The sequence below is a fragment of the Falco rusticolus genome, chromosome 10, assembly GCF_015220075.1.
Source record: "Falco rusticolus isolate bFalRus1 chromosome 10, bFalRus1.pri, whole genome shotgun sequence".
In the NCBI taxonomy this organism is placed as follows: Eukaryota; Metazoa; Chordata; class Aves; order Falconiformes; family Falconidae; genus Falco; species Falco rusticolus.
This window is the reverse complement of record NC_051196.1, coordinates 36,451,925-36,517,811: the sequence shown is the minus strand read 5'-3', so window position 1 is coordinate 36,517,811 and position 65,887 is coordinate 36,451,925. Positions and strand designations below refer to the sequence as shown.

Here is a 65,887-nt window from a genome sequence, read left to right as displayed (position 1 = left end):
GCTTTTACTTTGTTCCATCTGTAGACGGGGACGCTTTTCAGCAGACATGTTACTCCTCTGCTTTTGGTTTCATCAGCTGAAAATCATTCCCAAAGGGAACATTAACTGAGCCACATCCATAGGCATGTGTGGTTTCCTGATGGAACGCAGCATTTTAGAAGTAAACTGCACAGCATCTCAGTTGACTATTGCAGATGTTGGAAGCACCTTAAATGCTCAGTAATCAGGCTGACGCCAGGGTTTTGTCTTGAGCTGGTGCTTATTGCAGGTTTCTGCTTTGCATGATTCACTTGATTTCCACTCAGAACACACCCGGTGGTCCTGTTTTTCCTCCCCTTTGAAACTTGCTTCCTATGTGTATTTTATGAATAATGGGATACAAACTCCTTTTGGCCCTTTTTGGCAGTCAATGCCTTTGCCTGTGGTGTTGTCTGACCTGCTGCTGAGATGCCCTTTTGTAGATACAGAACGACATCTCTGACCGAGCCTTTGCACTCAGAAGAAAGCAGTAGTGATGGAGGGATGCTGAGCAGTCTGGAGAGGATAAAGGGAAGCAGACTGTCTGGTATGCTGACATAGTGCTCTGAATATTTGGCTCCTAAATGGAGAAATTATTACAAACTGAATCACAGGACCCCAGGCTGCTGAATTACTTTAAATGCATCTGCTACAGTTTCCATTCTAGAAGACTTAAAGAATTGCTGTCTTTCACCAATAAGTTGAAACATCATTAGCCTTTAATGAATTGATTTTTTTTTCCTTCCAAAATGTCACAGTGTGTTGTTATGGAACACAAGGAAGAGTGAGAATGTATATTCTCATAGTTGATTGCTGGCTATTACTGTTATAAATTACCTAATAATGTTGTTTACCAATTGAGGCAGCTATGTGGAGTGAAGGGGAGCCCATATGAGATCATGAAAGATATTTAGCTTAAGAACCTGCCAAAACCAGCAAGGATGCCACAAGAACACTGTTATTAGCTAAATCCACCTGATCGTAGAGAGTGAGCGATGAAGGTGTTTATTAAAGTCTATTAAAGTCAATAGAAGATTTCCACTGATTTCCACAGGGGCCTGAACTGGATCACGAGGAAGGCTGTGTTTTTGTTTTTCCCTGCCTTTATGTGTATTAAAGGAATGCCACATGTGAATTGTGTTATGACACCACTGCAGCCATTTCAGGAGTCCCGTATTTCAGATGATGATTTAGTCTCTAAGGATTTCCTGGATAGACGTTAAGTGTGTATATACCATGCAACAATTGTAATATTTTTTTCATTTCACTGAAAAATCTTGCAGAAATGATTAAAGCTTCCTTTTTCTTCTGGGAGAGGGATTTAGCCATCTGCTGGCCATCTGCATATCATCTGAAAAGTTTCCCAGTGAAATCTTTGTTTTACCTCAGAAAGCAATCTGCGTGCATCACAAATCTCACAAGGGCACTCAGAGTGATGGATTGCTCCTTCAGGCTGCTGGGTGTGTCTCTGCTCTGGTGCTGCTGCTCCAGATGGGGACGGTCTTCTGTGGGTCCCATGTCACATGTGCCAGCCTTGCACGGGTGCTCCTGATGTCCCTCATGGCACTGGGCACTCACGCTGATGAATGGGGCCTTTTGGGAAGGTCAGTTCCCAGGGGGCAAACTTCCATATCCCTCTCCTTAGCTCCTTCAAATATAATTGTGCCAGAAGCAGAAAATACCCGCCTTGATTCTGGAGGACCAGAAAAACCTGAACTAACCCGGTGTGCCAGATTGACATTTGGGTGTCTTGGCCCCTGGATCAGGGTGATTTGCTGGGGAAGGGGAAGAAAACCCCACCAAATCCTCTCGAGGTATAAAACTTCCCTTGCTGTTGCTGTATGGAAATCGCCAAGCAGGGTCCTGCTGCCAGCAGGGTCCTCAAGCTGCTGCTGGGTCTGAAGGAACTGAGAGCATCGTTACAGCTTGTTGGGTCGGCCCCCAGCAGAGCATCTCAGCATCTCTTGTCTGGAGCTTGCTGGGGCGGGCGTTGTCTTTTTTTTGTTGTGTTCAGGAATGACATTAAACATGTTACGAGTGTTGGGATGTCACAACGGGTCCTGTAGCTGGCTGAGTGACTGACTTGGATGAGGAGCCACAGGATTTTGCTTCCTTTTTACAGCCTGAAGGAGCTACCAAGAGTGAGGCAGGTCTGCTGTGTGTGTTCCCGTGCTTTGCGCCATACTGGCACTGATGGACTGGAGCTGATGATGCCATTGAAAAATACTTAGTGGAGTCTGGATACTGGCAAAAGGAGAGGTGAAATGGCTCCAAGTGGAGTTTGTGTGACCAGAGATGGAAGCAGTGCTGGCGGAGGGCCAAGGCGGAGCGCTGCCTGTGTGTGGGCACACCTGTGATGCCCCCAGCTGCATTACTATGACTTGCTAACTGTAGCCTTCAGCAGCCTGGGGGATGGCACTCGTTGCCTTTGGTGGGCTGCCCATCAAAGCAAGATGGGACTTTGTCTCATCCCCACAGTTGGAAAAGCATGCAGTGGTTTGCATCTGACATGGGAAGAAATTATTCTTTTCAACTGTTAAATGTACTACAATAGATCTAAGGTTATGGTTCTGTTTGGAAATGAGCAGCTGTTTGCTGGGCATTTTCATTTCTGGAAGTGAGGTGTCTGGCCGAGCTGTTTCAGGTATTGCAGCAGCAGCTGGGATTTGCAGTGCAGTGAGCACAGTGGGCCATCCCACGTGTTTCCTTCTGCACGTCAGATTGCTGTGTGGGGCAGGCTGTCCAGAAGGGCAACAGTTCAGAGCTCAGAAGTAGACAGAAAAAAATGTGAAGTGCTCATTTTTTTCCCCAGCCCTTATTCTGCAACTCAGATTCATGTCTTTCTGAGTTAAATAGGATGCTGGATGTGAACAAATGCTGAATTGGTCTATTTATGTGTTTATAGAGTCACTTCTGGCTATAGAATGGTCTAATTCAACTTGAAATGCCTTGGAAATGTTTTGATTTAATGTTTTTTTGCATTGGTCTTGGATGTCATCTATATGTCTACACCTATACAGTGAGTGACCTCAAGACTGCAGCATCTCATGAACAGTTTCCCCCACAACACTCCGAGAAGCGTTTGCTGTAGACTAAGATGATGTGACTTTTGCAGTGTAAAATAGAGCTCCCACAGAGTCAGCTTTGGGCATAGCATGTACAAGCTTTTTCTTGGCTCCTCAGTTTGATTATACAACTCTCCATCTGGTTCTCCCATAATTCATTTCATCATGAAGTTAGCACTATCTCTGCATCTCAAAGGACTTCACTGGATCTTTCATCACCCTCAGCCAAAGCAGCATCACAGGTACTATTGGCTCATCTATAAAACTTGGAAAAAGTTGTTTTCTACCTTTCATCAGATCTTTCTTTCTGTGAGAATATCCTGAAGACTGGTATGGGGAGTTGGTTTTTTTCCTTCTGGAGTCTCATAGAAAGTTGCAGTAATTAGCTTGGGAAACTGTGAGGTGTTTAGAGCTGGTTTGATATAGTCATCGAGATGTTAATTGGACCATTTGCTTTATCCATCAGATAAACTTGGATTTTTTTTTTTTTTTGTTATGGTCTAAGTGTGAAAGTAAGCAATCAAGCCAGGACTTTGGATGGGAAAATACAGTATCTGTTTTAAATTCACACAAGGTAAGCAGTATTTGGAGAAGCTAATAGTGATTTATTTGTGCTTAATCCTACTAGAAGTAATTAGGGTAAAATTTCCCCTAGTCTCTAGGAGCAAAATGACTGTCGTGGAGCTTTACCGGTCTGTCTTTAAGCTTGAATTCCAGTAAGTTTTCAGTGGAGACACTTAGGTATGTGACAACTAAAAATTAAGCACTCCGTCTTTGTCATGTGTATGTTTTATCGTCTGTGCACTGGTGACACTTCAGGTACGTCCCTTAGGGACTCTTATGCTTACAACAGCTCCTCGACAGCAATATCTGTTCAAACAAAATACAGGAAGCGAGTATTAGGTGTACATGTTTTACTGATTTCTGTATCTTAAAAAAACCTCAAGCAACATGATCATTACCCAGAAAAGTAAAGTCGTTAAGGCTAATAACCATTTCAGAGTATGTGATTATATATTCTTTGGTGTGATAGATAAATGGCAAAGAAAGCATAACTCCTTTCTAATAAATTCCAGTTACGTAGAAGGCTTATCAATAAACCAAATTACTCAAAATGCACTACATATAAATGCTATACCAAAAAGTATGTGCATATGTGTTGAAAAGCAAATACCCTCACTGTCGTGTGAAAGGATCTTTCCCTTTCCCTCATTGCGGCCATGCAGCACCCGGTGCTCGGTGGCTCTGCCTTCCCCGCCCCCCGCCCCCAGCTCCTCGCTGTGGGCTCGGCCCTTCCCCTCCCAGCCGACAGCCCCGAGCTGTGGCCACGTCTTCATTAATGCCCTGGGTGACGAGGGGGAGCATGCCCTCAGCACCTGCAGGTGACACACAACCGCGAGGAGCGGCCGACGCGCCAGAGGGACGTGCCGCCGGCCGGGGCTGTGAGGGTCTGGAGAAAGTCCGGCAGGACCCTCCGGCAGCTCGAGGAGGAGACGCAGCCCTGCACCTGGGCAGGAGTGACCCCGGTCCCCTGGCCGGGAGGCAGCTTGGCGGGGAGGGACCTGGGGCTCCTGGCGACACCAGCTGAACGCGACCGCAGGCGGTGTCTGGCTGCGACAGGAAGACTCTTGCCAGCGGGTCAGGGAGATGATCCTTCCCCGCCGCTCACCACTGGTGAGGCTGCACCTGGAGTGCTGTGTCCAGTTTGGGGCTCCCCAGCAGAAGAGACGTGGACACGCTGGAGAGAGTCAAACATTGGGAAACTTTTTTTAATAGTGAGGGTGACGGAGCACTGTCACAGGCTGCCTGGGGAGGCTGGGGGGCTCCTCCTCGGAGGTATTCCAAAGCTGTCTGGACATGGCCCTGGGCAAGCAGCCCTGGGTGGCCCTGCTTGAGCAGGGGTTGGACCAGATGACTTTCAGAGTTCCTGCCAGCCTCAACCATTCTGGGATTCTGCAAAGCTGGAGTGGGAGCTGCTGTCTAGAGAACAGCTGTCTCTTTGATTTCTGGCTCTCCTTCCTTCCCTTTCTTCTCCTTCTGCTCCCCTCCACCCTGGTAAAATATAAATTTCTCATCAGTTGGTAAGAAAATGGTATTTTTTCCATATGAGTTGTTGTTGTGTGATTATTGATACGATTTTAGTGTGAACCAACAACAACTTCTCATAGTTACAAGAGTTTGGAAACAACTTGATGGGAACCTAAATCTTCACCTAGTAAAAGAAGCGGCCCAATTCTGTTTCCTAAGCCCATTGTAATGTATCATTTTCCCTTCTCATCCTCTTTTTATCATAATGGAATGGCTCACAGGTTCCTGAGCCAGGATATCTGATTAAAAGACATATACGTTTAAAAGAATGCAAGCTTGCATCATATCTGACAACTGATGTATTTTATAAAAGATGAGTAACACAATGACATCCTGTCCTTATTTGGGCCCTTTTGTAGATTAATCTGTCATCTGTATACATCTCTAAGATGAACAAACATTTCTGTCAAAGTTTGAGCTATGTTTTGAGCTCTGAGGTTTGGGCTGATTATTATTAGAAGAAAAAAACCTTCATCTGGCTTGAGCCTTTTCGGAGTGTCATCTGTGTCATCTTTGCCTGCCTGCCTAGAAGATTTTTATAGCCTTCATCCATGTTTAGAAATAAATCAGTAAAGAATTTTTTCTCAATTAGACATGCAGAGAGCATTAGAAAATTCAGGATTGGGATTAGAAAATTAATGGTTAGAAAATATCTGATTGTGAAAGCTGAAGATCTTTGGTGTGGACATGGGTGCAGCCATCTGGTTGGCAGGTGGAGTGAACATGGAGGATGCAGTTTTAGCCCTGGGGGTGCACGCGGCTCCTGTGGACACTGGCAATAGCAGTGGGATGAAGGGAAAATACTAAAACCAAGAAAGGCCCACAGAAGAAAAAAGTGTAGAAGATGGGGGCAAGGAACATTGTGGATACAGAGCAGAGGAGGTAAGAAGTAAAAGCTGGAGTTTGGCAGATGAAGAGTCTTCGATGTTGGGGACAGCTTCTGGGTCTGCTCCCCCCGGCTCCCCCGTGAGCACGCACCCCGCTGCTGGCAGTGTAACCACAGGTTCCTTCCTGTGCCATCTCGGGTATCTCAAGGGTAAGGCAGAGAGCTTCAAGAACAAGAGAAAGATGTCTTCTAGACACCTGTTTGCTTCACCTGTACCTCTAGAGCTGTTTATGAGCCTTGGAGGATTGGTATGGCGTTCGGTAAGTTTTTTGCTCCCTCTGGGCGCGGGTTGCATGCAGCACATGGAGGCTGCCAGCTGGATTCATGCTTGGGGTAGGTGCTGGGAGTTGCCCGTAGTAAGAATGGGCGGGGAAAGACAGACTGATTGTAATGGCCTTCTTCAAGAGTACATGTGGGATACACATTCATTTTTGCTGATCTTTCCTTTCTTCCTCAAAGTCCTGAATCCGTGTTCCTGTGGGAAGCCAGTTAACCCTGAAGCCTGCGTTTTCAGTGTGATGTTTTGGCGGTGCTGGGAGCTGGTGCTGGGAGCTGGTGCTGTGTGGTCCCTGTGGCAAACCCAGGCTCGTGTCCTTCACTTCACTGCTCTAGTGAGGCTGTTTGCGTGCCATTGGCACAGGTTTTTTAGTGCTGGTTAGGCAATGCTGCAGTCTGTGGTTAATGCAATCCTTAAAAAACCCACAAAAACAAACACCCAAAATCCCAATCAAACAAGAAACCCCCAAACCAACAGGAACCAAGAATTCTTCTTAAAATGTAGGTCAGTTTTGCTGAAAATTCCTCTTCAATGTCCATCTCCTTGGTTGTCTGCTCCCTCAAAAAACTTCCTATCTATGGTAGCATTAACCCCATGAAAAAAAATTGCCATTGTTTGTTTGGTTTTAAGAGGGGCAAATCCAAGCCTCCAGCTTCAAAGCTCTCTACTTTCATTGCTATACACATGGGGCAGTTTGCAATATATGCTTGAGAAACTAAGAAAGACAGAAGCCTTATTGCGTTCCCAGTTTGGCTTAGCACTTTGGGTTTAACATTAGACATTGGCAGATGGTCTGAAAAATACGGCATTTGCACAAAGCACAGTAGTTACAACATGAATTCAAGTGCGGTTTGCAGGTTTTGAAGTTTGGCACACAGTCAGCAGCTGGTGTGGGCCTTGGTTTTGGAGATATCTTCAGCTCAGCATTTTTCTAGAAGAAAACACATGGAAATTCACATAAAGGTGACATGGGTGTGGGTCAGGATAAAGCATAGGTGCAATGAAAGCAAACTGTGAGAGAGCTGGCTGGAGATGAGCAGGCGGTTGCCAGCAGTGAGACCTGTGTTAGCAGCAGTGCAGAGGTGTGGTGGGACTGGATCACGGGAACACTGGCTGGGGACCAACCTCCTGAACAACATGGTAAACCTCCTGAGCCCCCCATTCTGAGCAGCTGGAAACGTGACTGGCTAGAGCATTGGGAAATGCTCTGTAGGAAGCATGTGGCAGCAGTGAAGGAAGGGATGGAAGAATCTGCAAAGGTAATGACGTTACAAGTAACATAAAGTAAGGAATTACTCTTGGATCCCCAGACTTTTCAAAGGAAAGAGTGAAGCCTCCCTACCAATCTGTTGGAGCTACTGTTGGAGCTCGGTAACTCTGTGCCACCAGATTTGTGCACGGGAATTAACTACAGACACGGGTAAGTGAGCTGAAGAAGATCTCTCAGCCTACCCAGGGAGTGCCACTCATCTGTCCGTGCTTTGGAAAGGTGGAAAACTTGGGGTTGGTCAGCGTGTGCCTGGGACCAGGGGAGATCGCTGCAGCCCTCCAGCCACAGGCACCCTACACTTCAGCTCGGGAGTTCCTCAGGAGTTTCAGTTTTAAGGTAAAGTGTTAAGTGGTCTCTAAGTGCTTTAGGAGCCTTTAAGCCAAAATACTTTGGCAAAGTTTGGTCACAAGAATATCCTGCTTTGAGCTGAAGGAACTAAATGGAACTAAATGACATCCTTTTGAGCCTGGGTCATCCCAGGAGTTCAGGAAGTGTTTCTAGGAGGGTTATTGGCACAGGGAGTCAATTAGAAAGGAAAAGGACCTTGAAACGTTTCTGCTTGCAGCAGTGACTGGTTTGGCTATAAATGGCTATCACAACACATTAAAAATAAAGTAAAATGCTATTTTCTACTCTTCTAGGCAATCTCTGAAGTACTGGACCCTGTAATACTTTACATTCGAGACCTATGGGTAACGTCACATTGAGGAAATCCATCAATCTGAATTTACTGATCTGGTAAAATCATTAGCTAACATTTTCAACCAAGTACCAGCTTCTTTGTATGCCTCTGCTTTAATGTTTCAGCACCTGCAGTTAAAACCCAGCAGACAGAAAGCCTGTGCCCCTGGGCTGCAGAGCCTGAGGGTGAACCCACACAGTGCGGCTGGGAATGGTCCCTCTTTATGGCAGATGCCTCGATAAATTTACAAATAATTAAATCAGCTCAAGGTTAAAGTAACTTTTGTGTAAAAGAGGTCTGTAAAAACCAAAAGCGAAATCATACCCAAGACGACCCTTCAAACCCAAACAACCACCTCTGAGTAATCTAAGATCACACAGTTTTCTTTCCACCATTAATGTTTTGCATCTGTTTTTACAGTATTTAGAGCTTCAAATTGTATGTCAATTATTTAAATTGGGGTATGGCAGTAAAAGCCTTGCAAATGAGCACACTGAGGAAAACTGCAGAAGTAAGAAACCGCTCTAATTCAGCAGAGTTCTCTGAACAGCCACCTACCTTGGAGGATTTCTTGTTCTCTGCCTCTTTCCTGCTGACTTTCTGGGATCTTTTAGTTAAGTCTTCAAAGAGAAGAGCACAACATAATATTAAATCAATTTTACATCATGTGTTATTTAATTGAGATGCTTAATAGTATTTTTGTGGGAGAGAAGGCAGACAACCTGCACAGCCACCTTGTCACCACGCACGTCGCCTCTAGGAGGTGACCCCCCTGCACCAGCGGGTCCAGACGCACGTGGGCAGGGGGCTCGGCGAGGCAGAGGGGTGCTGGTGGCAGGGCTCTGGAAGGGCTTTTTCACACATTGTTTGGTCAGGTGTGAGCAAGAAAAATAATTTCAGAGAAATAAAATTAAAGGTCTCTGTAAAAGGTAGGGTTACTTATGCACATTAGTCACATGAATAAAAATGGGAAAAACCTTTAGAATCCTGTATTTTTTTTCCTCTTAATAGTTGGTGTTACCTGCATAGTTTTGCAGGCATTAATGAGCGTACGCTGGTTTTCGCAAGCAAAAACCTCTTTGCTGATTTGGCATAAACTCTTCATCTGTATGATCCCACCTTTCCTTCTTCATTTTGGTCCTTTTTCACCCACCGCCTTGTTTTACAGAACATGACTTGCAAAGGCGTTTCATTAGTGTGGTAGCTTTGGAAGGTTTGTGAATATTTGTAGAGTTGAATCTTGGATCTGGTAAATTTAGCGTGTGTGTTCAGATTATGCCCGATGTAACTTCTTTTTTTCTTTAGATCAAATCGCTAATATTTGTGAACTTCCTCCTATTATCCCTTGAAGTCTAATAGCATTTACTGCAGTTGTATTGTCATTATTATCATTCCAACTCTAACGCTGTTTATTACTACGTATAAACTCCGTGACTAAGACTTCTCTTGGGATCAACCCTGCAAGACTGTTCAAGTGTGAGACACTTCCCAGCTCCCTAATCTGGTATGGTGTTTAATATCTTTATTCTGTGAGTGTGAGGTCTGTAATAAGTGCTACCTGTATGTAACAAAAGACTGGGATGAAAAATTTACATATGCCCACCAATGAATGATAGACCCTTGTCTATTCTAGTGTTTGCTCTCCATATCTTTTTGAATATTTAATGATTGCCAGGATTTACAGAATGAAGAATACATATTTTAGGCTATTTTGGGGAGTTCATTTATTATCCTTTTGTCATTTTAGGTAGGGTTATACACTTCTAAGAAACAGTGGGAAGGAAAACTATACTTCAAGAACATAAAGTTATTGCCATTTAATAAGAGCATGTCTTTACGGGGGCCTTGCTCTAACTAGGATTAGTGGTTTGGATCCAGTTCCAGCTGGCAGATTATGCCAGCTTTGTTATGCTGCCCTTTGAAACTTTCTGATTCTAACCAAGATGCTTGTAAGCCATTTAATTCTACATGAATTTAATTTTCTGCAGTACAATTGTACAGGATTGTCTGGATTGCTCCATCTAGAAAACTGTTTCAACAACATTCAGTGAAAGGTTATATGAAGTGACCGAGCAGAGATTTAAATATTGGCATGATGTAAACATGCTTTGATTGTTCCGGGGAATTTGGTGAAGAAACGATGCTCAGTGGGCAGATGAGAGGGAGATGCAGAGATGCCTTTTTTGACAAGTGAATGCTGTAGTTGTCTCTTCTGGGTTGGGTAAAACCCTTGCTTTTCCCAGCTGGCCTCTAATCTCATATTCCTCTACCTACTGCATTTCCAACAGCTGCCCAGCGGGCCAGCTCCTTATACAGCTCGGCTGTGACGATACAGGACAACATAACAGGCTTGTGAAGATACTGATAGCACGCACCGCTGAGCCCTGTTGATACAACTGCAATTTGAAGAGCTATAAAAAGCGTGTATTAATTAATGATTGAGTATTTTACCAGCCGATGCTAACAAATTCTCTGCTTACCTTTTAATTCCATCTTGGTTTTTATTGAATTTGAGTTGGTACCACGAGCACTCTGATAGATTGATTGATTGATTGATTGATTGATTGATAGGTGTGTAAACAGCTGATTGCAAATGAATTTCATTACTCAAGCATGGCTATGGCAACATTTAAAACTGGAGCCATAACATGACTGCCTGCATCTCTGCTGTGTGGGCAACCAGAAGGAACTGGACTTGGTATAAAGAAATGTCACTGGGATAGGAAGGTCTATCCAAAATGTTTAAACTGATCTGATGAGAAATCTTTCTGTTGGCTAATATAAAAATAGATTATGTATATCAGCATGACAGATTATAAGCAATAAATTATAAAGAAATTGATATTATCAGGAGGGGAAGGGTGGCTGTGGTTATCTAAACACTCGCGATATTTGCTTTAAATCGTGGATATTTGCTGAGCATGCTGCTCAGATGAATGCGGTTGGCAAAGTGATATGGCATGGCACTGCCCACCTGCCATGTTTAAGGCACAGGCACATTTTTGTGAGAAGATAAGTGAAATCAGCTGAAGGGAATGCATTTTGTATCTCTGATTTTAAGTGGAATAATAAAGTTATTGGAAGTGTGAGACTGAAGGCATCTAGGATCACAAGGACTATGAGATGGAATAGCTTGGGAAGCTGCGGAACAGCATCAGCTTTACTAAGCTTGCAGTTAAGCAACCTTGAGTTAACTCGGGATTCGAAGGTTCAGCTTTCATTGGAAATGCATGTGTGGGGCAACTCCTTCTCCTTAAAGAATTATTGTCCTCAGCAAGCGTGCAGAGAAAATACAGGCAGCCAGGTAAGAACCCAACCTGCTTTAAGCAAAATTCCTAAAAGCCTGTGGAAAGAAGCTAACCACGAGAAGCTTTATTTTTGATCTGTTATATTTTTGATACAGTTATGGATGATGTTCTGCAGCTAATTATCCTTTCTTGGAAGGAAAAAGTTGGCTTAAATTACATTGAAAGAGTTAGGGCAGACACTAGGACAAAAATTTGTGAATGGGTAAGCATTGCCCTGACAAGGGACTGCCCTAACAGGACAGCTGCTCACCGGCCCGTAACAGCAGCGACATCGCTGGTCCTGTCCTGGGTGAAGGGATGAGCCCTGGCTATCCTCTGCAGTGCTCTTTTCTTCCCCTGGTTAAAAATTGTTTGGCATGAAAGTAAATTGAGATTGAATTTATATTTAATTAATACCTTACACTAAATGAACACCTTAGAGAACTGTTGAGTTCTCAGCCACAAGAGCAGATCCTAAAAACCCCAAAAAGTTAGGTTGACTTCTTCTCTTTGCACTAGACTTTCTGGAGTACTGGAAGGCTAATGCCCGTATTAACGGCAGAACACTTCTCTAACATAAAAACACTTACAGTATGAGAGGAGCTGAAGCAAAATCTGTAAGATGAAACAAATTTATGTATTTAGTTAGTTGTTTAGTTTTTTGCTCTAAACTGTGGTTTGCCTTGTTGCCGTTCTTAGCTGCTGTGGCCGTGTTGCCACTGCAGCTCCGCGTACTCTGAGGCACTGGGGTGCAATTGCCACGCTGTGGTCAGCTGGCCAAGCAGCCCACAGCAACCCACGGCTGTGTTTGCTGCAAACCTTGCTGATTTGGCACCGAATGGCAGGTTTTACCAACCGACTATGGAGATGGGTGGGAGATCCGAGAGGTGCATTTTGTTGCTCTTCGAGAGGCTGCATTCCGTCTTCTCCTCAATCACCATGTGGGAAGCGGCAGCTCTCAGCAAACTGTAGCAGAGCAATAGGCTTAGGAAGAGGTTCTTGCTTTCCATCCTGTGGAGGAAAAATTCCATTGTTATGAAAACCAAATTGGTCAAAACCTGCACACAGGAGAGACGCAAGGATACAAATCTCAGCAATGGCTTTCTGTCATGCTGTGCAGCTTTAGCAATGTACCTCTGACAATTCCTTTGCTTCCAACCCTTTGTCTCTGATACCAGCACACCTAAGATTGCAGTTGTCCGAGTGGGAACAATGCTGCCTTAAATGTAACTCTCACAGATGGCCTTTTGTTTTCTAACACCCCCCACCACCCCAGTTCTTTTCTCAAAAGGTTCAGATTTCCCAAAAGCTGTGTGTTCTTGCCACTGAGGCTTAGTGCTGTGTATTGTGTGACCAAGGGGGGAAGAACTGCTGCAGTCACTTTTGCCTGGCTCAATCACATCATCAGATTTTTCCCAGAAAACCTCGTTTAAAAATTTGTGCTACAAAACCTGGAAAAATGACAATAATTTAAAACAAACCCACAAATTATGTTTCCTATTAGTTTTTGCCATTTTGAAACAAGTCATTGAAGAACTGTCTTGTTTTATTATACACTGATGTGGCTGCTCTGGTCCTATGGTAAATCATAGCCATAACTCATGCAAGTTATAGAACACCCAGTGCTGTAAATCATTTATGGGTCTTAGGGTTTAGTATGTACTTAATAACTTCTGAGATGTAATGAATTCTAGGGAATTTAAGCATGTTTATGGAGAAGCCTGAGCTCTGCAGGATGTGGCTGTGGGCCTTGGAGGAAAGCCAACGGCCCTGGCCGAGCCCCGCGTGAGCAGTGCAGCTCTGCAGGGTGCACAGTGCGTGTCCCCGTCCTGGTGCCTTTTTACGTGGTTGAGGTTGATTTTATTTCCATCTGCATTAGTTTTGTGCTGTGTCAGAGGTAGGGGAGCCTCCCCTGGGGCACTGCAGCCTCCAGATTTGTGCCTGGCTTTGGGGCAGTGAAAAGCCACTAGGAGCAGTAAGAAGAGGGAGTGAAACCAAATGTTTTGAGCTGTTAATCTGGTTGTAATTACTTAATTACCAGAGAGTTAAGATATGCAGAGTTGCTGCATTGGAAGAGCTTCAGTCTAACTGCTGCTGCTAAGCCGGGTCTGTGTGACACCTGCTTTTACAGCCTCCACTGACCCCACTCCCTGGAGAGGCTGCACGCTGCACCCCATTCCATGTGCTTCACTGGTTTCTCCAGCCTGTCCCACCGGCCATGCTGGTGGGAAGAGCGTCGACACCGCTCACCTCGCTGGCTGCAGCTGCACTGCCAGGACCCAGCCTCGGCGGGGTCCTGCCAGGGTCTGCGGGGCACCTGGGCTGGACCCCCGGTGATTCAGGGACATCTGCACAAGCTGCAGCGAGGCGGATGCATCCGAGCTCAGAGCTTTCCAGTAGGGGAGATGAACATATAGGGAAGCAAGTGCTGCTCTTTCACCGCCCTCACTGTAAAAAATTCCTTCCTTCCCTGTATGCCCAGATCCTGTGAAAATCAGCATACTTAAATGCTAAACAAGCTAAGATTTCTTTAAGTAAGGTATTTTATTTGACCAACTGCGCATTTGGAAACGTAGACCAGCTTTTGGGAACACAAGCCATTATTCAGTTCTTTTTGAATTTTAAGCATATGCCTAGAATATGAACATCAGCAGGGATAATCAGCTTGGTAAAATTAGTTACGTAAAAAGAAGTTCTAATTGGGACCTGAATTTTTATGGTTATGACCTAAACAGTTATCTACATATATAAGTGTGTGTTAGAACAGTCTTTAGAAAGCATCAAGAAATCTCAGTCAGGTTTGGGCATCTTCTGTGAAAAGAAGTGGGGAAAATGATAAAAGGGTATCTCTTCTGCATTAAAAAAAATAATAAAATCAGGCTAGGTTCCTGACCTAGCAAATGTCAGGTGGTGGTGGATGCCCCGTTCCTGGAAATGTTCAAGGTCAGGTTGGAGGGGGCGCTGAGCAACCCAGTGTGGTTGAAGACGTCCCTGCTCCCTGCAGGTGGGTTGGACTTGGGTGGCCTTTCAGGTCCCCTCCCACCCAAACTGTTCTGTGGTACACGGCATGTCTAGGACAGGTAAATGTAGACATTTGGGCTTTAATTTTTCCCCTGCTCTCAGCTGGAGTGAAGAGAGCAAGCTGTGAGCTGGAAGCTGTTTATATTTGCACATGTGGTGTTCATGCTGTGGGTTTTGCTTTCTTAAGCAACTTTTTAGCCTAGTCGCAGGATACGCTGTGGAACATACCTATGCCTTACAGGTCAGTGCATGCTGCCCATCTGGCGTACTGGCACAGCTGGCACATGACTGTCTGTTGGAGACCATGTCAACATGCCCCCAAAGTACTGTTTAGGTAAACTTCTTCTGTCCCAGAATGTTGTTTCCATTGTAGTTCCTTGGCTTTATCTCAGCAAAACTGCCAATGAATGCAATTGTGCCTGTGCAAATGCAACAAAATAGTAAAATTCTACAGCTTGCATGTGTTCGCTTCAGGGTGACATGCGAGTACACTCTAGTGTTAAAATGCAAACCTAGCTGCATGTGTTGATTTGAATTCTTGTGCACATGGGGGGCAGAGAGTGGGTTGCCAAAAGCACTTAGGTGGGAGGAATTTTACAGCCTTTGAGTGACTGAACCTGGAAAACGTATATATTGGTGAATATACATTTTATCTGAAAAAGGTAACACACCTTGGAGCAGCGTAGACTGCTAGATGTGTGCAACAGGGAACTCTGAACAGCGTTCAGAGAACACAGCAAGCAAATAACAGCATATGTGTAGTAAAACTGATGATTACGGATAAGAAACCTGGAATCTCCGAAAGCAGCAAGATTAGTAGCAGAAGGTTACAACAGCAAAGTAGACATTACTGCATAGAAAATTCTCATGGTGTAGAACCATTAAGAGCAGACACAGATGTTTGAACAGAATTTAGTCTTCAGAACCAAAGGAGAGGGGAGCAAACTAATCCAGCGGACTTTGAGAAAACAGATTTCTGTAAGTTCAGAAATTATGGGTAAAGCTCCACAAGAAACAAAGCTGAAATGAAAAACCCCCAGTATTCAGAAAACTAACTTGTGGTTAGAAAGCTACAATGAAACTGAATCAAATGATTAAGAGCAAATATCTGGTGATCTGTTAGAAAAAAATATGCTTAGAGCAATTGACACAAGTTTGGCCTTCTTGTTAGCTGTGAAAGGAGGGGATTACACATTTTTTCAGTTTGATTTTTTTAAAAATTTGAGATTTTTGAAGTTGTAACCATTTGGTGTGATTATTAACCCTCTAACTCTTGCAGCTGGAGGAAATAAAACTGAGTGGAACTTTTTGAACTGCTAAGTCCAATACATAGTTATCCTCCACAATCAGCGCGTGTCCATCTCTTTGTAGGTTCGTGACAAGTTGACCTATTATTGCAATTGTAGAGCCCTTCCACACCTCCCTGCTTAATTGCCATATAGAAATTAATTGTCCTTTTAATTTTCAGCCTGACCAGTCTGGGGAAGACATCAAGTACTTCATCTGTTTATATCTCCCTGCTCCATTGACTGCCTGAGTCACCCTGGCTATTCTCCGCGCCTCCTTGGCTGTGCGGCTGTGCAGTTGTGTGCCTGGGTGGCTGTGCAGCCGTGCGGCTGGGTGTCTGTGCGGCTGGGTGTCTGTGCGGCTGGGTGTCTGTGCGGCTGGTGTCTGTCTGTGCGGCTGGGTGTCTGTCTGTGCGGCTGGGTGTCTGTGCGGCTGGGTGTCTGTGCGGTGGTGTCTGTGCGGCTGGGTGTCTGTGCGGCTGGGTGTCTGTCTGTGCGGCTGGGGTCTGTCTGTGCGGCTGGGTGTCCGTCTGTGCGGCTGGGTGTCTGTGCGGCTGGGTGTCCGTCTGTGCGGCTGGGTGTCTGTCTGTGCGGCTGGGTGTCGTCTGTGCGGCTGGGTGTCGTCTGTGCGGCTGGGTGTCCGTCTGTGCGGCTGGGTGTGTCTGTGCGGCTGGGTGTCTGTGCGGCTGGGTGTCGTCGTGCGGCTGGGTGTGTCTGTGCGGCTGGGTGTCGTGTGCGGCTGGGTGTCTGTGCGGCTGGGTGTCGTCCGTGCGGCTGGGTGTCCGTCTGTGCGGCTGGGTGTCCGTCTGTGCGGCTGGGTGTCTGTCTGTGCGGCTGGGTGTCGTCTGTGCGGCTGGGTGTCCGTCTGTGCGGCTGGGTGTCCGTCTGTGCGGCTGGGTGTCTGTGCGGCTGGGTGTCTGTCTGTGCGGCTGGGTGTCCGTCTGTGCGGCTGGGTGTCCGTCTGTGCGGCTGGGTGTCTGTGCGGCTGGGTGTCCGTCTGTGCGGCTGGGTGTCTGTCTGTGCGGCTGGGTGTCCGTCTGTGCGGCTGGGTGTCTGTGCGGCTGGGTGTCCGTCTGTGCGGCTGGGTGTCCGTCTGTGCGGCTGGGTGTCTGTGCGGCTGGGTGTCTGTCTGTGCGGCTGGGTGTCGTCTGTGCGGCTGGGTGTCTGTCTGTGCGGCTGGGTGTCTGTGCGGCTGGGTGTCGTCTGTGCGGCTGGGTGTCGTCTGTGCGGCTGGGTGTCTGTGCGGCTGGGTGTCTGTCGTGCGGCTGGTGTCCGTCTGTGCGGCTGGGTGTCTGTCCGTGCGGCTGGGTGTCCGTCTGTGCGGCTGGGTGTCTGTCTGTGCGGCTGGGTGTCTGTCTGTGCGGCTGGGTGTCTGTGCGGCTGGGTGTCTGTGCGGCTGGGTGTCTGTCGTGCGGGGGTGTGTCGTGCGGCTGGGTGTCGTCGTGCGGCTGGGTGTCCGTCTGTGCGGCTGGGTGTCCGTCTGTGCGGCTGGGTGTCTGTCTGTGCGGCTGGGTGTCCGTCTGTGCGGCTGGGTGTCCGTCTGTGCGGCTGGGTGTCTGTGCGGCTGGGTGTCTGTCTGTGCGGCTGGGTGTCTGTCTGTGCGGCTGGGTGTCTGTCTGTGCGGCTGGGTGTCCGTCTGTGCGGCTGGGTGTCCGTCTGTGCGGCTGGGTGTCCGTCTGTGCGGCTGGGTGTCCGTCTGTGCGGCTGGGTGTCCGTCTGTGCGGCTGGGTGTCCGTCTGTGCGGCTGGGCTGTCTGTGCGGCTGGGTGTCGTCTGTGCGGCTGGGTGTCCGTCTGTGCGGCTGGGTGTCTGTGCGGCTGGGTGTCTGTCTGTGCGGCTGGGTGTCCGTCTGTGCGGCTGGGTGTCCGTCTGTGCGGCTGGGTGTCTGTGCGGCTGGGCAGCGCGCAGGCCCAGAGGAGCCCTGGCAGTCTCTCTGCAAGTTCCCAGATCTCAGCCCCCAGTGAGCTTTGGAGTTCGGCATGTAGGGGCTTCCACCTGCAGCAGGGGCTCTTTGTCGTTATCTCCCACAGCTATCTCTTGATGCCAACGCTGGGCTCAGCCCTGTCCTGGATCACACTGAGCCTGCTAACCCCCTCCCGCAGATCCCTCGCCGGTGATGTAGTGCCCCAACAGCGTGCGTTCCCAGGGGTGCGGGGCTCAGGGGGTGCCTGGGGCGCTCCCTGAGGGCAGGACCCAATGGCCGTACCCTTCTCCTGGGTGCTATGAGCGCTGTCACCACTGTCACTGCACCATCCACAGAGGTCTCACGCAGACTCAAGCATGGCTCCCGCGTACCTTTGCTCTGAGGGTTAAGCACTGCGATTCACTGCTCGGCTGCTGAACTCCAGCACGTCTTCCCTGTTGGCAGCCCCCTACGCACGATGCTGAACGTGCTTCTTTCACTTAAACATAACTGTAACCTAACCACCTAACTGTCAGCAGCCATCACAGCAAAAGTAGTTTTATGACCTCACAACACACGGCAAGGATGAAATGGAGTGCGCTGGGTCTCCTTGTCACACATCCATCGCATCCCTTTGACCTTAAGTGCAGGGTCTGTACAAAAGGCTTTTTCCTGTGGGAAATATCCTGTATATCCCCATCTGCTACTGATCATCATAGGAAATCCTCAAAATAGTCCAAGTTTTCCTTTTCTTCAGTACAGCTAGATGAGTATGATAAATACCGTTGCATTGCCTGGAGATAACTTTCCTGGCTACTGCCAGACCTGCTGTTTGTGTCTGCTTGCATGGGCACATCTCTGCAGGGTTTGCTTGTCACTAGTTCCAATCGCTTGCATTTATAATTACCACAGCATCAGAGTTCTGCCAAACTCAGCTGTTCTGGAAGCCACCAGGGCAATGTTAATTCCACTTACCAATGGGCTTTGATATGGAATCAGGAATGCAGATTTACGTTTATGTGGATCCCTTGCACATAACAACTAAAATCATTGAACAAATGCATTTTACAAAAACCATAACATTTTTGTTCTGAACACGATAATGTATTTATAAGTGACAATGATTCCTGATCCCCCCTTCCCTGCCCCCCAATATCTATTTTGTGTTAGTCAAGGGGTGGGGGAAATGTCACTATCTGATTGTCCCATTTGTGTACTTTTTTCTGGGCGTCTCCCAGTCTAACTTTACTTTTCTTTTAAACAATTGCCCATGGTTGTAGAAAACAGGTTCCATATTTCGAGAATCTGTTCCAGTCTGATACTTTGTTCATTATTTCATGTTCTACCCTTGCATCTTGACTTGTTTAAAAAAACTGAAGTGCACGGTTGTGGTGCTTGGGTATAAACAGAACCTCAGTTTGGGTAAGAAATGCTCCGTGTGCTGTCTGTGAAGATAGACATGGCTGTAGCTGACAAGCAACCGTTTTCAGACTTGAGGCAAACTTAGGTCCAAGTCTTTTTTCTTTCAAGGGTAATAGTTGAGGCTAATTTTATAGTTCTCCTCTAATACCCCTACTTAGTGCTATTGGCTAAGTTTGTCCTCCAGCCTACATATTTTCCCTTAGGTATTCCAGAAATTGCCCTGGAGCCCATACTGCAGGTGAAGCTGGGTGGTTACATGCCTTTTGCTCAGGGATTTCATCCATCAGCCTGCCCAAACTGCTGCCAGACAAGCCCGTGTTCCCACTGTCTGCGCCCACCACGTGCCGTGCTGCACCGGCTCCTCCCTGCCCTGGCTGGGTGGCTGTGAGGCTCGGCTTTCCCTTTGCATAAAACAGGTGTATATCCTTATTTACCTGCACAAAATGGTGTAATCTTAACTTGGCTTTAAACAAACAACTGGCACGAATTTCTAGGATTAAAATGTGTCACATCCAAATTTCGGCTTCTTTTCTGCTTCAACAGAGCTATAAAATACTATTGACCAAAGACGAACGGGCAGGTGGCATTGGAGGGCTTCTCTCAATTCATTCTCATTCCGTTTCTGTCTTTCAGACTCTTTTCTCTGGTCTTTTGTGTATTACTTTTTTCATTCCCCGGTATAGGAGCCTAGCACAAAGGGCACTGTCTTTTCTCGAGCTTCTGTATACCAAACCCACAATCAGTTTACTAAAATGAATTGTATATGTTGTACAGAGGTAAGTGCACCAGAGAGACTTCTGTTGTGTTTGATGTAGTATGTTAAGTTTCTGCGCAATTTTAACATTTTTTTAAGCTATTGAACTCAGTTTACCCTTCTTGCTGCTTTTATTTCTATTTTCTGTCTACCTTTTGTTTTCTTTCATTTTCAGTGATCCACTGTGCCCGGTTGCTTTTGACACAGAATTTTCTTTGGACACATTTCTCCTACCTTTCATGCATTTAATTCTTTTTCCTTTTGCACTTTTCCATTGTTTCCCTACCTTGTCCTCATCATCTCCAGCTGGATGATCCTGAGGAATGAAGCAGTGAAACTGGATGAGATGCAACAGTGCAAAGGCCAAGTTCAAACACTGAAGCTTGAGGGCAAAAAAATTTCTGAAGTTAATGGCTTCTGGATTTCAAATGTTAGAAAGGGAAGAACTGGCTGTATTGATTACAGCGTGACCAAGAGTGATAATGTGATGCAGCTGTGAAAAAAGCAAATTCAGTCCCAGGGTTTATCAAGAGGAGTTTGTAACAGAGCTATGAAAGCATTTATATTGTATGCAGATACTGGTGTTCATTTAGAGGATTGTGTCCAAATTTCATTGCCCATGTAGAACAAAAATGCATTTAAATTAAAATGGATGGCAGCAAAGAACCATAAAATCATTACAAAATGTCATTGCTTGAGATAACATACGATCTAGCAATGTCTCCCAGGATAGTGTCCTAGACACCCAATTTCTTTATACTCCACTTGACATGACTTCATGTGGAAGGTGGTGTGGGCCTTCATCCCCTCATACATGTTGATGACAAATATGAGAACATTTCATTTACATTTGTGATAAGCCTGAACATGATCAGGCAAAAGGATCTTGTTCTATGCCTAGAAACAATGCTTTAGCGTCAAATATTCTTGAATTTTTTAAGGATGCCTGAATACTAATACACTGTTATCACATCTAACTGCATGGTTTTAAAAGCACCTTACGAACATATACCATTCCCTCATTTCCTTGGTTGCATCAAACTGGTTTACTGTATTTTTGGTAAAAGTAAAATGAGCTACAGTGAAAATTGCTTCAAGCTTCCCTCTTAACTTTGAAAAAGGAAGGCATTTCTGAGAGTATCTGAGGCATGTTCCATCTCTAGTAAACTCAGTCATACTGACTTTGAGCTTTAGTCTTCTTGTGTCAGAATCCCAGAATCCCAGCACGGTCAGGTTGGAAGGCACCTCTGGAGACCATTTAGTTCAACCTCCTGCTGAAGCAGGTTCTCCTAGAGCAGGTTGCACAGGAGGAGATTCCAATTAGACCTCCTCCATTAGACTGGTGTCTAATGTTACCTGCTCCTTCGGTAAAGCAAGAATAACATAACAGTCATCCTTCAAGTCCTCAGGTCCCGGAGGACCTCGGTAACTGAATTCTGCAGGAGCACAGCTATCAAACACTGGGGGAACGGGGTGATCAAAGCCTGATGGAAGGCAGTCCTCAAATCCCAGAGCACTACAGTGCTCAGATGCTGCATGGGTGCTGTTCCTGAAGTTTTGGGCACATGCATTTCATTAACTGAAGCAGAAGGCTTTACAGTTTTCATGTTTTTGAGTACCTCATATATATATATAAAAAAAGCAGCAATATGAAACTGATGGCATCCTCTACAGTCTGTTCCTGTTAAGAATAGTCATAATTTGATCAATGGAAGAAAGCTGACGCTTTCCTTCATCTGTGTCTCATAACCATACACACAGATGCAGTTGCAAAAGTTGTATGGGCTGCATCGACCCTTGCTATGACCTGCAGCCGCTTGGGGCTGCTTGATGGCTAAAAACAATTAAAGACAAACGAGGCACACAGCCAATCCAAAAAGATTTGCAATGTGCAGGACTATGCAATGACACGCATAATTTGGCTTGTATATGTCTAAAAGCCCTGATTTACAGATGCTGTATGTGTTATTTTTGTAGAAATATATAAATGCAGTCATTTTTAATTCTCTGTGTGTGTACGTAGGGAAGGGGATAGCTCAGCACACTCTTTCAAACCACCCTGTGTTTATTTTTCTCTCTGCAGCTACACTTATCTATTACCCCCCCTGTAATTAGGCTGTATATCACACTGTTTAGACCAAAACCACTTGAGCTGGGATGGGTTGAAAAGGAAGAAAATAAATTTCCATCCTGAGGATGTTCAGCTGAGTCCACTGGGCCGTCATAGCTCAGATTTCAGGATGGCAAAAAGGGTGAGAATCACTCTTTATGGCAGCTAGAACCAAGACTCACTGGGGCTCAGAGATCAACTGTGTTTGGACTAAAAAGGAAGAGTCTGATTAGAAGAAAAACTTGTCCGTCACAGTCACTATAACTATAAATTACTTGCTTGCTCTTCCTTCTATCGCTCATTCGGAGCCACCCCTACCTGCTCAGGTGCTGCATTCTTTGCTCAGGATGGTCAGGACAACAAAAAGAGGTTTGAATTACAGGAGAAAAGGTTGAGATGAGACATAGGGAAAATCTTTGCAACATTGAGGATAGGGAAGCACTGGAATAGCTTGCCTGGAGATAATTACTCAGTCTCCAAAGTCAGAGACATTTAGGAATGAATTAGACATATGTCTGTCAGTCAGCCTGCTATGCCACTTTTCATACTCAAAACTAACACAGATTAAAACCCCCCACCAAAGCCAGACAAAACTACACCTTCTTTAAAACTACCCAGTGTGATGGTGCCTATAAAGCAAATATGGATCTGCGTCCCAGTTGTCAGACACACATTAGATGCCACAACTGAGGATGGAGTGAATTTAAAAATTAAAAATAGAGTGTAATAACTGAAATACTTAGACACAACTAATGTCAAAAGAAGCAACTCTGAGTGATGGGAGTTGTTGTGCTGCTCAAGTGGAAAAGGCACAGAGAATCAATGATTTGTCTGGCTATTTGTAGTGATCAGTATGAACGATGAGGTGCTGGTGACTCGTCTCATGGACGCTGCCTTGTAACAGAGCCTACGACGGATTTAGAAGTGACTAGTAAACTGATGGTTTATAAGAGCTCTTGAGAAAGTAGCTAGAAGCCTCTAGCTTCTAAGAGTGGATAAACCGCGCTGCTAAATATCTAGGAGAGCGCAAAGCCGTAATGAAGCTACAGGCTCACAAAAGCAAACAAGGCTGCTGTGATCCATGGCCTGACTTCTTCCATGACAGGCTGCAGACCTTTCCTGGATTTCACTGCTTAATTCTTAATTAAACCAAGTGATAAAATGTCTGGTACTTTGTTACTCTAGATTTGTTTAGTTTCAGTTTCTAGGACCTGCATCCTTCTAAACCTTCCTCTTCACTGTGGAAAATGCTTTTGTTTTCATTTTTTTGCCCCTCCTGAGAGGTAGTTTCCTCATATTCTCCCAGCTCAGATGAACAGGCTCAGCCCATAGAATTACTAAGTATAAATTACTCTCCTCCCAATTCTTCAGTTATCTACATGGCTTTTCTGTTCAATTTTCTAATTTTTCATTAGGAGCAGAGGTAGTATTTCTTTAGTGACCTTGCTGATGCCAAATAATTTCCTTACTCCACTCTTTTTTTTACTCCACTCCACTAGTTATTTTTTAATCAAGTTCTCTATTTTCTGCTTCAGTTTTTTTCTAGGAACCGAGTCAAGCCAAAGCACATATAATGTCCTTATAGTCCAATTAGTCATTTAGGTTATTAGCAACTATCTAGCTATTCCATGTCTTATTGAGAATGAGCTTCCCACCCAGCTTCACCAGCTTAACAATTAGCACCTTCTTTAAACTGGTTGTCTAGCCTTCCCCAAAGGAGCAACTGATTCCACCAGTATGGGGTGAAACTGGGGTTGAGATTGGGTGGGCTGATCGATCCATTGATCAGTCAGTCAGCCTGATGATTATAGAAGGAATCCTGGATTCCTGCCTTAAGGACTACAGGGGGGAAGAGCACTCCTTTCCCAATGCTGAGTGTGCATCTCAGTTGTGAGAAGCTCCCTGTTCATCAGCCAGCATGTCACATGCTTGAAGGCAAGTTATTTAGACCAGTTGCTTTAAAAGAGCTCTGATGCTTCTTCTGATTGACTGATAGAAGGGAAAGTGTTTTTAATATCTGGATTTACTTCAGTAGTGAATATAATATTTTTTTCTTGAACCTTTCACTTTTTCTGTGTTGTTATTTCTGGTTTAAGTTCAAGTTGTGCTCTCATGTATGAGACGCATAGCATTGTTAGGGGGGTTTATTATTTCCAGTGCACTCTACAGGCTCTACTTGGAATTTGATCTGCCTGCCACAGATTATCATTTTGCTTCCTGTTTTTAAATGATTCTAATCTTCTTATTTATTTTTACTAACATCTTCAGGGACAGGACTCTGTTTGAAAATGTACTCCCACCTTTGTACTGGGATTTAGGGCATGTTATAAAGCATTCTTTAAGGGTTCTGGGCTGTCCCTCATCTTCTGCATGTTTAAGTCTTTCTCCTAGCTTGTTTGGGAGAATATAATTCTTTCCAGCTTTATGGAACTGCCTCTAGGAGGATAAGTATGTTCTCAGAAGATGAGAAGCCAGTGAAGTGTCTGTCTTTGAAGACTGTAGGAAAGAGGAAGCCATGAAACTGTTGTTCCAAGTTCACTTTTCAGGGAAACAACTTGTCCTGGTTTCAAGCTGGGATAGCGTTAATTTTCTTCCTAGTAGCTGGCACAGTGCTGTGTTTTGCATTTAGGATGAGAATGATGCTGATAACACATTGATATTTTAGTTGTTGCTAATTGGTGTTTGTACTAAGTCAAGGACTCTTCTGCTCCTCGCACACCCCACAGCCAGCAGGCTGGGCACCAGGAGCTGGGATGGGGCACGGCCGGGACAGCTGACCCCCACTGACCCCAGGGACACCCCAACCATGTGGCATCACGCAGCGCATAAACTGGGGGAACTGCTGGGGGCTGCCGCTCGGGAACTGGCTGGGCATCGCTGGCAGGTGATGAGAAACTGCACTGTACATCACTTGTAGTTCTAATTATTTTGTTATTATTATTATTTCTCCTTTGTTTTCTGTTCTATTAAGCTGTCTTTATCTCAGCCCGCGAATTTACTATTTTTCCTCAATTCTCTGCCCGTCCCCTGGCAGGGGGGAGTGAGTGAGTGGCTGTGTGGCATGTAGCTGCCTGCTGTGATAACCACAACATAACTATAAGAAATACTTATCCAGGACACAATTATACAAAGTACTATCCTGTAAGAGCTTACATGCTGTTTTATTAAGAGGCATTACTTTTCTGGCACATCCTTCTGCTCTCTTCCTGTGCATGACTAGATACAGGCTTTACAGACAGGGGTGTGGGAGATCTCCCATTTGTATTCACTATCAAGCCTCTGTTGTCTTGGGTTGTATTCTGTTTATCCATTCAGGAAAAAAATGGCTTTTATGTCACATCCAGACATCTAAGAGGTGAAGTTGTTGGTTTTTTTAGGAGGGTATGAGTTGTGAGATATTTGATCTGTGACTGGTGGAGGCTGATGGTGGATTAGCTTCAAATCCTTTGGGGCAACAACAGTCCTTCTGGCAATGTGATAAATAAGATCACAGCCGATTATATCTGATGATAAAACCAAAATAACATCACGCTCTGGCTTTTGCTGCTGATTAATTTAAGCAACTTGCTTGAAAGTCAGAGGACCGAGAGTTTCACAGAAGGTAATGGAACAGGGAGAGGTGCTGAGTGCCGTGCAATGCCTGCTTGTGGTGGATGGAAAACCAGGTGAGGAATAGGAGATGGAGCGTTGGCAAGGGTTCCTACTGTGCAGTACGTGCATGGAAGATGGGTACAGCTGTGGTTGTCAGACTTCTGATCAGCCCAGGATGCTCTGAGGGACTGTTGGGGTCTCAAGCAATCAGCCGGGTCCGCAGCCTCGTCCCCGCTGCTGGTGCCTGAGTTGGTGCTGGTGCTGCAGCTGTAACCTGGGCTCAGGCTGTGGGGAGAGCTGGGAGGTGCCCCCCTCAGGGACTCCCTGCTTCCCTCAGGGTGCTGCAGAGGAGGCAGAATTTCTCCTTAGCTGATGGCAGAAGGACCTGCAAAAGGGAGGCTTGAAGGGGCTATTGGCTAAAGGGCTATATTTAAGAAAGAACGATAAATGCCTTTTATTTGTTTTCAATGTGGAATGGAACTTCTAAATATCCTACTCTTCTATTTGACATCGTAGACTAGAGGGTTCTGGCTCGTGTTAATCTTTGACTGGTAAGAAGCACAATTTCTGCTTGAAGGTGCCCGTTGCACATTGGTGACACACGCCAGCCTGGCACAGCTCAGAAGGTGCTGAATGAGGGGGAGGGCAGCCCTTCTGGCGTGGCCACCGATGACTATGGGGAGAAATGGACGTTTCTGGACATTCCTTACACATGCAGGCAAGGTCGTGTTCTCCTGACTGAGGCATGGGCGAATAACGGTTGGAGCCATCAAAGCATGCAGCTACTTAATGCAAATTAATTTGTTGCACTTATATGCTCTTTTAGAAATTAGGAAATAGACAATAAGAAGATCGATTTGCATCGCCCTTGTCCATGTAGGAAAACCTATGACGTGGACATCGTGTACCATATGGAAGAAAGATGTCGGAGCAGTCTGTGTATCTATGCAAGATCAGCAAGTAGATCTGGGCTATCTCTACAAGTGCTGCGAGGCACAGCTTTCTTCATGGAAGAAGGAAAAGCCATCTGTGGCCCATAAGTGGGAAATGAGGATGAAGACAAGTATCTGGGAGATGTAATTGATAAACTACACATAGGAAAGCAACACACATTCTAAGAATGAAAAAGTTATGGACAAACATCTAAGAAGAAATGAATATTGTACATTCAGAGTGGGAAGTTTCTGCTGTTCTGGAAACAGTGACTCAAAAGGGCTTGGGAGCTGTGGTGGAAATGAGCTCACGGTGTAACACGGTTGTCAAAAGGGCTAATGGAGTTCTTAATGAGAAATAGGACTAATGGAGGAAGAATGCTTATTTGGGATTGGTATGGCTATGTCTGGAGCATGCTCCAGGAACACCACTAACTGAGTGGAAAGAGTTGGGAGAAACCATTAAATGACCGAAGGAATGGAAAATATGTCTAAAAAGAGCTCTCAAAGATCAATCTCTTTAATACAAAAGAGAAGCTGTAGAGTCCTCTCAGTTCCTGAATGTACTTGGCAGGGTTGGAGGCGGGATGTGATGACAGAAGGGTTGCCAGCAAGATGACAAAAGCATAATGAGATGAAGTGACCAGAAGTAGAAGCCGGGTCTAAAAAATTTCCCAGATCTGAACTATTCTGGCTCTACTAACAGTTCTACTTAGACCACCCAAAGGCTGATTCAGGTTTTCTACTACAGAAATTTTAAAAGAAAATAAATATTTCAGTAAGAAAAACAAATTCTAAGCAAAACTGCTGGAAATGACATGGTCTGTGTTACATGCTAACTAATGATTAGGTGTTCGGTTTTATTATGGTCTTCCAAATCCTGGAATCTGTGCCGGGAGGTGGCTGGTCACTTCAGCTAGGGCATGCTGGGGACACGCTTCTCACCATCATCTGGGAGACAAATGCAGTAATTTCACAGTTTCCCTATCAATTTAACCTACCTCTCGATTTCCTTATTTTAAAGGGTATTGTTTCTTTTTTTTTTTTTTTTTCCTAATCCTGAGATCTCTGAAGCCTCTTTAGCTCTAGGAAAATAAGTAAAATTTCTCTCCAGTGTCAGGCTTTGAGTCAGACCTACTACAGCCCGTTCTAAACCCTTAGAAAGCACATGCTGGAACAATGAGCTTTGAGTTTCAATCTGCAAACGATAAAAAGCTCAAGGTGAATCCCTATATAATATATACACAGATATTATTTAGGGGTATGCCTATATATTGAAAATATGTAGTGATGTACTAATTTTTTTCATGTGTTGTGTCCCCTGAAATGCAAAGCTTATTGCTTTCAGATGATCTGTGCGACATTGCTGCCATTTCATGTTTTTTAAAAACAAAACAAAAAAAGAAAGAAAGATAGATGGAAATAAGTCTTTGTAGATTCTATATGGCTCGGGCTCAGAAAAGTGTCAGTACAGATTCTTTCTAACTCATGTTTTTAGTTGATCACAGGAGTGAACTAGATCTGCTCAGCCCAGAGCTTTGTCATTTTATCGCATGTAACAACTGATGATTCTCTGTGGGCCATCATGGCCGGTTCCCCACAGTGGGATCAGTCACCTTTATGGTTTTTCCTTAAGCAAACATATTACAGCCACCAAGAAACAGGGGTGCTGTTCCCAGGCGCAGCCTTCCCGGGGGTTCCCCTGGCAGAAGGTACCTGCTGCGGCCCCAGCAGCGCTCCCTGTCCTGGCTGGCCCCGCGATGCTGCAGGGATGCCTGGTTGGGGCACCTGGAGAAGGACCTGGCAAAGCCCAGTGCCACATGTGCTCCACAGGAAGGGCAGGCGCGCTTGTGTGTGTCCGCTCGGGCCAGGCTTTGTTTGTAACTGGGATACTGCTATTGACAGGCTGAACACATACTTCATACTTTGCTAAACAAAATTATCGCGTTGAATGGATTTGAAATGCTGAATTAAATGCTATTATGTCTTCCTAGTTATTTGTAGGTGGGAATGCATCACAGATATTTTTCATGGCATGAGCATTTCAAAATGCAGAGGGGAAAAAAGTCTAGTGAGTTGCTTCCCGAGTAGAGCACTGGTCAGTGCTGCCTTCTACTTCCTTGTAACTTTAATTAAATATACTTCTTTGAAGACTAAATAAAATTTGAATGACCCACGTGAAAAAAGATTGAAGAGAAATAGTGTGATTTGAAAAACAAATTTCACAAGCAAATGCTATGCAAGAAGTCAGTGGGCTTTTTTCATTAAATTTGCTGGTTTTAGAAATGTTGTTAAAAAGTAACAACGTATGCAATATTTCTTCCGTGCAACTATGTATGCCACATGAGTGTGGGCACTTAATTAATGAGGAGTTAACTATCTAGTCAATGTTTTTAGTGGGTCTTTATTCTGCAAAATACTGGAGGCTAATTCCTGTGTGTAGCTCTGCTTGTGAGTCCACTTGTGCATCACAAGCTAAAGGGAATACTAAAGATGCAAAACCTGTAATGAAGCTGGCAAAATTCTTCTGCAGTTTTCATTGAACTGTTTTTTTCCATGTACAAGAAAAAATCAGATTTCCCCCCTCCCAAGTTATCTTCCCTATCTGTGATCACTTGTGTATTTTTTGCATTTGGGTTGGAATGTTTGTGAAAGCTTTCTGAGCCTGCTTCAGCAGAGGAAAAAAAAATTTATTCTGTGAAAAGTTCTGCAAAAAGATGCACAGGGAAGTGCAGGTTTGATATTTGGAAAGCTGAACCGGAGATGTGTTCTTAAAAAAAACAAACAAAAAAACCAAACCCCACAAAAACCCAAAAAATCAAGGCAAAAAAAGCCCAAAGCAACACAAACCATAAAAGTTGTACATTTCCCACCCCCAGCCGCCCCCCCCCCCCCAGCTTCAAAAGACCTTATTTTAGAGAGACTGTGACTAAACCAGCCCAAAATGTAGGCTGGAGAGACTTCAAACTATTGAAATAAAATGTACATAACCTTGGGGGGGGGGGGGGGGGGCAGATCTACAGTCAAATAATACCTCTCGAGAGCCCTTCCTGCCTCCATCAGAAATGTTTCTGGTATTAAGAGGATAGCCCACAAACTGTGAAAATGCCAGAAAGCAGCAAAGGCACATTTGAACACAACGAACTACACTTTTCTTTCATCATATAGCTGAAAGTCAAAAGAAAGAGAGCTGTATAATATACAAGGAGAAATAAAGTAGGGGAAAAAAATGTAGATGAGAATGTAGGGGGGAGAAAAAGATGAGAATGTGGAAAGCAGTAAGAAATGCATCTGTTTAAGAAAATCACAAATGTAATAAAATGAACAATGTTACTGTTTGTTTTCTAGTGACTGCAGTCATGATAAAGTTGATAAAACACTGTAGGAATTCAGGGTGGAAGAAAAATGTTGGTATTGCAAATGGCAATTACAAATTATCTTTACATTTCGTATCTTGTTAACTCTGTAAAGCAACTGTTGCTTGCTAAACTTGCACAAAATTATACAATATTATGAATACTAATGGAGGATTAGACACTTGGGATATCTGTAGTGTAAAGTTACCTTTTTGTGACATGCTAGAGAGAGAACTTACAGGGCAAATTAGTAAAAGAATTACAGTCCAAAGTTTGAAGAGAAATATTACCACTCCCAAAACAAATCAATTCTAAACCGTTAAAATCTTTCAGGAGTTACAAAAGTTTCAGCAAGATAAAGTTTTTTTCTATTTCAATATTATATAGTAATTTTATTTACCTCACTTGGATGGGGAAACAAAATAATTTAGCCAGCCAAATAAAGCAGTGTAAAATACAGCATAGGAAATATACTTTGTTAACATTAAAATCACACAATAGTGTATAGAGATAATACAACATTTAAAATAACATCAGAAAAAACTTAGATACAAGTAGACTAGACTAAAGAGCAAGATTTGCAACAAAAAATTGAAGAGCCAGATACATCAAACAGAATCAGAACAATCTAAATCACTGGCAGCACTGAAAAAAGTGTTTGAAGTTGAGCAGAAAACTGGAGCAAATAAATGCAGAAGAGCAAAAAGGTAAAATATCAAAGTTCAGAGAATTTTAAAACTTTACTGCGTCCCAGACAGTGAGATAGCTTTGCAGGACTGAGTAGAGTGTAAAGGAGGACAAATATCTCCAGTGCCATGGAGCAGTAAAACACAATATTTTAAGTCCAAGCAACACATTGGAAGTTAAATGCCCTGTAGAAGAGGTTAAATATTTAGGTCCTACCGAAACAGCAAGCTGTTGTCCTATTCATCAGGCCCTAATGAAAATCAATGCAGCTGGTCTCCCTTGTTATGCTGATCTTCAGAGAACATAGGCAAAGCTTTTGGAGTTGTTTGTACTCCCATTTGACTGCAGTGCAGCCTGCTTTTAAATATCACCTCCTCCCGAAAGCAATGAAGAAGCATGTACTAAGTTTTAGCTGACAAAATTATGACTAGGATAGACAGTCTATTCTTTTCTACTTGAATTTCTGCTTTTTCTCACTCCTTTCTTTTTATTTTCTTTTTTTTTTTTTTTGCTTTCACTGTTTCACTCTGAAAAAAACTGGTGGAAAGTTGACCCTCAGCCCCTCCTTTTTCTCCCCGTTTGAAAGCCACAGGGAGAGTCCTGATCCAGCAGTCCTCAGGCAGGGATGTTTTCAGCTGATAGCAGTGAGATTCTTCTGCCACTCAGGTAGAAAAACATAGATCAGAGGGAAACAACTGAAAAGACCTGCTGATTAAAAAAAAATAATCTGTTGTGCTCTTTAATAGTTGTTTAAGGCTTGTTACTGCAAGTTCCCCTACCTGACTGGCTCACTCCCTGGAAAAATTATTCTAACTGCTGGAAATGTGCCCAAGCAGCTCCCCAGGCATGAGAATAGCGGAGTTTTTAATCTCTTAACTGTGCCCCAATGAGGTAATTTTGCAGCGTAACTAAACGTAAGGACTTAGGGGAGGAGAGTCTTTGTTCTTAAGCTTGATAACTGCAGGTATGAGGCCCAGATGAGTTAACCAGAAGGTGGACACAATTATTCAAAACACTTCAAATGTCCTCTTATAATTTCAAGGGTTTAATTATACATTTCAGTGGTATGTTAATATTTTTTGTTCACTATTTTACAACCATGTGCGTGTCATGTGTGCCATGAGGGGTTTTTTTATGCCTACGTAGTTAAGTTCTGTGCGGGGTGTTAGATAGAAATGAGTAGTTGTGAAGCTATTGAGCCACTGACAAGACGGCTTGTGTTTGCAGCCTAGGGCACCGAGAGTTTCAGATTGGAATAAATGTCAAAGCATGAGTGGGTTTTTGGAAGCTGGATAATCAAACTTGATTTAACAGCCTCAGGAGTATTTGTATAAAATAGGTGATGGAGGGGGGAAAGGCCCCGGTATGAAATAAAACTGCAGCCCCTTTGCATTTCTCCATAATTAACAGGTCTGGTTTTATACAGTTTTCAGTGTTCCCTTAGATTCTCATCAGGACTGTTCCTGTGTTGGAAAAAATACCTCTTTTGGGAGGTCTTTGTGTTACTTTTTTTTTTCTTTTTTTTTTTTTTTTTTCCTCAGCAGGCCTCCCAAAATGGGGAGGTTAGGGTGAGGAAGATGATACTGGGGTAACACAAGCTGACTTTACAGAACTTGAAACATTTGCAAAAAAACCGTGGGGACATGAGAATTTCTGCTTTGGAGTTGGAACCGCTCCTCACAACCAACATAATGGAAATTTTTGTAAACATCAGAAGTTTAAAAATTATTTTTTTTCTACCACTTCTGCTTTAAGGCACTAACAGATTGTGAAGTTGCTTTTCTTTTTTTTTTCTCTTTTGAATGCTGGCTAGAACGCAGCATACTTTTTGCCCTCTCTGAAAAGTGTTTCAGTGTCCATCTATTTAATCACAGATTTCTTCTGAGAGGGAGCTAAGACACTGCAGACTGTTTCTTTTTAGTAAATTATCCCAGCCCTTCACTGATTGCAGACATTTATTTCCTTGGTTTAAAATACTGTGCTCTTGTGATTGTCCTGAATAGCTGTCATGACTGATCTCCCAGGAAACTCCTGTTGCGAGCAGTATTGTATGTATATTCTGTGAGGAGGGTGATTTGATTTTATTTTATTTCCTCTCTCCGTTAAAAACTATTCTCTCCACTTTTTTGTACTGGGGTTTTACTTTTCCAGTGTTACAGCTTCAGTTCCCTTCTTCCATAGTGAAACAGAACAATGAACAGACCATGGCCGTGCACTTTAAAAGAGGATTTGGTACAAATATGAACAGTAAAGACTCCAAGGAGGCGACAAGCACGTAACTATGGCCTTTAAGTAAGTAGGTAATCTATTAAAGTAAGGGAGATTATTCAAATGCTTAGAAATGACCATGGGCTTGTATGTTTTCCTGATTCAAGGTCAATTTTTTGTAGACATTAAGTCTAAAGTAGTTTTATTTAAGTCATAATGCAACAATTCCAGATATAAGTGGAGCTGATTAGAACTGGAGGATGAAATCAGACCAAAAATCAGCTTTTCACATCAGACTTGTATAACCGTATCATATGGCTATGGAAATGCAATGCCAAGGAGTGTTAGCACTGCAGTAAACTGATGGCACTAATGTGGACTTTGATCATTTAAATTAAAACCCACTAGGGTGAAAAAGGGCTGTTAACATCTTTTTGCTTCAAACTGAATAACTTTTTAAATCAAAGAAAACCTTCTGCACCCAAGATGTCTCTTTTTTGCTAGAAAATTTAAAGGAATGTGTTTGTCCTTTCTCTGCCCTGCTATTGTCAAATGAAAATTTCTAAGTGCTGTCAAAGATGTAGTAATTAAGAATGTAGTATTTACATCACCACACGAAAAAAAACTAACTAAACTCCACATGTGTAATGCTCTTGGAATGTTCATTACTAAGATCTGTGGCAGTAACAGTGAAAAGATGAGATCAAGAGATGAGTTTTTAACGTAAAACTGGCTGTTTGCAGCCAAGCCTTAGTGCTTTGCAAGCCAGTGGGAATATGCAAGGGCTCAGCCAGGTGACACCCAGGTAATTAGCTATTTGTTGAGTGTGCATAATGATGTTAGGTAAGGCTGGAATACCTGGGGCAGTCTTACATGCACAGCCCGTTTTGCTTGTAATCCTCTGACCAGCTGGTTTCCCTCTTTGATTTGAAATGTGCGTAGAAGACCTTACCTAAATCTTGTGACAGCAATTTAAGGAACTAAATTAAGGAACAACTAAACAGGTTGCTCACCTGTTGTTATGGACACACGTGGCAGAGACTGAAAGGTTTTCAGAAACTCTCGCGTCTGGTGTTAATATATGAGCAAAATTATGTGACAATATCTGGGGATTTCTGTTCCTACTAAAGGAAACGCACAGTGCTTAGCATCTTTGTACACGCTTAGCATTTGATTTATATGAAATATAAATATTATACAATTAATATAGCCTGTGTAATTAATATATTAAGTATATATTACAGAATATATAAAATACATATTAATATGTAATAATAAATATATGTAAGTATATAAATTAAATGCTTAGCATTTGATTTATAAACCAAAAAGCATCCAAGGCATTAGCTTGGATCCTGGAGCACTCTGGGATTACCGCCAACAGAATTCCCACAGGATGGGAAGGTATGTCCAGCAACCAGAAATGTGGGGGGGAAAATGAATCTTCTGTGAGTTACCTGAACGAGCTTGAGAAGCAAAGCTTAAGGGATCAGATGGAGATGAACACAATGAGCAAAAACAGCTGCGTGATGTTCTGAGCAGCTTCTCAGAGCGGCTCTGAGAAGAAACCTAGATCGGTGGGAGGAGGGCAGGCTTGCCGGAGCATCACATGTTTCCAAGGCTTTTGAATGGACAGACGTTTTTCCCTCATTCTCTGCTCGAGTTTCTTCACTTTTGTTGGGTGATAAATATGGGGTGGCACACTTAGTAGTAGAACTGGTTGAATTTTAGAGGGCTGAAATGTTCTCCATTGTTAAAATTGACATTTACCACATGAAAATCTTTAACAGTAACCAAATTTTCCAACTGAAAGAATTTAAATTATAAAACTTTATGTGCTGATATCTGCAGGGGAATTTTCAGCATCAGCAATTTCCTTTCTTTTGAAAATGCTGTTCTTATTCAATTTCAGAAGCTTAAGTTCAAAATATTCTGATTTTATGTTTTTTTCCATTTGAAATGAAAATTAGATTTTCTTTTGTGGGGAAATTTTCACTAAGCTTTTTTTCAGACACTGCTGTTATCTGAATTAGTGCCAAATTCTGCTCTTAGCTTCTATTCCATCCTTGGGGCACCAGATTTACATCGTGTTATATTGCAGGCATTTATGGGATGTAATTAATTTTTTCATTTAAAAAAGAAAGAAATCCAAGGGATTTGTTCTGTGCTGCTTTGAAATGAAACTCAGCTGTCACTCTGGAGCATGGTTTAGGTTGTCAGACAAGATGCAGGAAGCCTGGCTTGCATTCACGGTCCCAGCCATTGTAACCTCGTGAAAAATGTGGTGTGGGTGCGTATTGGTGTCTTTCTCTTCTCTGTTTCATCTCAGTCACTGTTTCATTTTCTCCCTGTTTGACTGGTTATATTTTCTATTTTTGTATGTTTACAAAAAAAAAAAAAAAAAAAAAAAAGTATTGCCTTTCCTTCTTCCCCTTATTTCTTCCTTCTTTCCATAGTTGGCACATCTTGGCTTTTCTTCTTCTCCTGTGCTGTCTCAGACTCTTCTATGACATTTGTTTTTCCACACTTCATTTTCTGACTGTTTCCGTTTCCTCTCTCCGATATGTTTCCAGGCTCTCTTTTCTGTCTTTCCTTTACACCTTATAATTTATTTTTATTATCCATGCTTTTTGCTCTCTGTCACTTCCCCCCATTTTGTCATCCTCTCCCATCTCCTCGTAATTTCTCCTGGCTCCCTCACCATACCCTTCATCACTGTTTGTTATCCCACACGTACCACAGCGTGACACCCAGACTCTTCCATGCCTGCCTGCTACCCGCACCTGCGTCCCTCCTCATGTGCTTATCTCCCTGTAGACGCTGTTAGTTGTGTTAGGACTGGGATGAGACAAGGAGTTTTTCTCCTGTTCCTGTAGGGATCTGGATACGCATGTGGTTTGTTTGCCATTCAGGCAAGGATCTGTGTGCATACCTCATCTGCAAAGGCCATTGAATAGTCTGTGGATAGTTACAGATCATACTTTTTAACTGCCTCACACTACTTTGTAATAGCATTTGATGTCTTTCATGGGTAAATGAGACCAGACTCCTCTTGGCAATGGCTCTTTGATTTTGCAGTTATGTTTGCGTGACAGAAAGCAGCTTGATCCATCCTTGGTTTTCCACATTTATATGGGGCAAGAATGTAACAATTCCAATTTATTGGAATCTATTTTTTTCTCAGTTGCAAATGCTTTCATCAGGAAACCATTGCTATTCTGAACACCTTTGCACCTTGGCTTAAGGTGTATTTTCTAAGGATGAATAAGAAAGTTAGCCTAAATAAAAGTGCTGTTATTTACAAGACTGTCACCAGTTTGAGTAGGAAGAGGTTTCTCTGCTTCTGTGACATGTTAGTATGGACAGGTAATCTAAAGGTAGCTGCGGGAAGGACAGTCTGAAGGGACAGCAAAAGGATGCACATGACCGTGCTGCTCGCTCTTCAGAGGAGGAATAACGCACATCTTTGGGCAGCGGTGCAGTGTGCAGACAGGACACCCTGCCTGAGCAAAATCAGGTTTCTGTGTTGCCGTACTTTAAGACTCAGAAGCTGTAGAGGAATGAAGGCAGGTTAATGAACATTGATAATGTACAGCTGTGGGCTGGCTTCAGGAGCGGTGGGTTGGCTGATGTAGATAAGGTGCAGCTGTGGCTGCTTCTGTTAAGAAGTTGGGCAGCCGAGAGAGGGAGAGGAGGAAGAAACAGAGAGAAGAGAGAGAGTGAGTATATGTGCGCTTGCGCCCTGGATGAGGAGAAGGCAGCAGAGGGACTGGTCTGAAGAGTATGCTGGTGTAAGATAGTAAAATACCTTGTTGCAGCTGGCTAGTTTGGAGAGTGCTGCGACAAGAAGCTTTCTGAATCAATTTAAGACATGTCTAGTTAGATATTTTCTGATCAGAAGTTTTTATAGTTTTCAGCTACAGTGTGATCTGGGAATGCAACTGTGAAATAACTAGCAACTAACAAAAATGTTTTAATAGAAGGAACATCAAAGTGGAAATTCACAGCTTATATAATTAGTATTTTTAAAATGGAATAGATTATTATAGGCAAATATATCCTTATCTATACATGACAAAATGATAAAAGTAATTAAAAATAGAGTAATGAAGTGCCTGAAACATCATGATAGGATAAGGCTTGAACAAAACAATTGGCCATGAAAGAGTTTCTTTGCAGAAGAGCTATCATCTCTCAGTGAGGCTTCTCATTCCCTTACATACGAGGTCCTGATTCTTCCTGAGAACTGATCACTTGGTTGAACAGATTATATCTGATCTGGTTCTTGTCTTTTTATGGGAATAGATATAACAAAAATCTCAGAAATACCACGTTTTTGCACACCTGGCTTTGCAAAAATTAGTGGGAAGCAGTTTAAAATTATTACATCTCTTGCTGCTGGTTCTGTGGAGTTGGGCTGCTATAAAATTAGATTTTCTTTTTTTCTGTAATAATTAATGGAAGAGATGGGTATATTTGGAGAACATTTGGAAAAACCTTAGAATTTGGAGAAGTGACACGTGAATGATGCAAGTGAAATCAATCTGATTAATGCTTTTGAATAAAAGATTGTGAATAGTCGCATTGCATTTTGGTAAAACCATGCTACATCTTTCCAGAAGAATGTCTTTTTTTTTAGGCTTGAGATGTCTAATATTTAATGGTTTATCTTCAAATCTGAGAAATAAAGAATGTTACTTCACTGGAAGCAATCACAAGGTGTAAAATCCCCCCACGCTAGAGGTTAGTACTAGATTTACCATTGTGTTTACACAACGTGAACCCGCCATGCTGCCTTTTTCTGCTGCCACACTGATGTGCTGTGCTGCCGTTGCTATTACTGTGGCGTGGCGTGTTCCTTCTCGATGCTGGGAAATTCCTAATGGAGGTTGTCTTTCACACTAATGATCTAAACCCTTTCAGCAAGGTTTGACCTTATTTCTTTACTTGCCCTAATTTTCAGAACATTGTGGCCAATACGAGATATGACTTTGTTTTGCAATTTAAATACTTTATTTCTCAGAGAAGAGCAATATAGAGAGTATGTTGATCATAGAAATATTGAAAATGTCAAAGCTTTTGGACAGGAACAATACCAGGCAAAAGATTAATTAAAAAACTTAAAAAAATAATCCATACCATCTTTCATTATGTTTATTTAATAATGGCAACCACCCATGAACAGTTAATCCTAACGTTTTTGGTTTTCTTTCACACTTAATCAGGAAGGAGTTTAACTGAAGGCTAAATATTTCAAATTTGGGGTATAAACTTACCTGGTTTGCTCCTGCTTTCATAGAAACAAGCGGTAACACTTTAGATGATATGTCCTTAGTTATAAGTTTCTTTTCTTGCCTGAAAAATAAAGACAGCAAAGGCAAACCAGGTAGAGCATTAGGAATAATGCCAGGAAGAAGGGAGAAGTAGTGATGTAAATGTGAAGGTGGCAGCCCTGCGTTAATTACTGCCAGCAGTACGTTCTAGATATGCTACTTGTCGCATCTGTTTCAGCTTGGATCACGTGCGTCTGTGATAGGTTTTCAGGACTTTAAGTTGTAAATGTTTTTAGGGAAGGGATTTTCATTACTCTTTGAAGTACCTGCTGTATTTCTGATCACTGCAAAACTAATATATGGTGCATCACTGTGCCTCAATATGTCAAATCTATGCACTACATACATACACTCTCTCTACGTAAAATGAGGTTTGGGAGGTGCTTTGATATTTTACATTAAATTCTTACATTCTTTGCATTTTAAATTATAGGCTTTAATGACAGTCATGACCAACCTATGAAAGGAAAAATAATATTAAATAGCTAATTCGCGTTCTACATCCACAGCTTGCTTGGCCATGTTACAGTCATAAAAATTTTCACACCTTAGTGATTTACTGTGCTTTGAGGGATGTATCTAAGCACTCAAACAACCTGTGCTGTTGATGTCCTAAATAAATTTTAATTGTTCTACAGCATCTACTTTCTCACTAAGCACAGAAAAGGCTTTACAGTACCCCATAATATTCAATTAACATTCCTACATTCCTGTCTGTTGGAACAACGTTTTGTATCAGTTCTCAGCTGTGCTGCTGACTGGTTTAGGATAAATTGGTATGTTTTTTGTTGCAAAGGAGTTTGAAAGGGAGGGAAAAAAATCCCTCACAAAACCAGCATTACAATATTTTTTTCTTCCCTTTTATTTTTTTTTCTCCCACTTAAAATTTAAATCTACTGGAAATGAAGACTATTGATCTAACTGCCCTACAAAAAATTCTCTGAGCTTGTCATCCTTGTTCAACAAATGGAGTGAATGTTTTCAGAAACTTGCCAGAATTAATCTTAAATTGTAAAGCTTCTTTAGTGTTTGTGCAAAAGCCACAAAACTGTGTGCACGTGATGTCAAGCTTCACATTTAAAGACCTGTTCATTAAATTCTTCAAATATTCAGAACTCCCACCTTCTTCTTTTCTATACAAGAAAGGCCACAGATATCTGATCCTTGTTAATACCATTAGTGTCTTTACAGGTTTCAAAATTATATGCACATCATAAAACCATCTTGTATAGGTCTGAATGTGCACAACGTAGAATGTTTATAAGAGTTGCTGGTAAAGGTAGAGGTTAACAAAAAGTGTTGGAAGCAGCTTAGAAAAAGAGATCTAGCATTCAATGAATTCACTCCTGAAACAGCAAACAAGTTTTAACTTGCCACAATGAAGAAACTACTTATTTTCCCCCTATAATATCGAGAATTTGAGGCCAGTATGAGACAAAACTCTAAAAGCAGTAAAAGTATGTTTCACATCAAAAGATATTTTTAAGTCTTAACTGTCCAGTTTCTAAAGGCAAACTGGTAATATAAAATGCAGAAGGAAAACATTATCTTGCCCATAAAGGAAAGTTGCACAAAGCAATATTTTAACTACAATTTGTCTCCTTTTTTAATATAGTTATCTTTTATTTCGCAAAAACTGGTAAGTAGTTATTGCTCTTCATGTTTCAACTGATCGGTGCTGCTATTTTTATAGTAAATGGTATCTATTTATGCATGCATATAAGCAGAGTATCTAAAGCATAGATTTCTCCAATGCCTGTATTTTCGTTTTATCTTGCTAAACAAAACTGTATCACACCTACAGTTCTCGCTGGAACTATATCTTCCTAAAATATTTTGCTGCAACTTAGGAAAACGGTAAAAAAAGAAATTTATTTCTGAATAAAAGCAAAAGATCCTGTTAAATAACAAATAACTTACTCACCCTTGTCATGTAGCTGAGGAGAATGTACTTTCAGCCAGATTTGAAAACCGTAGCTGAAGCGCTGTACATTGACTGGCAATCCTGGCTTTTCTCATTGCTAGAAATTTCACTGCAACTCAAGTGAAGTTAATCCTGCTGAGTCCTTTGATTTATCTAGAGCTTCCTAAGTAACTCAGGTTTTAAGGCTTTTCTATGGATTTATTTTTCTTAAAAATAACACTCTGAGGAAGAGGTGACTAAAAGCTGCTGTAGCATTAAGGCACCCTGGCATTGTAGGATCAGCCTGAGGGCAGCAAGAAACAGCAGAATATGCTCAATACGTTTTGTCCAGCCGCGTTAGAAACGAATCTCCAAGTGCATTCACCACGTACCTTTCTTACAGGCCTTCTGCTGTCTGTGTCTTTAATGTTCTGGTCCTGCTTCCTTCTCATACAGACCAGAAGTTAACCTTCAACCAGTGAATTAAAGATGTGAGGTCTTGCTTATATATAATATCCAAGACAGATCGGCAGGGGTGGTACTTTGAAAGGGTTATAATTTTTTTTTCCTCCCTCTCCAACGCAATGTCAAATGGGACTTACAGCTGTGGGCCCGCGTGGGCCTTGTGCTTACGCAGTAAAAGCTGATGTGCCAGGTACGTGAGACACAGGAGACCCCGTGTGCGGTTCTAGAGGAGCAAAGCGCTGATAACAGTTTAGTTTTTCTGTGTACAGTCCTGTTTCTACAACTGTAACCTGCTCATTCCTCATTGTGCACCTTTGGTATTGGCAATTATTAAAAGGTAAAAGCAAAGGCCTGAAGGCTATACTCAGTACTGTCCTGACAGCAGGTTACTTCCACAGACCCATCGTAGGGGGAGGCCTATTGCTTTGGTACCCGCCTTTCTGGAGGCGTGAAAAGGCAGAATGTTTGGTCTAACGGGGCTTCCAGGTTTTCCAAAACCCCTCAAAACCTAGGTTTAGCTAACCAGCTGTCTCCCCTCCTCCTGAGGCATGAGGTCTCATGGCCTCCAGAGCCAGAGTCCCCTTTTCACCACACAACGGTGAGCAACGGCAATGGAACCTTTGAGCATCCAGGGCTATAGTCAAGCCATGGAGCACTGGGTTTCTGCCACATGAGTGGGGGTTTAAAAAAGGTCAGTGAGTTTCAGGGGACTGTAAAGAAGGCAAATGCCTCTTGCTGCCCCTTTTGCTGGGTTCCCTGGCCAGGAGGTTCTGATTTAGCCCTGGTGCTCCTCCACCTCGGATGACATTGGCCAGTAGTACAGTGTGCAGCTGCTTCTCTTTTGCCCCCTTCTACAGTTGGAAACCTCTTTCTCCCCCAACAGAAGAGTGTTTCCCTCCCTCCTGCTCCCAGGGCACACACAGATACCATATGTGCTGCAGCTCCGCCAGCAAATTGCTCAGGAAACACAGGAACACTGGCTGTTAGGGAGGGAGGAGGGAGAGCGCAGCCTGGACCTAGCTGCTCCTCTTTTCCCACTCCTAGAGCAGGGGAGCCTGCTCTGGTAGCATGTCATGGCCTGCAGGCAGGTGTGTCAGGGTCAAGCACTGCAGACAAGGGTCTGACCTGGCCATGTGGAGTAGCCGGGTGAGCTGCGAGGTTATGGCAATGGACACCCAGCTGTGCGGGGCCTGGCTGCAATGTGTGGTGGGTGTCGTGCTGCTGCGGTGGTGGTGCGTCACCCGTCCTTCCATGGAAAGTGTTGTCAGCTGTGTGCTCTACAGCGACTGTGTCCTGAGCCGGGGCTGTGCCTGGGCACGGCTGACTGTGGGCTTCAGGGATGAGGCCAAAAGCCTCTTGAGTTGGGGAGCCTGTGGAAGAGCCCACGGCTGTTTGTACAGACTGATTCTTCAGGTGTTCAGATTGTACAAGCCATGCTCACGTAAAAGGGTGCAGATAATGCTACAGGAATTGTACTCCTTTCTCCCTTTGTCTTCTCCTCCTTGGTCATCGTCCTCAATGTGTGAGCCAAGGGCTGGGAGGAAATGCTGCTCTTCACAGCGGCCAAATGGATCTTGTATTGATGAAATCAAGGGGATGATGCCAGGACAAGGGGAGAGGAAGAAGTCTGGAGCTACAGCATCCAAACAGATTCCTGCTTCCCTGGTGGCTGGGGATGGCATCTCAGTGAAGTGAGTCCTGCTTCTGCAAGACCTGCTTGGCTGATGGTCCATCTGCCTCTGCTGACGGGGCTTGGGGTAGGTTCTGCTCTTACACTGCCCTTTCTGCAGCTCTGCCTTTCTCAAGTGTACAGTTATTTAAATGAATGGAAATTTTTGTTAAGCAATTACTAAGCGTGAATAAGCATTGTACAGTCTTAAAAACCTTTTCCTCATTTTAACTGCACGTAAAACTTGTTGATTTTTGTTTTAGCTAGGGGCATGACAGCAGGACTGGGCTGAAAGCACCGCACATGGAGAGCTGGGCTTTTTCACAGTCCAGAACGTACCACACAGGCTGCGAGAGCATGTCAGTGGATGCTAAGTGTGGGGACTGGAATTACACATGTAAGCAATCTATTCATTCAAGTTTTCCCAAGAAGAAAATAAGAAAACAGAACAACTTGAAGCAGATAAACACTTAAAGTTTGGAACCTTAATAAGATGGTGGAATAACGTTTTGGACATTATTTCAGTAAGGAGAAATTTCTGGGGTCTTTTTCTTAAGGTTTAGGGCAGTGCAGGCTCTTGGACATATGATTCTCAACAGCTGGAAGTAAGGCTCGCAGCAGAAGAAAATGTTCTCTGTTATCTAGTTACAAAATTTTTTTGGAACAACTTTTGTTAAAAGCTGTTCAGACGGAGAACCAAGAACAGATAACACTGAATTTACACTTTAACTGGAGTTTAATTTGGAAATGCAACAATGTAAAATCCTCATTTCATTTCTAAGGGAAACAGTGTAATTTTTCTTCCATTTCAGCATTATCCCTGCTTTTTGCTTTTGTTTTAGTTTATCTGGTTTGTGTCGGGCTGAACCTGGCCTAATGTATGGCCAGCATATAGCCTTGCCAGAGCCAGTTGGAGCCTCCTTACAGTTGCCTGAAACCTCATTTGTTTTAGCTTCCTGTGACAGTGATTACACAGGGAATCTCCCCTAGGGAATTTGGTTGTATATTTACAAAACGTGCGTCTTAAGTTGTATACTAGAAGAAAATTAAGCTGAGAAGGGCACTGTCATGATTTTGTCACTGAGGCAATTTTAAGCAAAATCTCATTTATTTTTTTTTTCTAAAGTGTTTTAATTCTGACTGTATTAAGATGCAGTCTCACTTCCCTCCACAAGCTATATATTTTTTACCACCCCCTTTCACACAACGTAATTATATTGTTTAATTTTTCTGTTTGCCTAGAAGTAATAATATTTAGTATTGAGTAAAAATATTTAATTTTGAGGGCCAGGTCTTCAGGTGATGGAAGTTAATAGGTCCAAATGCAGTTGACATTTTAAACCATCTGTAAATTTTTACCTCAAGGTTCTTTGTAGCTGGTGCAGAAACTCCTAATCCTCCCAGTTTGAAAAGTCTCACTGCAAATGGGCTCAGAGGACCAGCTTTGAAACAAGAAAAGACTAAGTCTGAAACAAAAATGTCTTTTTTTTTCTTCTTTTTTTTCAGGATGACCTAGTTAACTCCACAACCCTATCAAGATCTCCAAGAAAGTTTTTGCCTTTGTGCTTATGTGAAGACTAAATGGTAAAATCTTTATGGCCAGGACACCCTATGTTGCCTATCTTTTTTGAACAGTTCTTCTGGTATTTACCATCTTTGCCTAGCTTTCTTTTTAATTAGGGTGGGATCACTAAGATAAAAAATAATGTCTGAATAAAACATACCAGAAATCTTGCTGAGAATTATGCATATTGCATAGGAAAAAAGCAGCATATAGCAGAGGAAACTTCAGTGCCTTCTCCTTGAACACCTTTAGCAGTTTGTTTCAGGACCCATTGTAGCTCCTGTTGGGGGGTGTGTGTGTGTATATTTCCTCTCGACACTGTAGAAGAAAAATCCTTTTTGTCTGAGTAATTTCTGCCTTCACAAGCCTGTGATATGAAGGTGTGTGTATTAGTCCGGTTGCCTGACACTACAGCTGGATTCTGGGCACTCGAGGTGAGTTCTGCAAGGTGGAAGGGCACCGTCTGGGTGAAGACACAAATGCGCTCCTTGAAACCGAGATGTTTGATGGGTATAGGTGTGTTTGTCAAATACATACTCTGGAGTACTTGCTGAGTATCTAATGCAGGTGTTACCGGGGCATTGGGTGTGAAGGCAGGCTAACACTTTGTCCAGGGGGCCAGGTAGCTTCCGATATTCTCCCTGCAGCTGCGCTGCCCTAGCACTGCTCAGGGTTTCTGCCAGGTGAGTGCTGCTGGAAATTTCCTTGTCCAGATGGAACACTTCCCAGCTGCGTACCTATCCCTGGTGGAGACCAGGCCAGGAAGCTTCCAGGAGCCTCTTAGAGAGTGCTGGCAGTCCACTGTCAGGAGAGTTAACACAGGGGTGTAATGCACAGACTTGGTTTGGACAGCATTGGCTGTCCACGACATTGTGTATTTGGAAACACTAGGTACAAGTGTGCTTGCAGTACCATCGGAACTGAGGGCAAATTAAATAGCTGCTTTATTCTAAAATTTGCTATAAGACAAAGGAACATGGATTGTCTTCATCATCTTAAAGAAGATGTAGAAGTTAATGAGCTTGTGGGAAGTCAGATGAGAAGTAGATGTACTGAGGTTTTGATCTTTCCTCTGAACAGACGATGTCAAGCAACTGGCAGACACTGTTGCTGTTGGCTCCAGCAGAGATTTCTGTGGTTGATTGGCACCACAACACTACCAGGTGGACAAAATAGTTGCATCTTGGAAAGGGACAATTCATGAAGCCTTATAAAATAGTTGTGTAACTGTAAATGCCATGGGCAGAGCAGGCTGTGTAGCCCAGTGACACCTCCTGCACTTTGTAGCACATTCTCCTCCCACTGTGGCAATTAAGATTTAGTGCCTATAGCTCTAAATTAATTACCATATTCTCCTTTGCTTTATGCAGGAAGTAACTATTTTTTTACCTTTCCAATCATGTAATAGTTCTGCTTACATAGTTTTTCTCTCAATAATATAACATCCCATTCCTCTAGTCTGTGAGCTGCCCTTCCAGTATTACAGTGAAAGTGACTAAGAAACTTTTTTTTTTTTTTTTTTGTTCTTTCGAACTTCCCATCACATCAGTTTTAAAATCCTGGGATAATTTCATTGTGCCAGGGTGCTCAGGTCAGTATTCCTGGGGCTCCCCCCATGTCCCCTGGGACCCCATGTCTGCTCTAGTCCTGGCACTGGTGCTGGGCTGGGGGTGCCTGTGACAGCTCTGTCCTGCCTGTTTGCCTGCCTTAGGTGCTGTGCAGGTGTGAGAATAGTGGAGACCTTGAAGACAGAAGTAGAAGCAGAAGGGATACAGCTCGGGGAGCCCTGTTGCAGTGTGGCTGTGGACTGGTGGGTCTGCACATGGCTGTGGTGGTGCTTGCAGAGTGTGGCACAAGGGTGGTGGCCCCAGCTGGGGTGTTGCTGTATCACCTGCGTGGCACAGTGCTGGTACGCTGAAGGCATCACCTTTTACCTCTGCAGGACACCAGGCAGCCGTGCCTCCCAAAAAGAGCAGGCAGGAAGTGCCTTTCTGAAGCATTTCCACATTTATATCTTCTATTCATCATCCAGTTCTTCTCAGAACCAGAGATCTTCTGTGAAGTGTGTTGTCTGGTTTTAGCTAAATGTGCTCCTCTTTGCCTCCCGACTAAAAGATAACCAGATGCATTCCCATAAGGGCTTTTTGAATGGGATGTGCTTCTCTGGATTTCCAGATGATTCCTAGGGTTGTAAGTCTTATTTATAACTACTGTCATCCATAAAGTTAAATTTCATTGAATGAGAAGTTTTACATAGCAGAAATGTGTGTTTGGTTTCTTCTGTGGCAATGGAAAAAATGTTAGCCATTGCCAGGAAATTATGATGACTATATGGCCAGTGGCAGGTCCTCCCTTAGTGCTTTGTTGGGAGCTGGGAAGAGCAAAAGGCTCACCTGAGGCTTGTACATGCCAGTTTGAGAGCTCAAGCCGGTCAGCTACAAAGCACATTGTTTCTCTTTCTGTAAATGATTAGAAACTATAAAAATAATATGATAGATTTCACTGAAGGGAGGTTTCTCAGTTTTACTGAGTGGATAAATTAAAGCTACTGTTCTCTTTGTTGTTTAGGACAGGGTGCCTGTATTTAATGGTTGGACTCGATGATCTTAAAGACCTTTTTCAACCTAATGATTCCTGTGCAGAAATCTGGGAGTAACGCACAGGGAGTAGCAAACTTTGAGTGGGAAGAGGTGTGTTTGGATGGGCGCAGCTCTCTCCCTGGTGTTGGGCAGTGTGAGAGGAGGTGCTGCTCCCACACCAGCTGGGCTGCCTGATGCCTGGGACTCACTGGTCCTGCAGTGCTCCACCACAAATGCATTCATGAACAACAGACATCTTCACCTTGCTGTACATAAACGCACAGCCATTTCCCTGGCTGCAGGCAGTCCAGCTGGAAATACCTCTGCTGCACTGGGTGCATCGCCAGCTCTAGGAAATCCACCGCAGTTACCTAATTTCACCAACCTCTCTTCCCTATCTTCCACCAGAACTCAAATTGCAGGGGAAAAACAGGGCATGCAGCCCCACAGATCTGGGAAAAATAGATTACTTAGCAGAAGCTTCACTGGACCTGGTGAAGGTGAAAAAAAGTGAAAAACCTTCACTTTTCACTATAAGCTCTGATTTTATTTAGGTGGAGCTTTACAGCAAAAACTTTTAGTTTAACTATAGTTAACTATAGTAACTATTAGTTTAATAGATTTGGTAATTCAGATGTTTCTAAAAAAGCCTCTTGGGTTGACCTCACTTTATTCTAGTGCCAAACAAGTGCTTATTTTCAAGTACTGTTTGGTATCTATGTAGTAAAAGATTTGTACAATCCACAGTTACAGATCTCCAGGATGACATGCAACTGAGATGACACATTCTGCTCTCCCAGGCTGATATTTTCAGTTGGCATTAGGTTCCTATCCTAGTACTTGGAGAGACAGGGAGGCAGCATCCAGGTCAGCACTTCCCTCCTGCCACCCAAATATGTTTTTGGGTGGTACAGATATCTGCATCTGGCACTCTGCTACCTTGCATGGGAATACAATGGTGTCTGAAAGGCTCCAATTGCAACTGTGGGGTTTGGTGAATAGGAATCAAATCTGACCATGCTGTTTTCCTCCATTAGAAGGCATGTAACGCAAGGAAAATCTGCTGGAGGACTAGAAAAGAGGATTACCAACAGGCACTAACTTTGGAATTTGGAGGACTGGCAACACAAATATTCTGAAATATTAATGGCAGATAGGCCTGTGATAACTTAGAGGCACTGAGTCATGAACGTCTGGAGCTGAAGTATAACTTCTTACACATTAGTCCTTGGCCACCTTCTGAGGCTGGGAGCAATGTGCTGCTTACCTTGTAACTTGCTGAGATAATGCATTGGGAGTCATAGCTGCAACATTTTTATACATAGACTTCTGCATTTTTATATTATACAAATTTTACTGTTGTAAGCTATAGGCTGAAACCAAACTGTAACATCACCTTACAGAAGCTAGATGGTACCAGTCATAGCTGCAAGGTAGGTCCCATTTGTGCCCCTACTCACATCTAGGTACACAGTCTTAAGATTGCTTATAGCAGACAGTGCTATCTGTGTTAAGTGAAAGCAAGAGTGATTGGTGACCTAAAGCTGTAGAAAGCACAGAGCAGGCTTTGAGACCAGAATTTTGCTGTAAATGGTGAGTTCTTTATACCCATGCCTTGGGGAAGCATAGCACAACTTGTGTAGTCAGACTTTTTTTTCATTTTTAAAATTTTTTTTAGATTCTTGGCTTCTGTAACTCTTCAGATAATCAAAACTGTTTATACAGCCCATCTTCCTGGTCAAAACAAAGGGCCCAAGGAGAAAAAGAAGGAGCATTCCAAAAATCAGTACAGCAATATGTGTTTGTGAGTTTAGGAAGATGTTCAAGTGGAATACTGTTTAACATCTGACTTGGCAGGGGAATTTTGCTTTGGAGATTGGGCTGTTAAGCTCATGTTAAATGTTACAGTAGAGGATGCTGTGTGATGGGGTGTTAGGAGCTGAAATCCAGGGGTTCTTGGCTGCAGTGACTAGTATTGTGAATGGCTTCTTGCTGGATTTTTCTAGATCTGAGCAGTGGTGAGGTCTGGCAGTGTTAGTGTAACTCAACCTGGAGGAAGATGCAATTTTCATCTTCCTGGGCTTCAGGAACCAATTTCTCATGGTTGATGTGGGCAACTTGCTGCTTCTGCAGGGTGCATGTGTCTTGCAAAAATAAGAATGCGTGCTAATCATTTGGCCAGCAGTTCTGGTGCTGTCTTGCCTGCCTGTGGCACTTGGCTCAGTTCATTGTCTGATAAACAGCAGCAGAGAACTGGTGATCATCTGGTTAAGGAACTTAAGACCTACCTACCTGTGTATGCAAGAATTGTTTGTGCTTTTATTTGATAAATTCAGATTACCTCTAACAAGCTTTTAACATGTACAAGCCCTAGTCAGTAGACACAACATATATACGAAATACTTCTCATGGGTGTGTGCTGAAGCCCATATCTAGTATAAATAACTATAGAGATAGAAACTGGATACGTAAAAATATCAAACCAGGTTATTTTTCCATCCCTCACTGTGGTTAAAGTATTTAGCTGGCTGTCAGTCTCCTGGTTTGTAGTACTGATATACAAGTCTGTTTTGTTTCTCTAAGGAATTTTACTTGAGTGACTTTCATCTGTTTGAAACAGCTCCATTTTCTTCCTCAGAGCAAGTTTGATAACCTGTATGGGTGCAGAGAGTCCCTCATCGATGGCATCAAGCGTGCTACAGATGTCATGATTGCTGGAAAAGTAGCAGTCGTGGCAGGTTACGGTGATGTGGGCAAAGGCTGTGCTCAGGCTCTGCGAGGCTTTGGAGCTAGAGTCATCATCACTGAAATTGATCCCATCAATGCACTGCAGGCAGCCATGGAAGGTGAGAACTGAAGGAGATGCAGAAATTCATTCATCTGGCGGGGGTCTCTGTGTGTCAGTGTGGAGCAATACATGGTAGTTGGCTGAGAAAGTTTCAGTGGGCTTCAGCCCTGTCCCTGTTGAGGTGAAGGTGATTCCAGTTCAGCTGCAGGAATTCTTTTCCTGTTAGTGAAGGATTTTATTAGTGTATAGACCTAGAAGATGTGTTTGGGGTCAAGGATATAGAGACCATAGAGGGGTAAGGCTCCAATTTCATAGTGCTGAAAGCCTGGTTTTGAACGGGTTCATTATCTTCAAGTTGTGCAGCTCTAACCTCCAGTGTGGGTTGTGACTTCACGAGAATATCTCTGCAGTGAAACATCAGGCTTGCCTTCAGTAGGTGTTCTTGGAGAGCAATGCCGTGTGCTCTGCCTTTCCAGCTGTGCTCATAGTGTGCTTTGGCAGCTGTGCTCCTTCTCTCATCTGGGTGCCTCATGTAATTGTGCTCCTTAGTACCAGTTTATCCCATTTCTATTCATACCTGACTAGAACCTGGAGGTGTTGTGTGTGCACTTCCCTTTGAAAACTTGACCTCCTGAATCCAGTCTGAGTGCTGTGGGAGATACTACACCTATGGACAGAAGAGGTTGAATGTGTAAATCTATGGATTGGAAACAGCTGAGGGATAGATATTTTTGTGCTAAGTTGGTATTCAGTAAGGCAGGTATGCCCACTACCTTGCATCCTCCATAGGTCAGGTGCTGGCACAGATTTCTCTCATGCATTCTTTCTCTGTACTTTTCTTCTTGTAATATTGTATCTGATTTCTAATAAAGTGCTGGTGGTTGGATGGAGGAATAACTTTTTTCTCTTTTTCAGGTTATGAAGTTACAACCATGGAGGAGGCCTGTAAAGAAGGCAATATCTTTGTTACCACCACTGGCTGCACTGACATTGTTCAGGGCAGGTATGGTCTAGCCACTTGCTTTAGTGAAAGCATCCCTGTACAGTTACCTTTTTTTTTTTTTTTTTTTAAATACAGTCATAACTTGTCAGCAGTATGGTGAGGGTTAACACACAAATTCTGGACACCAGGGTTTAACATCATTTTAGTGAGAAAATGGGGCTTTGGCCTTTCAGTTCTGTTGGGTGTTGGCACATTGCAATTGCTCCTGCCTTAGTGTCTGATGATGGAGAAACAAAAGGTGTAGAGGGATATATAAACTTTAGAGAATGAGAGCATCAGGGCTAAATTTGTGTTAGGGCAGATAAATGTGAACAGAAGAGGTAGGTGAAGGTTGAAAGTGATTCTGTCTGTGAGTACGTGTAGCAGACTTGAAACTAGTCTGTTCTCAATAAACTGCCCTGCTGGTTTTTTGGTTGCCACTTCTTAGATCTCAATTTATAACCCCTCCACTCTTCACAAACTGATTCCTGTCTTTGCCATTATGACTCCCCATGTCGTAGTGGAAGATCAGATTAAGTGGGAGCAAGTAAGGCCATTAGTCTCCAGAGATGTAGAACTGCTGAAAACTTTAAAATCATGAAGAAAAATTTCTTTTGTTTAGGGCAGAGAATAACTGCAGATATTTCATTTTTAATCAATTAAACAAAATAGCTTTACTTTCCATACTGGGAAGATATTTCCTCTCCAATAACCTCTTTATGTTCCTTGGGAAGTGTCCTTCCTCTAGAAGCTTGAGAGGTTATTTTCCAGTAGACTTCACGTGCCTGGAAGATTACCAGACCCACACATCTTGTGAGAGTCAAATGCAGTCGGTGAGCCAGGCACTTTTCATTTCTCCTTGAGCAGGGCTATGGACCAGAGAATCTTCTGGTGCTGAAGAAAAAAAATTTTGTGCGTTAACTTCTGATATGCTTTTTTTTTTCTTTTTGCAGGCACTTTGAGCAGATGAAGGATGATGCCATAGTGTGTAATATTGGTCATTTTGATGTGGAAGTTGATGCAAAGTGGCTGAATGAAAATGCAGTAGAGGCGGTGAATGTTAAACCTCAGGTGAGACAGCCCTTGCACAAGCTCTCCTGCTAGAAAGAAGCAATAGCTAATCCGTGTCCCTTTCCAGAAAGGGAGTTATTTCTCTTCAGGTACTCTGTGTTTCTAGCTCTCTGGGAAGCCAGTGTTGCTCTGGGCTGATCAGAGTGGAGATTCTGCTCTGCTCTTCCCCAGTTAACCCGGAACAAGCTGCATGTTGTATTCTTGTGTTCGTATTAAAGCAACCGGTTCCAGCCAGTACCCAAGTGTACAATGTGTTCTCTGAGAGGCACCTGGTATGGATGCATCTTTCTCCGTGTGTTTCTTGTTCCTACTTCCTTGGCAAACAGGAGCCTACCCCTTACTGGTGGTTGTGTAGACAATTAATTACACCAAGTTCATTCCTTACAGGAAGCCAGCTTTGATATTTGGGGTATGGTGAGGAGGTATGGCAATATGCTTTCTTTGTTAGCCCCCAGTTGAAAACAATGCCATAACTCAATTTCAAAAAGCAAGTTGGATGATGAATACAGAACAGACCATTAGAGTCTGCATAAACTTAAGAACAGAGCCCATAGGCTGCCTGGCAGCTGATCTGAATTTCCTCTCAGCAAGATGCTTGCTCGTGTGCTGCTCTGCACCAGAACAGTCTTGGTCCTGGTGCAGGGGATCAGGATTAGAGTGAATCTCAAGGGAATGTCTTTTGGTATTTTGTCAAGGTTTGAAAAAATTCACACCTCATTATTTTCAAAATGTTTATTTTTACTTGGAGACTGAAGCCTCAGGAAAGCCTATCTGGAGCTCTGCCAAGCTGAGACTTCTTTCCCAGACTTAGTGGCTTCATTTTAGAAACCTGTATAGACCAGAAGTCTTTGTGTGGGCAGACAAGACGAGATGTGTTATCCTTGCTTAGCTTGCATTCCCACCATGTGTTTACGTCAAGCTGTGGCTGTAGGTACACAGGAAAGTAGGGATCTAAAAACTTCAGCTCTTCAGCAGAAAAAGCAGAGAAACAAAATGAAACTGAATTAAAGCTGGTTTGTAACACCAGCAATGGGGGAAGAACATCACATAAAGCAAATCAGGCTTTGTCTGACTTGGCATGGGGCTTCCAGTTACCTTTTCAAGAGGGAGCGTGCTTACCAGCAGCAGGATTCTGGGACAGGTTTTCTACTTTTTTAAAAACACCACACCCAAGCATACATCTTAGATCTCAGTCTGGTCTTCCAATTTTCATAACTCCCCTGTGGCTATTGGCCACCCACATCAAACTCTTCCTAAGCAGTTGTGAGAGTATTTTCAATATTCTGTTTGCTGCTAGGACACTATGTGGGCTCAGCTAGTTATGAAGTTATACCCTCAAGTTCTCACTACATTCAAGTCTGCTCTTGCCCATGACCTTAGGGTGGAGCTGACTTTACTCAGCAGCTCTTGTCCTAGAGGAGCCTGTAGCTAGCTGCTTGCTTGCTGGTAGCTTGGATTTTAAAACTAAAACTGGACTGCTCAAAAAGTAAATGTTTTTGAAGGCTAAATTGGATGTTAATATGGTAACATGCAAACTACCTGCACGTGGCCATTCAATGTGGCTCTTAAAAGTCCATATGAAAAATTGTCACTGTTGGCAGAGTAGTCCCTTTTTCTTCATTTACCTTCATATTGAATGTGCCTGTCTGTCACAGATGTAATGGGCACAACGAGATGTAGTCTAATCCAAGGTATGAAAACTCTTAACAAGTTTATGATTAAAACTAGTGTATTACCTTTCAAAAAGGGTGGAATTGGGGTCAAGGTTATCCATATGGTTTAATGCTGAAGACCTACCTACCTTCTGACCTGAACTCTCTGATCTATTATATAAACTGCTGGTGTCACAAGCAGGATGTTCAGAGTGATGCAAAGGAGATACCAGCTCACAGAGCAAAAGCTGTGAAAATAGCTGCTCAGCGTGATGTAGGTGCCGCGAGTGTGTTTGCCTGGAAGTCATTAGCTAAAGTTTGTAAAAGGTGTCTGACAGCCCAGAGTGGACTACCTCTGTCTCAGCCTGATGCACAGTTAGCTGAAGCTAAGAGGATTTGCTGGTGGAAATAGCACTTCACCCAGGGGCTGTTCTGGTACTTTTCCTTACCCACCTACTGGTTGCCACTGGAGCTGGGTTGTGCCTGGAGGTAAATCTGATCTTACATGGCCATGCAACATGTTCAAAGCTTTACTGAAGTGAGTATGGCTTATGGATGTGTACATTGCTAAGCCAAATAAAAGCTGGTCTGTGACTCAGGTTAGTTCTTGAGTTTTGTTGACTTCTAGCAGTGAATCTGAAGCAGCGTTTGAATCTCCAGTTGGATTCTTAGGGGTGTACTTGATGCTGTAGGTAGCTACACTGTGCTAGTGGTATACCCCTCTGCTCCATTTTGTGTCTGCTTCAATTTCTTGTCACTGAACACTTCAGACCTGCATGATGAGTTAAAGAAGTACCTGCTGAGCAGGTGTGATGTGAACAAGTTGTGTGTAAAAGCTTCATTATTTTCATTCTCTGTGCCTAATAGCTATGGATGCTGGGCAGTTGAGCAGGAGTGGACTAATACATATCATAAAAGCTCACTTGTTTCAGAAGGTGGAGAGGCAGGGACTGGGCAGCAAAATGTGACTTTAGAGCCCCAAATTCCATGCTTGAAACAAATTAAAAAGGATTGAGTAGATGTTTTCTGCAAATGCGTGTTCTGGAAGAGTTAGGCAATAACTAGGTTTAGAAGCAAGCTCCCAGGAGGTATTCTGCAGCTTCCACCACCTGCATGGGCATTTGTCTGCATGTGCTAAGACCTTTCTCTGGGCAGTGGTGATGAGTCATTACAATAATTGATAGAGTTGTTCTTATACTGAAATCTGGGAAGGAAACAGCTGGTGTGCCACTTAGGCTGTTACTCCTTTCTCAGATTCATTGAAGGGACACTTAGGTTGTCATCTTGTCTTGTGGGGGCCTCCAGGGGAGGTCAGTGCTGTGTTTTAAAGGTGTGAAATCTTGCACTTACCTTTAGTGGAACACAGTTTTTTCACATCAGTGTTGTGGGTGTGGTATCCTATGTTTTGTAATATCAAGTACTAAAAATATTAAAATTTTGCTAAGACCTGGCAGCTTTTTTTTCTATATCCTGTAGGAGGGGGCAGAATATAGTACAGGAACAAAAATCTCTAACCTCCTATGAAGACATCTGTCTCTTGCTCAGAGGATTAATACCAGAGCTGAGAAGTGCTAGGCTTCAGCTAGAGGTACGAGTAACTGTGTAAGTGTCCAACATGGTAGTTTTCAGTACCATATGGTCTCCATTTACAAGTGGTGAGCTGGTGTAAGTAATGTTTAATACTTGGGAAAGGAAAACATCTTACTGTGCCATTCTCACTCATCTGTTGCTTTCCAAGTACAGTTAAGGAGGAAATAAGTTTTACTGAAATGCTGGCAGGTTGTTTTGAATATGGGTTTGCACTGCAGTCCTGCTTACCTGTGTTCTGGTGTAGAGAGACTGATGTATAGCACAAGCTCAGCCCTAGAGGGGAAGAAAAGGTCAGGGTGGGATCAATGGGCTTTGGTTGTGAAAACAAATTATTTGTGTAGCAAGGTGTGGAGGGAAGTGTAAAACAGCCAGAAAGTGCAGAGCAAGCTAAATGCTGATGGGGAAAGGGATGAGGCATTTGTATAAGTGTGGAGATGAACTTAATACTTGGATAACTTGAATTCTACTTCTGTAGCAATTTCTTGATTTATGAATCAGCCCGTTTATGTACCTGTAGATGAAATGTGTTTCCATGGTGCTGACTTAAGCCTCTGCTGGTGCCTCTTCTACTTTTCTGTGCAAAGACATTAATCTGCATTTTCTACATTACCCTGTACACTGAATGACTCGTCAGCAGATTGCCAAACATATGCGGTTCTATGCACAAGCCAGCAGCTGTGCATGTGCAAATTGTGTGGATATTGTATGGATATAATATTTTGACACCTAAACCACCCAATTCAGACTTCAGAACTGAAATGCTACTTAACTGCTACCTTGTAGTAGTTTTAATCTGTAAATATAATATTCAATATAAGTAGTGTTCTGCTTTTTGGCTGCTTTCTTCTTTCTTTCTTTGCTTCCACAATCTTAAGATAGCCCATATGATATTTTTGCGGGACTGAGAGCACTGCCACTGGTGGTCCACAATGGAGAATCAGCGTCCATAAGAAATATTGCAGCTGCTCAGTGGAGAGCATTCTTATTAACCCTCCCTTGCTGTACTGCTCTTAGGAGATATTAAGAATGTTATTTAGGGCTTCTGTTTGAGGTGGTTACTGTCTGCATATGAAAACACAATCTGTTGTATGAACCCAAGAAGTAGAAAATAGTGCTGTGATTGAAGCATAGCTGGAGAAGGCAGGTGGAGGCACAGACCTTCTCTTAAGGCAAAATACCTGTTCTTAATGAAATGGTTTGTGTTGGTTTACTTGTTAAATCTCTGCTAAGGACTTGCACTAAGATGTTTTGTTAGGAGGTGCTGGTGTTAGAATTAAAGCTTCATCCCCTGTAGCTTTTAACTTACAGGCCAAAGCTTTAAGAATAAAACAGTAAATGAAGTGTGTTTTTACTTCATATTAATATTGACTTCATATTAAAAAAACTTTTGAGACTAAAAGTATAAATACAGCTGTGGGGAGGGACCCTTGTAGGTCTTTCACAGTTGCTGTGCTATGACAGCATAAGGTAAATGGTTGAAAGCATTAACCTTTGTCAGAGTTGGTCGTTGATTATCTTAAGTCTTACCAAAGGTTTGCTTTGCTCCCCTGTGCTTGGTGTGACACGAGCCATAAATACCAGTGGACACTGAATATTCTTGTAACTCCTAGGGTGTATTGTCATTTCATTCTGGGTTTCAGTATGTAACCTCCTGCATGGGTGAAAGCAGGGGAAAGAAGAGCTAGTGGGGACTGGAAAGGAGAAGCAGAGTAACTTTAACACTGCAGGATCCCAATCTGGCCCAGACAGCTGAGGCACATGTTAAGTGACAATATCTCCTGAGCTGTGTGGGACTCTCACACAGAAGAAGGCCTGTCTCCTTAGCTCACCTGAGACTTGATCTTGTGTGCAGAGTCCTGTTGTCCCCAGCATAGCTTGGTAGTCAGCCCGAGTGGAGGACCGTGCCTTTGGTCCCCTGAGAGCAAAGAGAATATGCCAGAAGCTGGGACAGCTGTTTATTATACTGTAAAGCGTTGGCCTTACGAAGTGGGAAGAGTTACAGGGGAGCAGTTTCAGCAGGCTGAGGACTCTGGCTCTTACCCATTAGATGCAAAGGCTCTGGGCGGTTGCATGCAGAGGTGTTTCTTCTCTCCTGTCTCTCCCCACCAGTTTCAATTAGGCATATATTGAACTGCATTTTACTGCTAGCAGCATGTGCCCCCACCACAGCTATCTGAGACGACATGCATATGGGAAAGCCAGAAGAACTGGATAGCTGGTTAAATATGAAACAGATGCTAAGATTTATGTTGTGTGAAGCCCAGAATAGCTACAGGATTTGCAAACACTGGCTGGGAATTGAGGGAGGGGTGTCTCAGTTGTAATCAAAGTCTGTGTGGCAAGCCCTTTGCTGAATTGTTGATGTGGGAGGAAAGCCCACAAAGCTTTGCATGATTTAAAATGCTCTTTCATCCTGGCATTGCACCGCTCTTGCTTTTTTTTCCCACCCAGGTGGATCGCTATACCCTGCGCAACGGTCGTCACATTATATTGCTAGCAGAAGGCCGACTGGTCAACTTGGGCTGTGCCATGGGTCACCCTAGCTTCGTCATGAGCAACTCCTTCACCAACCAGGTGCTGGCGCAGATCGAGCTGTGGACCCATAGTGACAAATATGCTGTCGGAGTCCATTTCCTGCCGAAGAAGGTGAGCTAGAGCAGCAGGAAGATGCAAGCTTTAGGAATCCAGCTTCAGGTGTGATCGTGTAGATTTGTTTTATTGGTGCCTGAGTTAATTTTGCTACTGAATGTTGTTGTTGCAGGGAGCTTCTGTCCCTCTGAATGCTTGGCTTTGGTGATGCTGAGTCAAAGTGGGCTGTTTCTTGGGGTTAATCTGTTGTGGAGAACTGGGACTTGTCTGTCCTGTGATAGGAGTGTCCAGTTACCTTATAGCTTGATCTGGGGCTCTTCCCTAAGGTGGTGGGAAACCCTGTACTGCCTCAAGGTATTCGGGGAGCTTCTCCCAACCAACTTGTTCCTTCTGCTGAACGTCAGCTTCACAGCAAGCTTCACATGCCTGTCCAGCAGCCTCAAGTTGAGGGCAGAGTTGAGTGTGGAGTGAATCTAGGAACCGCTTTTACTGTGGTTGATCATCTGGGTCCCATTTGCACCTAGGCAGAGCTTATCACAAACTGGTCCTAATAGATCCATTAAATACTAATGACAGTTCCCTCAGGTTTCCCTTTAAACTTGTCTCTGCATTCTTTGTTCTTGGAAAAAATCTGGATCATGTCACAAACTCGCAGCTGCCTTTTAAAAAACTACCTGGTTTTAGTTTCCAAAACAAGCCTGAGAATTTGAGATACGGTCATTGAAAAGGATGCTGGACTTAAATCCCACTGCCTTGTGAGTGCAACCAGGTGTGAGACTAAATGTGGAAATATTTTCGTTTGGGAAGTAAATGTGTATGTCTGGGCTCTTTTATGAAGTGTTTGCTGAAGGACTTAAGATTCCAAAACCATCTGTTAATGATCAAGCAAAGCACACCAGAAATACAACGTAGGAGTTGATCAGCAAGCTGACACACAGTCAATCTTCAAAGGAAAAGTTTTGTTTGACAATATCTCCAAAATGATAGTCCAATGTTGCTAATAAAATGTAGCTTCATCCTCTTCCTAAATAACAACTTTTAGTAAGGACACTTGATCTGGAAATGAGAAGTAATACCCAGGTCAGTTAGTTACAAATGGAGTTGCATGTTAGTGGAGCATAGGCAGTGGTCCCTTCAGGTTCATATACTGTGACAAAATGCTTTTTTGCCATCTGTGCTCCATAGAAAATTTCAAAGAATAAAGCAGTTGCCTTGTCAGAACTAACAAAATATGGGCCAGAGGAGCTTTCTCTGGTAATTTTCTGGCTAGTACCTTTCCGTTTTCTGTGTAGTAGCTTTGAGGTACAAATGAAGAATTGAAGAATTACCAAGTACCTTACATTGCACTTTCTTTGACTGCAAGGATATCACTTTGATGATCAGCTATTACAAACATGCACATGTTTCTGCAATGTGTGTTCCCAGAAATCTGTGGCAAATGTTGTGTCCATGTTTTGACTAAATCTGTCCATCCGTATACTCGGCTATCTGATTTTAAGGTAAGAATGTCAGCTTACCTTCATCTAAATTTACGTACCTTTTATCTAATCTTGAAGTTCCCAAGGTGAAGCAGTTGTGAAACATCTGTGCTGCAGTTTGAGAACCTGATTTGGGAAGTGTCGGGACTCTGCTTCCTTTTCAAGTGGGTGTGTTGGGAGAGGGGTCCGCTGGAGTCAGAAATTACTCAATATGAGTTATGTATCTTGCTCATCCTTATTAGCTTCTAACACTTCTTATATAGACTCGATACACAAGCATGTTCCCAAAGCAAACATATAATTGGTTATTAGCCCCTAAGCACACGCTGCTCTCACACCACTAATTATCATGATTAGAACAAGCATTCTGTCCATGCAGCTACTTGAGTTAGCTATGTTTAGCCTTGCGGTTTGTTACTCCCTTTATTCCCATTCCGCTCCCTATCTCCCTTGGCCTTGCACCTGTCTTCCCTAACAGCTGCAGCTTGTTACAGCCACAGCCTGTTAGCACAACAAAGTTACTTGGTCTCAGGATTCAAGAATAGATCAAGGCCACTTTCTTGTTAACTTCAGCACAACAACTTCAGCACAATTCTAATTCCAGGCCTGGATTGTGCAGATCTTAGGGATTCTGTGGCCACGCTTCTGCAGCCATTCTTCTACATGGGTGCAATCTGTCTTAAACTTGCTGGAAACACAGCTATCAGATCTTCACGTGTCAGTCTAGTCAACCAGATACATATTCATTTTTAACCCTCCTGGGTTTTTCTGTCAGGATCTACTAAGCTTAAATACTTGTTTCCCTTTGAAACACAGTCCTTCCAGTTAGCTTTTCTTTCATGATTTTCTGACACTTACGTAGCATTTAGTAGCTTTCAGGGTTCACTTCCACATTCCTTCAACCACTTCATCTTATGTTTTTAATTTTGTCTTGTACATCTCTGGCTGTGTTGGCTCTCAACAAGATGTTGGCAGTTCCATGTTACTTACTGGTGAGCAGGCTGAGCTGTGGTGACTTATGCGCTGTGTAGATGTAGCTTTTACCTGGCTCGTTACAGTGGGATTACTTCAGAGTAGTTCTTACCACGCATCCCTTTGAGTAGGAAATCTAGCACTAATTATTGAATCATTTAGGATGCGCTGATTCACACAAGCTGAAGATCTGGCCCTTGAATATTTTGTTGATTTATTGCCCTTCAAACATGCAACCTTTCACATCTATTGATTACTATGGGGGAAATATTGCCAGTCTTTTCCCATGCTGCTGGAATTAGATTTACCTTGTATCTGTTTCCTTAGCAAGGATTACTGTATTTTGCAGTAATTACAAATGGTGGTCACGCTTGTTGTTCTGTTGTAACTTGGGAGCACCCAATCCCTTCTTGCTGGTGTCCTTTCTATCTTTGAATAGCCTGTAATGGCTGCACGTTCCCCTCTGACATAGCAGCTAGTTTGCCATTTTACTGTTCGTGTTCTGACTTTTCTGTACCTATCTCTTGTAGCACTTAACTGTCTTGTAACTTCACACTTCTTTCAATCCCTTGAGTTTGCATGTCTGCCTGACATCTCTGGGATAAAGCGAGTATATCAACATTCTGAGCTGGTGTCCTGCAGCCCACCTTGTCTTTATTCTTCATGACAGTGCGAATAGATACTAGTGTTCTTGCTGATTTACTGATTCTTCATACATGTACCCCTAAGATAGGATATCTGGAAAAGAGATGCATTTTTTCCCCCCAGTATTAGAACTTACCTGAAATTGTAAATTATAGTCTAGTAGTCCAGGTGCTTTTGTAGTGGAAAAATGACTAGGCTTTACCATTCTACTACACTGGATATTATCTCTGAATAGTTTGAATCTCCATTCTTGTTGGATGGATGTGAATGTGTAAATGGAGATTGAAATGAGCTTGATTATGTAAAGTTGTCTGTCTCATTAAGCTAGACTTGACTCCCTCAAAAGTATGGGCTTTCCATCTGAACATAATTCTGTGCTCAAAGCAGATGCTGATGTGCCCAAGCAAGTGAGGGATGCTGGCAGGAAAAGAGCGGTCGGTCTGTTCGTCTGTGTCAGCCTAAGCTTTCCTTAGGGCTGCTCTTGGTTTTCACATACTTATTTCTCGCTATTGACCATGACTTGCTGAACTAATAGGATTCTGTTCTGCTAATGTTCCTGTCTCAATATTTTGTTTTCTAGTTGGATGAAGCCGTGGCTGCTGCTCATCTGGATAAACTGTGTGTGAAGCTGACGAAGCTGAGTGACAAGCAGGCCAAATACCTAGGCTTATCAAGAGATGGGCCATTCAAGCCAGACCACTACAGATACTGAGCAGGTGGCACTACCCAAAGACCAAAGTGCAGGGATACAACCTTCCAAAGCTCTTGTGTGTGCTGGGCGTCCGAGAACAGGCCCTTTGCTGTACCCCTCTCAGTGCTGCAGAACCCCTCCCCTTACAGAGGGAGCTTCAGGGCCTTATTTGTTAGTGAAAGAGGATCACTGACTCTTGGGATTGGCTACTTAGCTAATGCCATGGTGGAAAGGATCCTACACACCTTGTACTGGCTCCGAATGTCCCAATCGGGGAGCAGGGCAGAAGACTGCTAAATGACAAGACTAAGCATTTTCAAATATGTGACTGACAGCCTTTTTGAACAGACTAACCAATAAAATGGGAAAAGGTTTCTACAGGGAGATGCTTAATGCCATGCCCTGCTCAAATTAGATGAATCCTATTAGGAGGCTAGCAGTGTCAGGCTTCTCTCCCCAGAGGTTCCCTAGCTGAAGTGCATGTTGCAAAACTGGAGGAAGTATGGAGGAGTATAGGTAGCTCGGTCTCCTTTCTGTAGAATCAACTTAATCTCCTTGGAGACTTGGAGCTGGAGTCTTTTTCTGGGTGAATTTACTCCATTGGTTTTGGTTAGAACAAAGAATATTCTGTGCTTCTTCCACACCAAGGAGGGGTGAGGCAAGAGTGACTCTTTTAGCAGCCTTCTAGTGTGTTGTGAACAGCTGGGAAGCCACTGAGGGATGTTGGTTAGGTTTAGGGACCTTGTTTGATCCTCTGAAAACACCAGCAGCACACTTCTACCCCCAACTTGATTTTTCAGTCGTCATGTCTGCTGTATCTTGTTTGTCACTTAAAGTGCTTTTATTAAAGATCTGACTGTGGCCTGACTTGTTTTGTATTGTGAGATGCTTTGGGTTTTGCCATGGATTTTGTGTGATCTTTAAGCTACTGAAAATATCTAATGTATCTGCATGGGGTTTTCTCAAGGTGAGAGCCAGTGCTGTGGCTAGCCTGCATCACATAGCTGAGCTGGGAAAATCTGCTCCTCAGGTTATTTCAATATTTGAAGGGCTGAAACTTACAGAAAAACACTCTTGCCCTCTGCCTACACAGATTTTTATCTCCCTTTGTCATGGAAGTCCTCTCTTGCCACTGTCCTTTTCAGTGGACCCCAGACCGGGTCTGAAACAAAGCATCACTGCAAGAAGGAAGAGAAGTCCCTAATGAGGTTCTAGCACAGCATTTTTGTTAATCACACTCATGAAAATCTGATTTGCTGCCGAAAATACAGAGCAAGCTGACAGAGTGGCAATTTGAATTGAAACATGGCTTGAGTTGATAAAATGTATTTGGGATATATTCTGCTAGATGTGTTTCATTGGTTGGAGAGGAGTAGATCAAACACAGACAATAATAAAAACACTGGCAGAATTTCTGTTCCTCCAGCTCCCTGCAGTGCAGTTGTGGTTTAGTGCTGCCTGGAGAAGAGAAGCAATGCCCAGTACCTGTCAACAGCGTGGCTCTGAACTGGCAGCACTAATGCAAGATGGCATTTGAGATTTTTGTTCAGCTGTTGTTGTGCACCATGTAGCTGTTGTTTAGGTACAGCTTAGCAGCCTTTTGCTGGATGGGGTCATCTTACCCCTTGCTATGGTATGCGCTGTGCTTTGGTGAAATTCATGTGTTGCTTCAGTTTGAACTCTTCCCCAAGGGCAGTTTTGAATACCCTTTACAGTAAAGTGTGCAGGTTTCGCTTCTGTTTCTGAAGCCTTTCAGAATCGGTGGAAGACTTTGAAACATGACATCAGGTGTAGCAGCAGCAGAATTCCTTTAAAAAGATGTTAAATTGTTGTTTCATGTCCTGGCTCCCTGCTGATGTCTCAACAGGTGTCTGACCTGTATTGAAGGAAAAGTGTGCCAAGGTGGCCAGCAACATCCTGGCTTGTATCTGAAAGTGTGGCCAGCAAGGCCAGGGCAGTGACCGTCCCCCTGTGCTCGCACTGGTGCAGCCGCATCTGGAACCCTGTGTGCGGGATTGGGCCCCTCGCTGCAGGGGGGATGCTGAGGGGCTGGAGCATGTTCAGAGCTGGGCAGGGGGCTGGGGAAGGGTCTGAGGCACAAGGCTGATGGGGGGCAGCTGGGGGGGCTCAGGGGGGACCTTGTTGCTCCCCACAGGTGCCTGGCAAGGGCTGTGGGCAGGGGGGTCGGTCTCTGCTCCCAGGTAACAGGCGACAGGACAAGAGGAAACAGCCTCAAGCTGCACCAGGGAGGTTCAGATCGGGCACAAGGAAAAAGTTCTTCTCTAAAAGGGTGGCCAAGCACTGGCACAGGCTGCCTGGGGAGACAGTTGAGTCCTGTCCCTGGGGGTGTTGAGAAGACCATAGATGTAGCTTGGGGACACAGTTTAGTGGTGGGCTTGGCCGTTAAGTTTATGGTTGGACTTGATGATCTTAAGTGTCTTCCAACCTGAATGATTCTGTTAAAACACTTGGCCTTATTGCTTGCTTGCTTTTCATTGGCAAGAGATCACAACTGTTACTGAGAGTTTCACTAAATCATTTACTACTAATTCTTAAGCTGTTTTCTCTTGTCTTTTTATTTTAATCTACACACAATTAATTCAGTATTCAGTCTAGCCTGAGGTCAATCATCTTGTTTCCCTGGATATGGGTGGTCAGTCCCGCTGTGATTACCTCACCGGGGTTTTAGCTGGAGCTGGTGAACGAAGAACGATCCCACCGAGGAGAGCCCAGCACCTGCCGGTATTGAGGCTTGCGAGTGCCCCCTCCCAGCACCGACACCCCAAGCACCAGCTCACGGGTGGCACACATCTGGCGTGGTGAGTCATATGGCAGTGACAGAGTCCAGCTTTCCCCCCGTGGGGCGGCGCAGCAGATGTGCCAGGGAGGGGTGAGGCGGGAGCCGCGGGGTCCCGGGCGCCGTGCTGCGAGCGGAGACCTTCGCGGGGAGGGGGCGAGAGTGCCAGGCGGGCACGAAGGCAGATTTCATACTGGGCTTTGTGAAGCTCAGCAGGTCCTGTGTGGGTGAGCGGGTGGTGCACTTACCTTCGCTCTTGCACCCAGCCCCCCTGGCTGGCGCGGCGCGGGGGCTGTCCGGGCACGGCTCCGATGAAGCCCTTCGCTTCATCAGCCACTTTCTTAATCCTGTTGGCGGGCTCATTTGAAAGGCAGAAATAAAAGTGAGATTTCCAGCTGTGCATAAATGAGATCCAGTCTGGGAGAGTGCACACGGTGTGTCAGAGGAATGCGGAGAGGTAGCGTGTGCTCTCTTTCATAAGCTAGGAACTGACGCTGATTACAGCTTCCCCCTGCCCCACTGTCCCCCAAATACTGGCCGAGAACTGGGAAATGCCAGAGTCTGCTCTAGTTAGTATCTTTTCCTCACATGTAGCTATCTCTAACTATTAATTTAACAGGGGGTTTGAAGTAGATCAGGACACACCCCCCCCCCCACCCCCCGTAATTAAGTAATGCTAAACCAGACCTGACTGATGCTTTTCCACACCGGGAGAAGTTCTCGTTTAATGCAATGTCCAATTTCACTTTAACGCCTTCAGTGGTTTCCTCCAGCCCCTGCCTTTGGTGCGGTTGGGCTGCCCCAGGCTGGGAACAGGCGCCATTGCCTCGGGCAGCCTGCCCCTGCAGGTGGTTGACCCTGGTGGTAAAATGAAATTAATGATGAAGGATTGTACTCCTGGTCTTTAGACAGGTCTCTGACTTGGCCAAGAAAAGTAATCACCTATTTCCTCAAATGTCTTTCAGATTACTTTTCTTTTGAAGTTTTTGGTACTGTCACCAGTGAGAGCCCGATTCTCTTTCAATCACGGCCGCTCCTGCTGCTGTTTTCCCTCCGCTGGCGAGTCAGCAGCACTAAGAGAGTACAGGCTGTACCGATTTTGCCATTTATCTGAGCTAGATGCACAAGTCTCCGTGACGTTTAAACAGCAACTGATCTGCCACACAGTCTTGCTGGGTCCTGCTCGTTATTTTTGCCTGGTGGGATGCTCTGTGTGATGGGGACTGGGAGGCGTACGGAGCCCCGGGGACCGTGGCACCAAGGGCGGGTGCATGAGTGTTCTGCTGTGACTGTGATTCATGACTGAGCTTGTTCCCGTGACAGTGCTTCTTGATATGAAGCTTCTTAGAAGCTAATTGTGGTTTTTAGCCTCTGGGGCTTTTTCATTAAGATAAATCAAATGCAAATGTACACTGCAAAGCCTCAGTAGTTTTTGTAGTAACGTTGCTTGCCACTGTACAACTTCACACAACTGTAAGAAGTATCAATTACAATTAAGTATTTTTTTCCTTTTTTAAAATCACTAACCCTTCACGAGTGCTTGTAGTTTGCACGCCAGCTTAGCAAAAGCAAAAACGAAAAAAGACTGAGAGAAGAAAAAACCAAACCTCCTGTGGACAAATACTTCTAGAATTTAATAGGATGGAAAAAGAAAGGGTGTAAGGTTTTGCAGCATCCTTTCGACTGGATGGGGACTGACATCCCTCCTGCTTGTCCAATTCCCTGAAATTCCATCGTAGAGGGATTAAACTCTTTAGAACATTTAGAAAGTCTATAGCAAAGCTTTTACTTTTTGTTCCATCTGTAGAGTCCGGGGACGCTTTTCAGCAGACATGTTACTCCTCTGCTTTTGGTTTCATCAGCTGAGAAATCATTTCCCAAAGGGAACATTAACTGAGCCACATCCATAGGCATGTGTTCCTTTTCCCTGATGGAACAGCAGCATTTTAGAAGTAAACTGCACAGCATCTCAGTTGACTATTGCAGATGTTGGAAGCACCTTAAATGCTCAGTAATCAGGCTGACGCCAGGGTTTTGTCTTGAGCTGGTGCTTATTGCAGGTTTCTGCTTTGCATGATTCACTTGATTTCCACTCAGAACACACACCCGGTGGTCCTGTTTTTCCTCCCCTTTGAAACTTGCTTCCTATGTGTATTTTATGAATAATGGGATACAAACTCCTTTTGGCCCTTTTTGGCAGTCAATGCCTTTGCCTGTGGTGTTGTCTGACCTGCTGCTGAGATGCCCTTTTGTAGATACAGAACGACATCTCTGACC

The 65,887-nt window shown here is 43.6% G+C and overlaps 2 protein-coding genes across 4 annotated transcripts; one reads left to right on the top strand and one right to left on the bottom strand.

Moving 5' to 3' along the window:
• Positions 1-6,493: 6,493 nt before the first annotated feature.
• LOC119155162 (agouti-signaling protein-like) lies at positions 6,494-31,104 on the bottom strand. Of its 3 annotated transcripts, none has more exons than XM_037403433.1 (4): positions 30,851-31,104; positions 12,430-12,584; positions 8,845-8,906; positions 6,494-7,265 (listed from the first exon to the last, which is right to left on the bottom strand). In XM_037403433.1, exons 2-4 carry the CDS (start codon positions 12,581-12,583, stop codon positions 7,089-7,091), a joined length of 393 nt encoding a protein of 130 aa, XP_037259330.1. In that variant the 5' UTR covers position 12,584; positions 30,851-31,104; the 3' UTR covers positions 6,494-7,088. The 3 variants fall into 3 exon arrangements, with proteins under 3 accessions (XP_037259330.1, XP_037259332.1, XP_037259329.1); XM_037403435.1 differs by lacking the exon at positions 30,851-31,104 and adding an exon at positions 12,708-12,762; XM_037403432.1 differs by lacking the exon at positions 30,851-31,104 and having other exon boundaries at positions 12,430-12,604.
• Positions 31,105-42,569: 11,465 nt separating this feature from the next.
• LOC119154790 (adenosylhomocysteinase-like) lies at positions 42,570-61,680 on the top strand. The gene is made up of 6 exons (XM_037402697.1): positions 42,570-42,609; positions 48,953-49,201; positions 50,059-50,146; positions 51,079-51,196; positions 56,890-57,084; positions 60,703-61,680. Exons 1-6 carry the CDS (start codon positions 42,570-42,572, stop codon positions 60,832-60,834), a joined length of 822 nt encoding a protein of 273 aa, XP_037258594.1. The 3' UTR covers positions 60,835-61,680.
• Positions 61,681-65,887: the final 4,207 nt, after the last annotated feature.

Bases quoted from the DNA above. Each gene is read 5' to 3' on its own strand.
- LOC119155162 (XM_037403432.1), bottom strand. From the start codon at position 12,604: ATGGAATTTTTCCTCCACAGGATGGAAAGCAAGAACCTCTTCCTAAGC. The intron at 8,907-12,429 runs GTTGGTAAAACC...TTCTCTTTGAAG, and splicing joins CCCACCCATCTCCATAGTCG to ACTTAACTAAAAGATCCCAG. The intron at 7,266-8,844 runs GTAGGTGGCTGT...GTTTTCTTCTAG, and splicing joins AGAACAAGAAATCCTCCAAG to AAAAATGCTGAGCTGAAGAT.
- LOC119154790 (XM_037402697.1), top strand. From the start codon at position 42,570: ATGTCAGTGGATGCTAAGTGTGGGGACTGGAATTACACAT. The intron at 50,147-51,078 runs GTATGGTCTAGC...TTCTTTTTGCAG, and splicing joins ACTGACATTGTTCAGGGCAG to GCACTTTGAGCAGATGAAGG. The intron at 57,085-60,702 runs GTGAGCTAGAGC...TTTGTTTTCTAG, and splicing joins TCCATTTCCTGCCGAAGAAG to TTGGATGAAGCCGTGGCTGC.